General features: G+C 39.1%; 1 protein-coding gene across 3 annotated transcripts; it reads right to left on the reverse strand.

Annotated features, from left to right (window-relative positions):
* Positions 1 to 245: 245 nt before the first annotated feature.
* FAM169A (family with sequence similarity 169 member A) lies at positions 246 to 48,526 on the reverse strand (the record flags this gene model as incomplete). Of its 3 annotated transcripts, none has more annotated exons than XM_080716149.1 (12): positions 246 to 794; positions 1,790 to 1,990; positions 9,457 to 9,607; positions 13,739 to 13,892; positions 14,364 to 14,403; positions 22,391 to 22,497; positions 22,967 to 23,095; positions 27,347 to 27,526; positions 42,393 to 42,564; positions 46,165 to 46,250; positions 46,559 to 46,658; positions 48,395 to 48,526. In XM_080716149.1, the coding sequence occupies 12 exons, from the start codon at positions 48,524 to 48,526 to the stop codon at positions 246 to 248; spliced, it is 2,001 nt and encodes a 666-aa protein (XP_080572275.1). The 3 variants fall into 3 exon arrangements, with proteins under 3 accessions (XP_080572275.1, XP_080572274.1, XP_080572276.1); XM_080716148.1 differs by having other exon boundaries at positions 22,385 to 22,497; XM_080716150.1 differs by lacking the exons at positions 42,393 to 42,564; positions 46,165 to 46,250 and having other exon boundaries at positions 22,385 to 22,497.
* Positions 48,527 to 72,089: the final 23,563 nt, after the last annotated feature.

Below are 72,089 nucleotides of genomic sequence, written 5' to 3' on the forward strand. Positions count from 1 at the left end.
ATCTGGTTTCTCAAAATTGAAAAATGATTAATAAAAATAAAAAATTGTATTTACACAAAATTGCCTGAAATAATTAAGAAAAATGGTGAATCCTAGGTCCTAAAGGGAAGAGAAAAACTGTCATAAATAAGTTCAAATTAAAATTTTGGAAATTTTTGTCCTGTGCCCCATGCTGTTTATTAATTACCATGTTTTAGAAACAATTGTTACAAAGAAGAGGATTTATCATACGCATTCTTCTTCACTCAGGTCAGTTTGGCTTTCTTCTTAGCTGGTCCTTTGTGCCCTTTGGCTTTTCTTCTTAAATTCCGCCTGTCTACCACAGGCACTTCTACTTCTATCTCCTCAGAGCTGCTATCCACAGCTTTTTCTGCCGACTGTGTAAACTGATCCAGTTGCTCAGAAGATGCTTCCGATTGCTCCTCTGATTGGTTCTTCTGTCCTGTGTTCTGTGAAAATGGCACATCTTCAAGTTCAACCTCTATCAAAGAACTCTGCGGAAGAGCAGCAGATGTTTCCTGGGGCTCAGGTACTCCCTCCTCACCCTGGTCTTCCACTGATGAAGTAGTGTTAGGTGATAAATTTTCAGAGGCCGGTTCTTCAGAAAGCTCAGCCATCACAGAGTTTGGAAAACCACTGTCAGATCGTTCTTCATTTGAGATAGTGGCAACACTGTCTGAATTCCCCAAATGTGCTTTCTTTCTTGAAACTGGGGACAGTTTCTCTTCAGTATGCCCCTTATCATCAGAAGGGTCTTGGTCTATCAACATTTCTGAATCAGTTATATGTGGTGTCTGAAAATAAAACACTTGGTCAAGAATCAATACAGTTCTAAAAGGAATTATTCTCAGACATTAATATGTAATAATACTAAACATTAAGTTATTTCGGTATTCATTATTTCATTTAATTCTGTACATACTATGAATATAAACCAATTTATTCAAAGTTATAGTAATTTTAATATACTACATAAAGTACTTGTTCTACTTCAAAGAGTACTTAAGACACTTTACACTTTATTTTATATCGATATTAGGGATTGAACCGAAAGGCATTCTACCTCCAAGCTACATCCCCAGCCTGATTTTCTCATTTAGAAATAGGATCTCACTAGGGTACTGAGAACCTTGCTAAGTTGCCAAGGCTGGCTTTGAGCCTGCAATTCTCCTGTCTTAGCTTGGCACTTTATACTTTATAACAAGATTCTTGCTCAAAATTATGAATCACTCTCTAAGTTTTAGTTTCCTGGTATTACTGCAGCCAGAACCATAAATCTCTTTGAATAAAACTGTACGACCTAACTTTAACTATGGTTTCATTAGGTAATACATAAGAGGAATGAAAGTTTTATTCACTGATTTTGGATGAAACACAATAAAGCAATCTAATACAACAGTTTTTTTAGCCAAAAATTAGTATACTCAAGTGTAATAAAATTAAACTTTAAAAATGCTCCAAATTTTCCCACTAATCTATTTCCCTAATCAACACAATTAATTATTATATTGGTCATAGACTATGTAACCAATAAGTACTGAAATATTTGTTAAATCATGTTTTATCTACTTTTCTAAGTATTCCTATATGTCTACAAAGTAAAACTCATTTTATTGCAAGAGAAACATGACTTTTTTTGGGGGGGTGGGGGGTTCTGAAGATTGAATCCCATAAGATATTACATATGTATTATTTTATTATATATTTTATATATATTACATCCTATACCCTCAGTAGCACCAATATTGGCATACTTTAACTATAAAACATGAGATTATTTCTGCCTTACCTTATCTGGTACAGTGGCCTCTGGGGGTTTTGAAGATTCTGCCAGTGGAACAAGATTTGTAGTGTCTTCACTAGAATTAAATGACTGTACTTTTAATTCTTCTTCTAAACCTTCACTAATAGAATCCTCCTCTTCTGTTATAAGTGAAGTCTTAAGAGTATCATCCATTATATCACCATTCATAGGCTCTAGTTCAGAGTCCTACACCAAGAGGAAAGTTAAGACATGATTAAAAACTAACTTATTATCTAAGATGGGTCCCTTGAATTTAGAACATTATAGGGGGTTAGAACTATTATTTAACCTTTTTGTTTTGTTTTGTTTTGGTACTGGGGGTGGAACCCAGGGGCTTTTCTACCTCTGGGCTACACCCCCAGACCTATTTTATACTTTGGAGACAGGGTCTCACTAAGTTGCTGAGAGCTTCACTAAGTAGCTGAGGCTGGCTTTGAACCTGTGTGATCCTCTTGTCTCAGCCTCCCAAGAGCTGAGATTACAAGCATGAGCCACCATGCGCAGCAAAGGTTCATGGTTTACAATATTTTTATTTTATTTATTTTTGTGGGGGGGGGGTGCTGAGGGTGGAACTCAGAGGCTTTCTACCTCCAGGCTGTACTCCCAGACCTTTTTTTAAATATTTTTATTTGGAAACAGGGTCTCACTAAGTTGCTGAAAGCCTCACTAAGTAGCTGAGGCTGGCTTCAAACCCATGCGATCCTCCTGTCTCAGCCTCCCAAGCGTGGGGATTACAAGCGTGGGCCACCACGCCCGGCTTTTTTTTTTTTTTTAAGTGAAAACTTCAGGCCAGGAGTGGTGGTGCAAACCTGTAATACCAATTGGCAGACTGAGACTGGAGGATCATAGGTTTGAGGCCAGCCTCAGCAATTTAGTGAGGATCTCAGCAACTCAGTAAGACAGTCTCCAAATTAAACATAAAATAGGGTGGGGGTGTAGCTTGGAGGTAGAATGCCCCTTGGTTCAATTCCCAGTACCACAAAGAAAAAAAGAAAATATTTTAATTCATTTTGATGTGTATGAGATATTTGTTTGTTTTACAGCACTGGAAATTGAACTCAGGGGCATTCTACCTCTGAACTATACTTCCAGCCCTATTTTTTATTCTTTATTTTGAAACAGGGTCTCAATAGGTTGCAGAAGGCCTCATTAAGTAGCTGAGGCTGGCTGTGAACCTGCAATCCTTCTGCCTCAGCCTCCCAAGTACTGGGATTACAAACATGTGCTACCACGCCCTGCTAACCTTCTCTCTCTCTGTGTGTGTGTGTGTGTGTGTGTGTGTGTGTGTGTGTGTGTGTGTGTTACTGGGGGTAGAACCCAGAGGCTTTCTACCTCTGGGCTATACTCCAAGACCTATTTTATATTTTATTTGGAAACAGAGTCTCACTAAGTTGCTGAGAGCCTCACTAAGTAGCTGAGGCTGGCTTCAAACCTATGCAATCCTCCGTCTCAGCCTCCCAAGCACGAGGATTTCAAATGTACGCCACCATGCCCGGCTTGCTAACCTTCTTGAAATAATAGTTTTATTGAAGCATGGGAAGCTTGAGAGGCAAGATCAGCAAAATAAAGAATCCATACTTCTACTCTTCTTACAGAGATGAAGTAAGAGCAGAATGTTTTGCAGAGGGAGCACAGTGTGGGTGTCAGATTCAGTGAAAGGACCCAGCCCCCTCCTTGCTCTTCTTTCTTACAGAGTAATCATGGGAGAAACTTTTTCAGTAAAAAGAGAGTCTAAATTTGATACCAGCTATTCAGCACCTGAAATCTTTGGACCTGTGGGAAATTAGTTTGCCAGAAAGAGAAAACACTACCAGGGAAGCTGAGTTTGGGTGCTGTTTCTGTCTAAGAGAAAGAGGCCCATTCTCAGCGAGCTCACAGTCAGTCAACACAGGGTCCTTTCTAAACAATCTGGCTCTCTGCATCATATTATTAAAATATGGAAAGGTGATTATTTAACACAAGTCCGCTAAGTTCTGAAATTCTTCCGATTTTTGTCATTTACTTATTTTTACTGTTAAATATACCAAACTAATCCTAGTGACATTTATAATTAGATGGAATTTTATTGCCAGTTTAAAAATTAGAAAACTGAGCTAGGTGTGGTTGGTGTATGGTAGTAATCACAGTACTTGGGAAGCTGAGACAGTAGGATTGCAGTTTTGCGGCCAGCCTCAGCAACCTTGTGAGGACCTTTGCAACTTAGTGAGATCCTATTTCAAAATAAATAATAAAAATAGGACTAAGGGTATGGTTTGGAGGTTGAATGCCCCTGTGTTCAAGCCCCAGCATCACAAAAAAGAAAAAAACTGATGCACTTTCTCAATTCAAGATGGATCAAAGACTTGGAAATGAGACCAGAGACCTTGAGGCTCCTTGAAGAGGATATAGGTCCAACACTTCAACATACAGGCACAGGTAAAAACTTTCTCAATAAGACTCCAAAGGCACAAGATACTAAAAGGCAGATCAATATGTGGGATTGCATTAAACGGAAGAGCTTCTGTACAGCAAAGGAAACGATTATCAAGAACCTCAACCGAACCAGGCGTGGTGGCATATGCTTGTAATTTCAGCATTCGGGAGGTGGAGACTGGAGGATCGGGGTTCACGAAGAGCCTCAGCTACTTAGCGCAATTCAGTGAAACGCTGTTTAAAAAAAATAAAAAGACCAAAAAATAGAACTGGGGATATAGCTTGGAGGTAGGATCCCCCTGGGTTCCATCCACAGGACCACAAAAAAAAGAACCTCAACCAAGAGCAAACAGAACGAGAGAAGATTTTTGTGATCTACTCCTCTGATAGAGGGCTAATATCCAAAATATACAGAGAACCCAAGAAACTCAGCACTAAGAAAACAACCCAAACAAAAAATGGGCAAGTGAACTAAATAGGCACTTCACAAAAGAAGAAATTCAAATGGCCAGTAACTGCATGAAAAAAAATTCTCAACATCATTAGCATTCAGAGAGATGCAAATCTCTTTGAGATTTCACCTAACTCCAACTAGAATGGCAATCATTCAAAGCACAACAAATGCTGGCGAGGATATAGAAAAGTGGGAACTCTAAAACATTGTTGGTGGGATTACAAATTAGTGCAACCACTTTGGAAAACAGTATGGAGAATCCTCAGAAGAATGAGAACAAACTCACCCTCACCATATGATCCAGCAATACCACTTCTGGGTATCTACCCAAAAGAATGAAACCAAACTACCAAACTAATGCATGTGTATCTATGTTCATAGCTGTACAATTCACCATTGTCAAACTGTGGAACCAGCCAAGATGTCCATCAACAGATGAATGGATTACAAAACTGTGGGATATGTACACAATGGAATTCTACTTAGCCATAAAGAAAAACGCAGTTACATCAGTTACAGGGAAATGGATGGAACTGGAGGACATTATGCTAAGTGAGAATAATCAGTCACAAAAAATAAGAAATCGGATGCTCTCCCTAAAATGCAAAGGTTAGGGAGAAAATAGGTCATAGGAGGAACTCTAGATGAATTAGAAGATACTATAAATGAGCAATAAGATGACCTGAGAGGATAGGAGGGAGGAAGAGAGAAATTCTCTAATGTTTATGATGTACATTATCAAACATATCAAAGTCAATCACTAAGCCAATCATGAGAAGAAAGGGGAGGGAATGGGGCAGGAACTGGGTAAGGGCTAAATGGGTGGTGTGTGCATGTATGCCTTCACCATTTTGTACTCCATTAAGATGTATGACTTACAATACACCAATAAAAAATTAAAAGAAAACTGATGCACTTGAATGTTCAGAAATAGATTTATATATATAAAAGAAGTCTGATTTCAGCATTTTTTTTTTCTTTTTTATTTTTGGTACTGTGGATAGAACCCAGAGGCTGTCTACCTCCGAGCTACACCCCCAGCCCTATTTTTTATTTTATTTTTTATCTTGAAACAGGGTCTCACTGAGCTGCAAAGGGCCTCACTAAGTAGCTGAGGCTGTCTGCGAACCATGATCCTATCCTTGCCTCAGGCTCCCAAATAACGGGATTACAAGTGAAGGCCACCATGCGTGTGTGTGTGTGTGTGTGTGTGTGTGTGTGTGTGTGTGTGTATTACTAGAGATGAAACACAGATGCATTCTACCTCCGAGCTACACAACCAGCCCTATTTTTTTAGTCTTTGTATTTTCCAAAACCAGGTCTCACTGAGTTGTGAAGGGCCTCACTAAGTAGCTGAGGCTGTCTGTGAACCGTGATCTTCTAGTTTCCGCCTCCTGAATGCTGGGATTACAAGCATGCGCCACCATGCCCAGCTCCCAGCCCTATTTTTAATTCTTTACTTTGAAACAGGGTCTCACTAAGTTGCTGAGGACCTCACTAAGCAGTTCCGGCTGTGAACCTGTGCTCTTCCTGTCTCAGTCTCCCAAGTACTGGGATTATAACCATGCACCACCACAACTGGGTTACTTTTATACTTTTCTATAATAAAAATTTTCTAAAAGCTTTTCTATAATACATACAATTATTATTCAAAGTAGTATACAAAATAAAATGCATACAGAAGAAAGGTAATTACAATGAGCTCTTGAAAGAACAAGCCAGAGTGGGAAGAATGTTAAAAAGAAGAAAATGAGAAAGGTAAGCCAAACACTTTATTTTATTTTTATTATTTGTGTGTGTGTGTGTGGTACTGGGAGTGGAACGGGGGGTAGAAAAGCGCGCTTTTCTACCTCCGAGCTATACTCCCAGACTTTTTTATACTTTATTTGGAAACAGGCTCTCACTAAGTTGTTGAGAGCCGGCTTCGAACTTATGCAATCCTCCTGTCTCAGCCTTCCAAGCACTAGAATTACAAGTGTACGTCACCATGCCCAGCTCAAAAACTTTAAAAAATAGAATTATGGTAACTCAAAGTAAGAAGCAATGGAAAAGAAAAGGTCAATCCTTTAAGTTTTAGATTTGAGAATATAATGAAAGATAAGAAAAAGAGACTCAATACAGAAGTAATAAGACAGCTGGGCGTGGTGGTGCACTCTTGTAATCCCAGGATTCGGGAGGCTGAGACAGGAGGATCCTGCAGACAGCCTCAGCTACTTAGTAAGGCCCTTTGAAACTCAGTGAGACTCTGTTTCAAAATAAAGAATAAAAAATAGGGCTGGGGGTAGCTATACCACAACAACAAAAAAAACCCGATGAAGTAATAAGACGAATTTAAGATGACAAAAGACATCTGTGCAAATAGAAACATTTAGTAGGCAAATGACATTATCAGACTCAAGTCTGGATTAATATTGGAAATCTAGAGTTATTAGCCATCCCCACAGACATACAGTTGAAGTTATCAGATTGACTGTGTTTTCAAAAAAGAGGCCATGATCCAAAAAAACCAAAGTTTTCTAGAGCTTTGTCGAATGACCACAATAAGGGGAAAGGAGCAAGAAGGAGGAGAGTCAAACATAAATAAATACATATAAAATCACTTCTTGGCCTTTTGTATAGTATATAAGTATAGTGTAGTATACAAGTATAGTATACAAGTATAGAAGTATATAAGTATAGTATCTGCTCTTATCAATTTAATACAAATAAAACTGCAGAGATTTTTTTCTTAAATCCAAGAAACCAAATACAGAAGTGTTATAAACCCATGGATTTCCCTTCTGACAATGGGAAAGTAATTAACCAGGTAAGGAAAGCAAATGGAAGTTGTCATTTGGGTACTAGAAGAGCATGTGCTCGCAGGGCGTGGTGGTTCACACTTGTAATCCCCGCGCCTGGGAGGCGGAGACAGGAGGATCACACAGGTTTGGAACCAGCCTCACTGGCTTAAGAAACCCTGTTTCCAAATAAAAATATAAAATAAGTCTGGGAGTGTAGCCTGGAGGTAGAAAGGTTTCCAGGAACCCCAGTACCACCAAAAAAAAAAAAGAAAGAAAAAAAGAAAGGGAAAAAAAAGAGCATGTACTCAGGATATAACAAGTTAAATGATAAAAAATATACTATAGTATACTACAGTGTATTTTAGTACTTAAAAGAATATATACATAATATACATAGCTGTGCGTGGTGGCCTTGGGAAGCTGAGACAAGAGGATCACACAGGTTCAGAGCCAGCCTTAGCTACTTAGTGAGACCCTGTTTCCAAATAAAATATTTAAAAAATAGGTCTGGGAGTATATCCCAGAGGTAGGAAGCCTCTGGGTTCCACCCCCAGTACCATCAAAAAAAAAAAAAAAAAAAAAAAAAATATATATATATATATACACACACACACACATACATACATATATATATGTACACATACATATATATATATTCCCATAATCATTTACATACATTAAAAATCCTATTTTTTATTTATTTTTTATTTTATTTATTTATTTATTTATTTTTGCGGGTTTGGGGATGGAACCCAGAGGCATTCAACCTCCAAGCTCCACCCCCTGCCCAATTTTTTTTTTGGGGGGGAGGGTGGTACTGAGGTTCCTGGAAACCCTTCTACCTCCGAACCTGCGCAATCCTCCTGTCTCCGCCTCCCAAGCTCAGGGATTACAAGCCTGCACCACTACGCCCGGCCCCAATTTTTTATTCTTTATTTTGAAACAGGGTCTCACTGCGTTGCGGAGGGCCTCACTAAGTAGCTGAGGATGTCCGTGATCCGTGAACTGCAATCCTCCTGTCTCAGCTTCCCAAATGCTGGGATTATAAGTGTGCGCAACCACGCCTGGATTCTCAAATCCTTTTTCTTTTTTTTTTTTTTTTTTGGTGGTACTGGGGTTCCTGGAAATCCTTCTACCTCCAGGCTACACTCCCAGACCCATTTTATATTTTTTAATTGGAAACAGGGTCTCTTAAACCAGAAAGGCTGGCTTTGAACCAGCAAGATCCTCCTGTCTCTTATAAACCTGCGCCACCACGCCCAGCTCAAATCCTATTTTTTAAAGTGCTTTAGGAAAATAAAATTGGTAATACAGTTATCCATATGCTTGGTGAATACTTGGAAACAGGTAAAAGGTATTTCAAGAAAGTCAAGTACATATAAAAGAAGAAATAAGGAATCTGTACGGAGGAAAGGATTGAAGATATTAAAGAAAAAAAGAAAACAATAGGAAATGGAGAGAAGATATATAGAGGACAGAAATATTTTAAAAACTACAGGAATCAAGACAGATGACATAGTTACAAAAGAGTTGCCTATTTATTTTCTCCTGTTTAAAAAAGAAAAAATGAACTTAGTTATTTTCACAGAAATTTCTAAGATCAATTGTAGTTAATTATTTTTTCTGGGATAGTTAATTCCCATCCTTTTAATCAAAATAGAAATGCAAATGAGGGTTTGTTGGACATGAAGGCACTCAAAATTGGGTCTACAAGGTCACGTCATTTGTGTACTTGTTCAGGGTATTTAACCCCACAAATCAATTTATATTTTAATTGTACTGAGGGATCTTGCTATTTAAACATCTCTATATCTGATACAATTTAAACTTTTGTAAACTCAGCTTGTTATAAGAAAATTATACTTATAACTTTATCCTTTTACCTACCTGGATGACCTTAGCTTTCTGACAATAAACAATATATTATACTCTTCTAACAATGTGCGATTAAGAATGTTTAAGTTTACTTTATTTCCATTCTATTTATTTAATAAGTGACCTCATACTTTTTCACCATCTTGCTTCTCCAGGTGTGGCTGTGTTTCTGGTGCAGGCCTTATATCTTTGTCATTGCTTTCATCCTCAAATTCAGTCATTCCCTGCTCAGGCTCTTCAAGGAATTCTGAGCTCTCTGATGTGCGTGCAGTAGACTCCAATCTAGAAGACAAAAGAAAAGGGCTAGGGATGTAGTTCAGTGTAGCTCTAAAAGACAAAAGAAAAGGACAAAAGACAAAAGAAGACAAAAGAAAAGGGCTAGGGATGTGGTTCAGCACTTGCCTAGCATATGGAAAGCCCTAGTGCCACAAAAGAGGAAAAAAGAAATTGATAACAAGCTGGGCATGGTGGCGCATGCTTGTAGTCCCAGCATTTGGGAGGCTGAGACCTTGAGGATCAAGGTTCATGGACAGCCTCAGCTACTTAGTGAGGCCCTCTGCAATTCAGTGAGACCCTGTTTCAAAATAAAGAATAAAAAATTGGGCAGGGGTGTAGCTTGGAGGTCAAATGCTTCTGGGTTCCATCCCCAGACCTGCAAAAAAAAAAAAAAAAAAAAGGTAACAAAGGCCAGGTGAAGTAGTGTATGCCTGTAATCCCAGTAATTCTGGAGATTGAGGGAGGAGGACTGCAAGTTCAAGGCCAGCATGAACAATTTAATGAGATCCTGTCTTAAACTAAAACAAAAGGGCTGGGAATGTTGCTCAGTGATAAAGCAACTCTGGGTTCAATCCCCAGTATCATGAAAAAAGAAAAACATTCTTAACTTGTTCTATTAATGATCAATATAAAATTCTGGAATCCAGAGCCAGACATGGTGGCACACACTTGTAATCTCAGCATTTGGGAAGCTGAGACAGGAGGGTCGAAGTTCAAGGACAGCTTCAACTTAAGCACTTTGCAACTCAGTGAGACCCTGTTTCAAAATAAAGAATAAAAATAAGACTGGGAGTGTAGCTCAGAGATAGAATGCCCCTGGGTTCCATTCCCAGTATTGAAAAAAAAGAAAAGAAAAGAAAAGAAAAATTCTGGAATCCCTTTTGGATTTTGTTTTTCTTTGAAGTGGAGGGGAGTATTGTGTATTGAGCCCAGATGTGTTCTACCTCTGACCCATACTCCCAGTTTTATTTTATTATTATTATTTTTTATTTTTTAATTTTTGGTGGTACTGGGGTTCCTGGAAGCCCTTCTACCTCCGGGCTATACTCCCAGACTTATTTTATACTTTTTTATTTTTGGAAACAGGGTCTCTTAAGACAGCACGGCTGGCTTTGAACCTGAACGATCCTCCACGCCCAGCTTTATTATTATTTTTTAAATTTTGAAATAGGGTCTCATTAAGTTGCTAATGGCCTTGATAAGTTGTTGAGGCTGGCCTCAAACCTGTGATCCTCCTGTCTTGGCCTCTCAAGTATAGAAATACTTTCTCTCTCCCTTTTTTTTGGTGGTACTGGGGTTGGAACCCAGGAGGGTTCTACCTCCAAACAATACCCCTAGCCCTATTTTTTATTCTTTATTTTCAAACAGGATCTCACTGAGTTGCACAGGGCCTCACTAAGTAGCTGAGGCTGGCTGCCAACCATGATCCTCCTGTCTCAGCCTCCCAATGCTGGGATTACAAGTGTGGGCCACCACGCCCGGCTAAAATCCTTTCTTAACAAAATGTTATTTTAGAGAATTAAGTCTCTGTCAGTCAACAACTATAGATTTGTTTTCCAGTCCTGGAGATTGAACCCAGGAACATTCTACCTCTGAGCATGTTATACCTCCAGCCCTATTTTTAATTCTTTATTTTGAAACAGCATCTCACTAAGTTGTAGAGGGCCTCACTAAGTAGCTGAGGCTGACGGTGAACCTGTGATTCTGTTTCAACCTCCCAAATACTGAGATTACAAGCATGTGCCACCAAGCCCAGCTAACAACTATAGATTTTGCAGGTCCAAAACCAACTTCTTCATCCTCCTTACAAATTTGTTCTCTTTTTTACCTTGTTCTTAAATTCAAATTAATAACATCACCATCTGTTTACTCTTATAAACTAATCCCATTTTATTTTATCCATAACTTACCAGATCTTATTTTACTGGAATGAACATCTACCCCATTTTATCTGGAACAGTCTCAGTTTACAGCTTTTGTCCATAATTATGTATATTGGCATAATTATATTTTTGTGGTGCTGAGGATGCAACTCAAGGCCTCCTGCATGCCAAGTACATGCTCTACCACTTAGCAACAACCTAGCCAAATTATTAATAATGCCCCTTTCATTCTCAACACCATCAGCACAGACAAGAAATTATAATGGTTTAGTTCTAGCTCTAACATAATTTTCAAAGACATGCCTAACTTTTATTCCCATTTCCCAGCTTTGCTTCAGGCTCCCATTCTCTCTGGACCACTCTAACGTCTTCCCAATTCATTCTTCATCAAAGCTTTCAGAGTGCTAGACATGATGGCATACATGTGTAATCCCAGTACTTGGGAGGCTGAGACAGGAGGATCACAAGTTCACAGCCAGCCTCAGCCACCTTGTGAGGCCCTGTGCAACTTAATGAGACCTTTTTTCAAAATGAAAAATAGGACTGGGGGTATAGTTCAGAGGTAGAATACTCCTGAGCTCAATCCTCAGTACTACCAAAAAAAAAAAAAAAAAAATAGCTTTCAGAATTGTCTTCCTAATCCACCCATCTGCACCTGAGACAGACCAGAAACCTCAGATGATTCTCCATAAGTTCTGTAAATACAGTATACTTCCTCTCAAGACTTAAAATGACTAGATCCCTATGTTTTTATTTTCTACTAAATATATGCTATACTTACCTTATATGTCAATTATCCCAGTAAATACTGCTTCTAACTTTATACTTTTTCTCAGGGCATTTCTTTAGTCTAGATATACACTAACATGGTAGCCACAGACACATGTCATTATTCAGACTTTAATTAAAATGAAGTGAAATTTTAAAATCTAGGTTTATCCCGGCATTTGGGAGGCTGAGACCAGAGAATCGCAGTCTGTGGACATCTTCAGCTACTTAGGCCCTCTGCAACTCAGTGAGACCCTGTTTCAAAACAAAGAATAAAAAATTGGGCAGGGTAGGTGGTGTAGCTCAGAGGTCAAATGCTTCTGGGTTCTATCCCCAGACCCGCAAAAAGAAATAAAATAAAATAAATAAAAATCTAGGTTTTGAGGCAGGTGTGGTGGTACATGCTAGTAATCCCAGCACTTGGGAGGCTAAGAAAGAAGTATTGCAGGTTTGAGGATAGCCTCAGCAAGTAATTATCTAAATTCTTAGTATTCTTTCACAAATTACTAGATTAAAATACTTGTATTTGCCTTTAATATTATGAATTTTATTTAAAAATTTACATATTTAATTATCAAAATTTAAAATTCTCTACATATTGCAATTATACAGCTACAGAATCTACTACCTGAGTAAGATAATATGACAACAAAAATGGCAATGTTATAAAGTAACTAAATGGCTGATTTCATTCAGGAACAGTTGACACTACTATAAGACTAGGGCTAAAGTCCAATTTTATATCTTGCTTTCTTTAAGTCTCAAAGGAAAATAGAGGGTGAAGTTTTGTTTTTGTTTTTTGTGGTTCTGGGGATTGAACCCAGAAGCACTCTACCTCTGAGCAAAACCCCCATCCTATTTTTTATTTTTTATTTGAAACAAAGCACCACTCAGTTGATGAGAATCTCACTACTTGATGAGGCTGTCCTTGATCCTGCAATCCTCCTGTCTCAGTCTCCAAGTACTGGATTACAGGTGTGCGCCACCACACCCAGTTCAGAGGATAGTTTTAGCCCAAGTATTCTATTGATTCAGTTGACTACTAAGTTTCTAAAAGAACTGACCGCACTATTTATGGTTATTACTAATTTATACTTTCTATCCAAAAGCCCAATAAAATAGATGTTATAAGTAAAACAGGGTTTTTTAATTGACTAAGCTTCAATTTTACTAAAAACTATACTGTTGAATTCAAAACTGGTGATAATGAAACATTTGGGGTAATACCTAGAATATTCTTCTGGATTTTCGCACACTAAGATTCAATAATAAGTTTATCCAACTCTCACTTGCAATTGCTCTCTATTACACTGCCAAGATAACACATACTCCTAGGAGGCATAAGTAATCTTGTAGAAAAATGCAAATATAAACTCCTACACCAACAGCATTGCTACAAAATGAAAGAGTCTCTACCTTAAGTACTAAATACTAATAATATGAAAATAAGAATAAAATAGTGGGAGTAAAATAAACAATGTGTTACTTGTTTGCAGAAGCTGGTGATGAAGTCTGGACAGTTTTTTCATCTTCACCCTGAGAACTACTAAATTCGGAATCCTGAAACCGCTTTCCAATTTTTGGCCGCTTTAGATGACTACTGCTTCGAGTACGAGTAGAAACAGGTATTTTTTCATGACCTAAGGAAAAAAATTGCAAACCCGCACTGATTATATATTGACAGCATTATCTTTGAAATGTGTTAAGTTTATACATATGCCCATCACTATATATTTTGCCCTTCCTTCACTTTGAGGTATGAGAACAAGGTTTCTTTTTCTAAGTTATAAAATAATTGTCAAAATTCATTCCTCATATTTCCATGTTACCCTGGGCTTTGCAAGGTGCTTTTGTATCTTCAATTATATTTACTCCCAGTGATTCGGGGAAATGATGCAGACTACTGATATTTCACAGGTAAAGAAAGAAGGAAGAGAGAGATTCAACAGTGCTGTCAATGTTCACACATAGCAAACTAGAAGAAGTGGTGGCATCAGAACCCAATCTACATTTTAGATCTGTACAAGTCTTCATTTGTTCTAGATCTCAGACATGCACATCCCACCAATCCCGAGTACCTCAAATGCTGATATATCAGCCAAATTCCTTACCTTCAGAAGTGCTTGCAAAGGTATCTTTAAAAGAGTCAACCTAAAAATAGAAATAAAATATTAAAATCCAACATTTTAAACTATTTTTCTCTCTATAGATCTATTTCTTTCGTGTGCGCGTGTGTACATACGTACTAGGGATTGAACCCAGGGGTATTTCACCTCTGAGCCTTTATACACCTAGCCTTTATTTATATTTTATTTTAAAACAGGGTCACCGGGCGTGGTGGCGCACGCTTGTAATCCCCGCACTTGGGAGGCAGAGACAGGAGGATCGCGCAAGTTTGAAGCCAGCCACGCGTGCTGGCTTAGGAGACCCTGTTTCCAAATAAAAATGTAAAAATAGGTCTGGGAGTGTAGCACGGAGGTAGAAGGGCTTCCAGGAACCCCAGTACCACAAAAAAATAAAAATAAAAAATAAAACAGGGTCTAAGCTGGGCGTGGTGGCGCATGCTTGTAATCCCCACGCTTGGGAGGCTGAGACAGGAGGATTGCACAGGTTCGAAGCCAGCCTCAGCTACTTAGTGAGGCTCTCAGCAACTTAGTGAGACCCTGTTTCCAAATAAAATATAAAATAGGTCTGGGAGTATAGCCCGGAGGTAGAAAAGCCCATGGGTTCCACCCCCCCCAGTAACACACACACACACACACACACACACACACACACACCAAAAAAAAAAAAAAAAAAAAAAAAAAAACCCAGGGTCTAAGCTTTTGAGCCTAGTCTCAAAATAGCACTCCTCCTTTCTCAGTTTCCCAAGGACTGGGATTACAGGCATGTGCCACTATGTCAGGCAGATTGACTTCATTCACTACCTTTAGCCCTAACTTTCCAACAGCCTCCTAAATGTATTCCTTGTTCTAAACTTATCATGTTTAATCTCTTCCATCCTGTTGTGGTTTGGATGTAATATCTCCCCCAGACCTCATGCTTTGGAGGCAGTCGTGCTCCGAGTGGGAGGCATGGGCAGAGTACAGTTGTGAGCAAGGGCTACTACAGCAAGGGTCCCTGGTAGTAGCTGAATACTATGTGGTGTGTGTGTGTGTGTGTGTGTGTGTGTGTGTGTGTGTGTGTGTGACTGGCTCTAACCTCCTAACCTCATCTCTCTGATATTTTACTCTTTATTTCTCACCATCATGTCCTAGAGACCTACAGCCCCAGCTCCTGCTTAGGAGTCAATATAAAATGGACTTTTCAGTATATATGACTGAAATATGTGTGTGTGTGTGTGTGTGTGTGTGTGTGTGTGTGTGTGTGTGTGTGTTCAAACTGACAACCTCTAGATCCAATCGCAAATAAACTTCTTTCGCTAAGTTTTGTGTGTGAGGTATTTTGGATCACAGCAGTGAGAATGCCAACAAACACATCCTAATGACAGAATGATGCCTCCAAATCACAAATTGTGCCACTTCTTCACACAATAATAACAATGAAGTTTATCATCTCATAGAACAGAAACTCAAACTCTTCAATAACCAATAACAATTATCTTTCTTATATTAAACATGACATTTTCTTTCACAACTGCTTTTTTATATGCTATCTTCTGAGATGCCCTAACAACCCATGTCACAGAACTCTCACTTGCTATATTTCTCTAATCATTTACTATAATAATTATTATATGTTATATAATGTATTCCTTTATATCACACTGTGCCTCATAAATATGTACAATTATTATATGTTACTTTAAAAAAATTAAAGTCTATAGAACAGCAACAGGAAAGTAACTGTGATATATAAGATATGGTATGGAAAAAATAATATCTTCCAAAGATGCCCACTATCCCCATTCCTATAAAATAAAGTACTTAAAATTTTAGCCAAAGAAACGAGGCAAGAAAAGGAAATTAAAGAGATATAAATAGAGAAAGAAAAAGTAAAATTATCTGTTTGCAGATACTTGATCCTATACATAGAAGACCCAAAACACTCAATCGGAAGATGTCTATAGCTGATAAACAAATTTAGCAAACTGGCCAAATACAAACTAACAAAAATCAATGTGGTGGGACATGCCTGTAATCCCAGTAATTAGGAGGCTTGAGACAGGAGGATCGTAGGTTCAAGGACAGCCTCAGCAAGTACTGAGACTCTCATCAAACTAATAAGACCTTGTGTCCAAATAAAAATAAAATAAGGGTTGAGGTGTAGCTTATCAGTAGAATAACCCTGGGTTCAATCTGCAGGGCCAAAAATAAAACAAAACAAAAAATCAACAGCGTCTCTTTACACTAATAATGAATATGCTAAAAAAGAAATCCAGAAAAAATAATCCTATTCATAAATAGCCAAAAACAAACAAACAAAAAAACCACTCAGGACTAAATCTAAGCAGGAAGGTAAGAGATCTTTACAACAAAAAATTATAAGAACACAAAGAAGAAACTGTAGATAACCTTAGGAGATGGAAAAACCTCCCATGTTCTCAGGTAGGCAGAATAGTCAGAATGGCCAGACTACTAAAAGGAATTTACAGATTTAATGCAATCTCTTTCAAAATATCAATGTCACCATTTCACAGAACCAGAAAAAATGGTCATAAAATTCACATGGAAGAACAAAACACATAGAATAGCTATAGCAATTCAGAGCAACAAGAACCATCCAGGAGGCATCATAATACATGATTTCAGCTTATAGTTACAAAGCTATAGTAACAAAAACATCATGTTACTGGCATAAAAAAGACTCATAAGCCAACGAATATAATAGAAGATATAGAGACAAATCTATGCACTTATAGCCAGTGGATTTATGACAAAGCTAGCAAAAATTCACTGTCTATAAGTTGGAAAGAACACAGCCCTTTCAACAAATGTTGTGAAACCTGGATATCCATGCATAGAAGAATGAAACTAGACCCTTCTTTCTCACCCTGCACAAAAGTCAACTCAAAATGGATGAAAGACCTAGAAGCCAGACCAGAAACTTTGTAATTACTAGAAGAAAACACAGGACCAAATCTCTAACATAGACACTGGGTGACTTCCTCAAGACCTTTAATGATCAGGAAACAAAACTAACAATCAGTAAGTGATATGGCATCAAATGAAAAGGCTTCTGCACAACAAAGGAAACAATCAAGAAAGTGAAGAGAAAGATTACCAAATGGGAGAGGATGTTTGTAGATACTATTCTGATAGAGGACTAATATCTAGGATGTATATAGGAACTCAAAAAACTTAATGCCAAAATAACCCAAATAACTCAATTTCAAGCACATGCTTGAAATCCCAGTACTTGGGAGGCTGAGTCAGGAGGATTATGGGTTCACAGACTGAGCTTCAGCCACTTAGTGAGGCCCTCTGCAACTTAGTAAGACTTTGTTTCAAAATAAAGATTAAAAAATAAGACTGAGGGTATAGCTGAGAGGTAGAATGCTCCTGGGTTCAATCCCTAGTATCACACAAACACAAAAGGCACTTGAACTGAATGCACTCTCTAATGATGAAGTAAGAAATACAAAGGGCCAAAAATATATTTTCATTTCCCTGAAATGTCCAACATCACTACAAATCAGGGAAATGAAAATTAAAATATGCTGAGATTCCATCTAATTCCAGTTAGAATGAAAATTATGGAAATCATCAAGAAAAAAATAAAAAATGCTGGTGAGAATGTGGAGAAAAAGGAACACCTAAACACTTTTAACGGGATTGTAAATTAATACAACCACCACGGAAATCATTATGAAGGTTCCTCAAAAGACTAGGAATGGAACCTCTTTTTATTACTCCTCATTATATTTCCACAAATTATAGTGATACATGCATACCCATATTTATAACAGAACAATAAGCAAATTATGGAACCAACCTAGGTGTCTGTGAACAGATGACCAGATAAAGAAAATATAAGCCAGGTGTGGTGGTGCACACTTGTAATCCCAATACTTGGAAGGCTAAGAGGACTGCGGCTCCTGGAGAGCTTCAGCTACTTAGTGAGGCCCTCTGCAACTTAATGAGACCTTGTTTCAAAATAAAGAATAAAAAATAGGGCTAGGGGTGTAGTTTTGTTTTATTTTGTTTGTTTGTTTTGTTTTGTTTTTGGTGGTACTGGGGTTCCTGGAAACCCTTCTACCTCCGGGCTACTCTCCCAGACACCTATTTTTTATATTTTTATTTGGAAACAGGGTCTCTTAAGCCAGCAAGACTGGCTTCGAACCTGCGCGATCCTTCTGTCTCCACCTCCCAAGCATGGAGATTACAAGCGTGCGCCGCCACGCCCAGCTTAGGGGTGTAGTTTGGAGGTAGAATGCCCCTGGATTCCACCCCCAGTACTGCAAAAAAAAAAAAAAAAGTGGTATATACACACAATGGAGTTTTACTTGACCATATAGAACAACAAAATTAGCAAGGTTTGGTAGCATTATTTCTTTAATCTCAATACTTGGGAGGCTGAAATAGGAGGATCATGGGTTTGAGGATAGCCTCAGCGATATAGCAAAAGTGTTTCAAAACAAAAAATAAAAATGCCTGGGTCTGTAGCTGTGAGATAGAATGCCCCTGGATTCAATCCTCGGTACCACTACCAAACAAAAAAATAATAATAATAATAATTTCCTGGAAAACTGGTAGAAATAGAGAACTTTTTTTTTTTTTTGGTGGTACTAGGGGTGGAACCCAGGGGCTTTTCTACCTCCGGGCTATACTCCCAGACCTATTTTATACTTCATTTGGAAACAGGGTCTAAGTTGCTGAGAGCCTCACTAAGTAGCTGAGGCTGGCTTTGAGCCTCTGTGATCCTCTTGTCTCAGCCTCCCAAGCACAGGGATCAGAAGCATACGCCACCACGCCCAGCAGAAATAGAGAACATTATTTTAAGTGAGATCAGCCAGTCTCAGAAACAGTCAGTCAAAGGTCATATATTTTCTCTCATATGGGAAAGCCAGAGAAAAAGTAAGAAAAGGAACTTCATGAAACTGAGGAGACTAGTAGAATAGATGGAAGAGGCTCGAGGAAAGAAACAGATTATAAAATGTTATGTTCATATATGAATGAATCACTTCCAATCTCACTAGCATGTACAGGAAGAGTGAAGTAGCAGGGTGAGGTACAAGGGAAACACACCAAAAAATGTTGTGTGCATATATGAGTATACCACTCTGAATTTCACTATGATGATAATTATAATGTTCCAAATAATATCTTGAAAAAAATGCCTTCAAGAAGTCTGCAGAGCCGTGTGTGGTGGCTCACTCTTGTAATCCCAGCATTCAGGAGGCTGACGGAAGGATCACAGTTTGCAGCCAGCCTCAGATAATACTTAGTGAGGCCCTTTGCAACCTAGTGAGACCTTGTTTCAAAATAAAGAATAAAAAATTGGGCTGGGGGTATAGCTCAGAGGTAGAATGCCCCTGGGTTCCAGCCCTAGACCCGCAACAAAAAAAAAAAAAAAAAAAAAAAAAAAATATATATATATATATATATATATATATATATATATATATATATATATATATATGGTTAAAGAAAGTATAAGAGAAGTAAATGCAATTTTGGGGAGAGACCCCAGGGGCATTCAACCTCTGGCTTACACACCCAGCCTTTATTTTTTATTTTGAAACAGTCCCCCCAAATTGCTGAGAGTCTTACTAGGTTTCTGAGGCTGGCCTATAACCTGCATTCCTCCTGTCTTAGTCTCCCAAGTACTCAGATTATAGGCCTGTGCCAGCATGCTCCACTACACGTAGCACTTTATGTACAAAAATAAGAAAAGGCAAATAAAAACATCATCGATGGCCAGGCATGGTGGCGCACGCTTGTAATCCCCGCGCTTGGGAGGCAGAGACAGGAGAATCGCGCAGGTTCGAAGCCAGCCGCGCATGCTGGCTTAGGAGACCCTGTTTCCAAATAAAAATGTTAAAATAGGTCTGGGAGTGGAGCCCGGAGGTAGAAGGGCTTCCAGGAACCCCAGTACCACCAAAAAAAAAAAAAAAAAACATCATCTATGGATAAATTATGTAGTTCAAACAAAACCATTTCCCATGTGATAGGTGATCAAAGGAGATATAAAATAGCTAATATGAGAGATAAACATTTGACTTGAAATAATTAATATATTAAAGTAATATGAAGAATGTGAATTTCTAAAATTAAAGGCAACTTAGTTTATACTGTCAACTTTATGACATGGTGTCACTATAATGTATTCTCACTCAAAAGACACATCTAAAATTTTTTGGCTTAATATTAAGATAAATTTCTGCCTTCATTATTCTTATGGGAAAGGTAATTTTCTACTTTCTTTAATTTTAATGTATCTGACAAATACTAAACGAATCTGTGTACATCTAATGAATTTGTATTGTAATATAAGAATAGGGACTTATTCTGAAGCTCCACAAAGCATCAGTTCTGGACAAGGATCTGTATGTCCTATGTGTTCAGTAATGAGATCTGACCTTCCTTACAGCATACTTAACATTTGCAAAGTATATTCATTCTACAAAGACAGTATGCACAGCCTCAAACTTTCCACAAAAATTTCATAATCTTTAACCTACTATTAATTCTACTTCTAGAGATTTACATGTGGAGGGAAATAATTATATATACACAAAAATGTATTTATCACTGGACCACTTAAAAATGTAAAAAACTAGGCGGGCATGGTGGTGCATGCCTATAATCCCAGGATGTGGGAGGCTGAGACAGGAGGATCTTAAATTTAAGGACAGACTCAGCAATTACTGAGACTCTCATCAACCTAGAAAGACCCTGTTTCAAAATAAAAATAAAATAGGACTAGGCAATTAGAATGAGCATAAAAGAATATAATCAGGTATAGTTGTACATGCCTGGAAATCCCAGTTTTGGGGAGGCTCAGACAGGAGGATTGAAAGTTCAAGGCCAGCCTTAGTTACTTTGTGATACTCTCAGCAACCTAGAGAAACCCCGTTTAAAAAAAAAATTAGCCAGGCGTGGTGGCGCACGCTTATAATCCTCGCGCTTGAGAGGCTGAGACAGGAGGATCAAAGCCAGCCTCAGCTACTTAGTGAGGCTCTCAGCAACGTATTGAGACCCTGTTTCCAAATAAAAATATAAAATAGGTCTGGGAGTATAGCCCAGAGGTAGAAAGCCTCTGGGTTCCACCCAGTACCACCAAAAAAAAAAAAAAAAAAAAAAAAAAAATTATATATATATATATAATTAAATTAAATTAAAAGGCTCAGGGTGTAGCTCATAGGTATATCTGTGGGTTCCATCCCTAGCAACACACACACACACACACACACACACACACACACACACGTGTATAAAACATTAAGTACATACACAAAAATTTTAACAGGGCTATATCTGAGTAGCAAGATTAGGGATACTTAGTTTTTCTATATTGTTTCTATATCGTTTTATATATGTATGTGTACATATGTATATGTGTATACACGTACACACACACACACGCACACACATATATTCTAAATTACCTTTAATTCGCTTGTAATACCATTAGAATTATTTCTCAAAGAAAAGTAAGCCCTCGCTGGGTATGGTGGTACACACTTGTAATCCCAATAGTTGAGAAGCTGAGACAGGAGTCTGCAGGTTCAAGGCCAACCTCACCAACTTGTAAGGCCCTCTGAAACTTAGTGAGAATCTTAAAGGACTGGGGGTATAGCTCAAAGTAGACTGCACCTGGGTTCAATCCCCAGCACAAAAAAAAAGTAAGAAAATTAAGACCTTCGTAATCAACTGACAGAAGGTGCCAAAAAATCTAATGCAGTTAAGATTACCTAAGTTTGTTGAATTATAACATTTAAAACTTAAATATAGCCAAGCATTGTGGTGCAGACAACCTCAACTACTTAGTGAGGCCCTCCGCAACTTAGTGGGACCCTGTTTTAAAATAAAGAATAAAAAATTGGGCTGGGGGTGGAGCTCGGTCGGACGTAGAATGCCTCCAGGTTCAATCTCCAGCACCAAAAAAAAAAAAAAAACCTAAATATGAACTGAATCTATTTTAAGGAAATTGAAATATTATTACTTAATAGAACATACAGTGTACCTACAGTTAGCTGCATCTCAGTAGACTGATTGTCTTCAGTTCCTGCTTCATATTCTGGAACAGTTGCAAGACCATAATCTCCAGATATAGGTCTTTTGGCTTCATTTTGAGAAACTGCTATGTATAGAAAAGTTTTTAGATTGTAACTCAATTAATAGTAGTTTTAATTGTAATACTGTATTGATTTTCTGCCTTAGTGGTAAAGTACTGAAAATCTAGGTATGAAATATTTCCTTCACATTATCTTATCATGAATTCTTGCCATTATCAAGAGTCTTCAATAGTTAAGTATTTAGTGATGTTGAGGAAAGATGATTAAAATGAACCCCAAGCTTTGGTCCCAGAAACCTATTCTATGCTATTTCAGTGACCTGTGTTTACTTTTTAATCCACCAGTTCCTACTGGGCTATCTATGTCCCTTTTATTTTTAGTGATGTAAAAGTACATAATAAAAATTCAAGCTTTAGAGAAAAGTCTGTTACTAGGAAGATCACACAATACTCCACTGCTATAAACTGTAAGTTACCACCATTATTAGATGCTGCTTTTTAAACTGAACTGAGTTCAAACCTAGAACATTCTTACCTGTAATTTTGAGTGTTTCTCTCTGCAATGCTCTGGTGACTGGTATTCGCTGGTACCAGTGTCCAACACCTTCAACTTCCCAAAGGAGTTCATGGTCTCCCGGATACTTTTCAGAATATTGCTTGCAAGCTAAAAATAACACATAAAACCTACACAGTTAGAATTTTTCTTAGATATCTCAAATATCAATTGTTTTATTTATTTATTTTGCAGCACTAGGATGAAACCCAGGGGCATTCTACACTTGAGCTGCACCCCCAGCCCTATTTTTTATTCTTTATTTTGAAACAGGGTCTCCCTACATTGCAGAGGGTCCAAGTAGCTAAGGCTGTCCATGAACTGTGATCCTCCTGTCTCAGCCTCCTAAATGCTGGGATTACAAGCATGCACCACACACCACACAATATTAATTGTTTTAAAAATAGAAGATGAAAAGAAGTAAGCTCTGTTACTTACTTAATGAGACTAGCATAACCCCGATACCAAAACATGACCAAGGAAAGTACTGAACCGTCTCTTGTGTGTGTGTGTGTGTGTGTGTGTGTGTGTGTGTGTGTGTGTGTGTGATGCTGGGGAATGAACCCAAGGGCAATCTACCTCTGAGCTGTACCTTCAGTCCTATTTTATTTTTATTTTGAAACAGGGTCTCACTAATTTATGGAGGGTCTTGCTAAGTTGCTGAGGCTGGCTATGAACCTGCGATCCTCCTATCTCAGCCTCCCAGGTAATGGAATTACAAGTGTGTGTCACAAAGTCTCATTTATGAGAAAAATTCTATACAATCCCAAGTTTTAACACTGATGAATCTAAAAAAGCATGTCAGCCACATGTACAAAATAGTGTCTCTGATATAAAGTTTAAAAATACACTAAACCAAATGGTACAACTACTGTGGAAAATAGGCAGTTCCTCAAAAAAGTTAAAGAAGTACCAATATGACCCAGAAATTTCACTCTCAGACATAATCCAAAAGAACTGAAAACAGAAACTCAATTAGATATTTGTAAACCAAAGTTCACAGGAACAAAATTCACAAGAACCAAAATGTGGAAACAACCTGAGTATAAATGAATAGATGAAGAAAAAAAGAAAATATGGTATATTTTGCAATGGAATACTAGTCAGCCATAAGAAGGAATAAAATTTTGGTATATGATGAACTTTAAAAACATGTCTAGTGAGCTGGGCGTGGTGATACACACTTGTAATCCCCGCGCTTGGGAGGTGGAGACAGGAGGATAGTGCTGGTTCAAAGCTAGCCGCGCTAGTTTAAGAAACCCTGTTTCCAAATAAAAATATAAAATAGGTCTGGGAGTGTAGCCTGGAGGTAGAAGGGTTTTCAGGAGCCCCAGTACCACCAAAAAAAAAAAAAAAAAAAAAACATGTCTAGTGAAATAAGTCAGGCACAAGAGGACAAATTTAGCATAATTCTACTTAGGTAATGTATCTAGAATAGGGAAATTCAAAGAAACACAAAGCAAAAATATGTTACCAAAACTGAGGGAAGGGAAAAAGCAAAGTTTCTACCTCCAAATTAATTATTTTTCAGGATTAACTCTTATTTCATCAAGAAAAAAGGAGCTATATGGGCTTTGTACAAATATGAACATACATCAACTAATGGATTTTAAAACATCAAGAAATCATATATTCACACAACAGAATACTAACCAGAACTGAAAACAGCTACATGAACTCACATGGATAAATCTCACAAAGATGAGCAAAGAAAGGAAACTGCAGAATTCATAAAATAAAGACATATAAAGTTTTAAATATGTAAATACAACATATAGTCTGAGGATACATACATATGTATTTTTAAGTCTGAAAAATGCATAAAAAATAAATACAAAGTTGAGGACAGCACCCCAATCTTGGAAGGGAGTGTGTTTAATTGGGTGGGAGTGCAGGCTCCAATTGTATTGGCAACAATCCATTTCTCATGGATGGTACATACTGAAAGGTATATGTGCATTTGCTACCTCATTACCTCATTCTTTATATTTTTATGCCTACAATTTCTTTTTTTTTTTTTGTGGTGGTGGTACTGGGGTTCCTGGAAGCCCTTCTACCTCTGGGCTACACTCCCAGGCCTATTTTATACTTTGTATTTGGAAATAGGGTCTCTCAAACCAGCGCGGCTGGCTTCGAACCTGCGGGATCCTCCTGTCTCCGCCTCCCAAGCGTGGACATTACAAGCCTGCGCCACCACACCCAGCCTTTATTTTTTATTTTCTATATTTTGGTGGTATTGGGGATTAAACTCAGAGATTTTCTACCTTCGAGCTATATCCTCAGCCTGATTTTTATTTATTTGGAAACAGGGTCTCACTAGGTTGATGAGTATCTCATCTACTTGCTGAGGCTGTCCTCGAACCTGTAAGCTTCTTGTCTTAGCCTCCTAAATAAACAATTACAAGTGGGTGCCACCATGTCTGGCGTGTTATTAATTTTAAACCTATGACAAATAATCCAAAAGAATCATGGTAAAAGGTTCTCAATAGACATTTCTCCAAGATGATATACAAAATAGGAAAAAAAAAACACATAAAAAGATGGTCAACATCAAATGATCAAATGCAATAATATTAGAGTAAGATGCTATTTTATACCCACAAAAATGACTATAATTAAATACATAGGTGATAAATATAGACAAAAAATTTAGGGAAATTACAATCCTCGTATATTGCTTATTAGAATGTAATATATTGCAACCACTTTGGAACAAAATGTTATGCATCTATAAAATGAAATATTATTCAGCCATAAAAATGAATTATTAATTCAGGCTAAAATATCGATGAAACTTGAAAGCATAATTATGCTAAAAGAAAGAAGCCAGACATGAGTCAAATGCTATATATATGATCTCATTTATATGAAATCTCAAAATGGATAAATCCAAAGAAACATATAGTAGATTCGTGGTTATCTGCCAGGGACTATATAGGGGTTGAATGAAGAGTGACTGCTAATTGGTTTAAGGTTTCTTTTAGTGTGATGAGTATGTTTTAGAGTTAGTAGTTACAGCTACACAACTGTGAATATATTGAAAACCACTGAATTAAAGTAAAACACTGAAACCCGGGCATAGTGGCACACACTTATAATCCCAGCATTTGGGAGGCTGAGACCAGAGGATCACGGTTCACAGACAGCCTCAACTACTTAGTGAGACCCTGTTTCAGAATAAAAATCAGGGCAGGGAGTGTAGCTTGGAGGTCAAATGCCCCTGGTTTCCATCCCCACTCCTGCAAAAAAAAAAAAAAAAAAAAAAAAAAAAACCAAAAAAACACTGAATTGTACTCTTCAAGAATGAATTAAATGTTATGTGAATGTCTAATTTTTTAAACACTACCACACCCCTAAAAGCCAAATATAAGATCAGTACAGGCCGGTGCTGGGGCCGCAGAGGCCAGATCAGAGCATGCTGAGGGGTGAGGCCAGTGCCAGAGCCAGCGAGGTTGGGATCAGAGCCTGCCAGGAGGCAAAGCTGGTGCTGGGGCTTCTGAGACCTGGATCGGAGCCTGCCGAGTGGTGAGGCCGGTGCCAGGGTCAGCGTGGCTGGGATTGGAGCCTACCAGGCAGCAAGAATGGTGCTGAAGTCAGCAAGGCCGGGATCGGTGCCTGCCATGCAGTGAGGTCATAGCTGGAGCCAGCGAGGCCAGGTTAGGAGCTTGCCTTAAGGCAAGACCGGTGCTGGGGCCTCCGAGGCCGGGATCAGAGCCTGCCATGAGGCAAGGCTGGTGCTGGAGCCAGCAAGGCCAGGATCAGAGTCTGCTGGGTGCCCAGGCCGGTGCCGGGGCCATCAAGAGTGGGATTGGAACTTGCAATGTGGCATACACAGAGAAATATCACAGAAAATTAAAAAACAGATGTTTTCCCTAATATGCAAAGCTGGAAGAAATGGGTAATAGGAGATCTAGTTGAAGGGCCTTATGGAGGAGCAATTAAGGTGACCAACCAGAGGGGATGGGATGGGGGAAGATGGAATTTCTTTAAAACACATGATGTATGTAAACAAATATATCAAAATTAATCACTAAATCAAGCATGGGATTGAGGGAGGGGGAGGGAATGGGATGGGGATTAGGTAAACGCTAATTGGACAATGTGTGCTTGTATATCCTCACAAGTCTTGTATTCCCTTGTGATGTTTGACTACAATGCACCAATAAAAATATATTAAATAAAAAATAAAAAATAAAAGAAATTGAAAAAAAAAGTCAGTACACATTCACAATTTTAAGCCCTCAGAAAGTAAAAAATCCCAAATTTATTTAATACTGGTATCTATGCATTTCCAATATTCTGGAGAAACAAGTTGGATGTGACACTAAGATAAATTTAATATTTTCAACTTAGTCCACTTACCTGTATACATAAGAGAAGACAGTGGATACCGCAAGCCAAGTGCATCTTCTGTAAAGGAATCAACAAAGTCCTCCAGCATATGAAGTCCACAATCTTTGCCTCTATATTTCTTTCTTACAAACATTGTATCAAGAACTGGCAGTTGGTAACTTTGGGTAAGAAATGAGGCGCACATGCTTCCTGTAGTAATAACAGCAGAAACCCAACAATTTTTATGCTAAAATACATATGCATTTGGTGAATTAACAGTCTTTCTAAAAAATATTTTTCCTATATCGCATAAGGTTAAATAAATGTATAAATTCTATAACATCAAGTATTTTCCAGCTTTTATCACATATATATATGTAATGAGAAAAATTCATGTAATCTTTTGCCAACAGTATCATCTAATACAGGCCAAATACAAATACCTTATCTTTATTTGAAAAATAAACTTGATTATATTTACTATATATACTGTAACTATTTATATACATAGTTTCAAACTCACCAACTATCCATATTTCAAATTCGAATAGTAGATGGTTTTTTTTTTTAGAAGTTTATTAAAAGATGGAAATACAGAAAATAGAAATACAGCCCCATGCCAAGATGGCATGAGGGGATGACTCAAATGAGTACACCCATAGTAGATGATTTTATAATACACTAGATACTTAATTCCAACATTAGTGCCCATTAATTAGAGCACTGAACTTTTCCCTTCACTTTTTCCCTAATGAGTACCATCTCATTTTGATCTACTTGATGATGGTAAAAAAAAAGCAATTAGTTCTCCTAAACTGTTAAGGACTAAGGATTACCACTAATTGGAAACATTTGGCTTTGAAATAGCTAAATCAGCAAAAATCTTGCTGTGGACAGATTTCTTAATATACCTAATATGTTTAAGGTTAAGCCAGAAAAATAATTTGTACTGTGCAAATATATTTCTCCTTATTGTATAGCTATACTGATTTGTCCTTACTGTATAGCTATACTGATTTGTCTGCTTAAAGCTGGGCGTGGTGGCACATGCTTGTAATCCCAGCATTCAGGAGGCTAAGATCAGAGGCTAGCAGTTTGCAGACAGCCTCAGCTACTTAGTGAGGTTCTATGCAACTCAGTGAGACCGGGTTTCAAAATAAAGAATAAAAAATAGGGCAGGGGTCGAATGCCCCTGGGTCCCACCCCCAGACCCACACACACAAAAAAAAAAACCCTGTTTATTTCTTTAAGAAGTTGGGCATGGTGATGTAAACCTGTAATTCCAGCACTTGGGAGGTTGAGACAAGAGAATCATGGGTTTGAGACCAATTTTAGCAATTTAGCAAGACTCTCAGCAACCTACCAAGACCCGGTTTCAAAATAAAAAGGACCAGGAAAGTAGCTTGGAGATAGAATGCCCCTAGGTTCAATCTCCATTTCCCACCCATCCGGACACTTACCCAATAGATCTTAAGATGGTTTACAAGTTGAGGGGGTATTTCCTTATTTGTAGAATTCATAGTTATCAAACAATATTCTCTTCTGCCTCAAAATAATCAATCTATTATTCTCAGATTTCTCAGACTTACCAATTATATCATTTAAGGACCTGATTCCTTTAACAAAACTTTGCTTTGCTATTCAAACAAATAATATGATTTGAAAAGTATTTTTGATTTTTTTTTTTTTGTGTGTGTGTGTGTGTGGTACTGGGGATGGAACTTAGGGGCTTTCTACCTCTAGGCTACACTCCCAGACCTATATATATATTTTTTTCTATATTGCATTAGAAACAGGGTCTCAAGACAGGCATGGTGGCACATGCTTGTAATCCCAGATTTTGGGAGGCTGAGACAGGAGGATCACAGTTCAAAGACAGCCTCAGCTACTTAGTGAGGCCCTTTGCAACTCAGTGAGACCCTGTTCCAAAAATAAAGAACAAAAAATAGGGCTGAAGGTGTAGCTCAGAGGTAGAATGCCCCTGGGTTCCATTCCGGGTACCTCAAAAAAAGAAAAAAAAGAAACAGGTCTCAATAAGTTGCTGAGAGCCTCACTAAGTAGCTGAGACTGGCTTCAAACCTGTGTGATCCTCCTGTCTCAGCCTCCCAAGTAACTGGAATTACAAGTGTGCACCACCACACCCGGCTCCATATTTATGATTTAACTGAAGAATTTCAGTAATGTTTTATAATTTTCTGAGACCATCAATTTAAATTAGAGCAGGTAATGCACATTCTTATATACTTAGATTGTATGTGTGTGTGTGAGTGACTAGGGATTGAACCCTGAAGCATTTTATATCCAAGCTATGCCCCTAGCCCATTTTATTTTTATTTTGAAACAGGCTCTTAATCGGTTGTCAATAGCTTCATTACATTGCTGAGGCTGTCCTCAATCATGCAACCCTCCCAAAGACTGGGATTATAGGTGTGAACCAAATCTCCTGGCTTATATACTTGCAACTTTTTTTTTTTTTTTTCTGGGTGGTACTGGAGATTGAACCCAGGAGCATTCTGCCTCTGAGCTATACTCACAGCCCTACTTTATATTTGTTTTTGAAACAGGATCTCAGTTGATTAAAGTCTCACTACTTGCTGAAGCTGTCCTTCAAACTAAAACCCTCCTTTCCCAGCCTCCCAAGAACTAGGACAAGTGTGCACCACTACCCCATGCTTATACTTAGACCTTAGTTGCTGACATATAGTTGGGATATTTTAAGGGTCTAAATTTCGCATATGAATCTAACGAGTAGCTCTACTAACAATTTAATGTGACCATTATCAGTTTTTAGTGTCTTTAAATAAGGGTTTTATCACTGTAGCTATAGTAGTGATCATGAAATTAAGAGGCATTACTAGTAGTAGTAGCAGTTCAAGTTTCAACTACAAGCATAAATGACAGACTTCCGGGAAGATGGCGACCGAGAAAAGCGGGGCTTAAGAGCCCCGCTAACAACCAATCTCCATTACCACAAAATCAGCGCCTTTCATAGCCAGAAAACACCATCACCAGAGAAACAAAAAAATCACCAGGCTCCAGAGAGAAAGCGGACTGAGAACAGAGCTCAGAGCCACAGAGGAGATAACCGGCCTCACGCCCGAGGACGCGGCAGTAGCGCCATACTGCCGGCGGCAGCGGCAAATTCACCGAACAGCTACAGCAAGCCGAGGTGAGTCGCTGCGGCACAGCCAGGTGGGATTTCTCGCCGCAGGTAAAATCTTTTTTTTTTTTTTTTTGGTGGTACTGGGGTTCCTGGAAGCCCTTCTACCTCCGGGCTACACTCCCAGACCTATTTTATATTTCTGAAACAGGGTCTCTTAAGCCAGCGTGGCTGGCTTCGAACCAGCGCGATCCTCCTGTCTCCGCCTCCCAAACACGGGGATTACAAGCGTGCACCACCAAGCCCAGCTCGCAGGTAAAATCTAAAGCTCCCAGTGGCTGAGCTCAGCACACGCCGCAGGGATTCAGAGTGGAAATCAAAACCAAGAAGAAATACGCCAGCCTCACGGCCGAGGGCGTAGCAGCGGCGCCATATTGCCACCGGCGGCAGCAGCAGAGAATTCACCGAATCCAGTACAGCTACATCTGCGTACTCAAGAACAGTGAGTCAAATTGCGGGCCACAGAGGAGAAATCCCAGTACTGTACTCCCTGGGACTTGACCCAGTGGAGGAGTGGCGGTGGCAGAGATATCACACTATAGGAGAACGTGTAACCTGGCACCCCCCACAGTCTAAAGCAGCCTCTATCGACTCTATGGGTCGGAGACTCTGTGATACAACCCAGTAAAGGAGTAGTGGGGTCTGAGATACTACTGACTCGAGATCCAGAACACCTTAAGAGAAGTCATAGTGACCCAAGGGAAGAACCCAGAGAAGGCACAAACTTCCGAAATCATGGGAAAGAGGAATAATACTGGAGCAATGAATGCCCACAACCCTACAACATCAGAACCCGATAAAACAGAAAATCAGAGATTTCTAGAAGATCAAATCAGGAAAATAACTGTAGAAATAATAGAGGTGCTTCGAAAAGAACTCAGAGAGAGCCAAAAAGAGATAAAGGGTGCAATTAATGAAGGCCTCAATTCAAAGCACAAACAACCGATTAGACCACATGGAGAACAGAATCTCACTCTTAGAAGATGATCATTCCAAAAATGAACGCATAGTTTCTAATCTAGGAAAAATATCCGACAGCAGGAATCTGATATTGAAGAAATATGGGCCCATTTTAAGAGAGCTAACCTAAGAATAATTGGAATAGAGGAGGGAAAAGAAAGTGAAACCAAAGGGATCAACAATCTCTTCAAGGAAGTAATAGCAGAAAATTTTCCAAACATAGAGCAAGAGGTTGATACACAGGTCCAGGAAACTTATAGAACTCCCTTTAGACAGGATCGGAGAAGAGGATCCCAATGCCACATAATTGTCAAAATGACCAATGTGGAAGCCAAGCAGAGAATCTTAAAGGCAACAAAAACAAAGGGCCAAGTGACATTCAGAGGCAAACCAATTAGAATCACTCCAGACTTCCCAAACCAAGTCATGAGAGCCAGAAGGACTTGGAGTAACATATTCCAAACTCTGAAAGAAAACAACTTCCAGCCAAAAATTTCCTACCCAGCAAAACTTTCTATCAAATTAGATGGGGAAATAAGAAGCTTCCATGACAAACAGAAACTGAAGGAATTTTTGTCTTCAAAACCAGCGCTAGAGAAAATACTCAAAGAGATTAACTACAAAGAAGAAATAGGTAACACTCACCAGAACCAGAGAAACAAGAGTTTCCATCCAACAGTCAACTAAGATTGGTTATCTGTGGAGATTCATTACTTATGTTAGTCTTTTACCTATCTCTAAATGGTATTGTTTGCCTTTATTGTTGTTAATTTTTAGGATTTCTAGTTGGAATATTAATATACCTTCAGATATAGCATTTGGAAATATTTTATCCAATTCTATTAGTAACTTTTAACTCTGTTTACATTGTCTTTGGATATACAATATTTTTTTTTATTTTTTAGGGAATTTGTATACTCTTCTGTTGCCTGTGCCATTGAAATCATATCCGAGAAATCACTGCCAATTTCAGTGTTATGAGGTTTTATGACCCAGATTTTCTCCTAAAAGTTTATAGTCTTAAGATTTATATTTATGTCTTTTATCTATTTTGAGTTAATATTTGTATATGGGATTAGGTAAGGGTCCAACTTTATTCTTTTCCATGTAATTATTATGTTTCAACAATATTTAGTTAAAATATTATTATTTCTACCACCAAATGTTCATGGAAACCTTGTCAAAAATAACTTGACAATATAGGGAAGAATTTAGCTCTAGGCTTTTATTTAACTCCAATGGTTTATATATCTGCCTTTAGAATAGTACTACACTGTTTCAATTATTGTAGCTTTATACGGTTTGAAATCAGAAAATATATATCTTCTAGCTTTGTTCTTTTTCAAGATCGTTTTGGGTATCTAGAGTCCATATTCCATATTAAATATAGATAGTTTTTTTCTGAAAAATAAATATATAAATATATGATAGTTTCACCTAAAAAAAATAGAAAAAAATATTCTCTGGTAAAAAAGAAAGTAAAAAGAAATATTGAAATTTTATCTTTAAGTCATCAAAAGCTTGGTATCAGACAAATGAAACTGTTATGTGAGATTATCATTTTTAATTTTGGATAAATTGCTATAATACTAGATGTCAACCACTAAGCCAAGCATGGGAGGGAGGGATGGGGAGAGAATGGGGTGGGGATCAGGTGGGGGCTGACTGGGCAATGTGTGCATGTATGTCTACAAAAGTTTGTATCCCACTATGATGTATGAATACAGTGCACCAATAAAAAAATAAAGAAAGAAAGAAAGAAAGAATAAATGACAAAAAGGTACTATCTAGTCCCAGTGTTCAGTACAAAATCTGATGATTTATGGTTGTTCACTATTTTGTGCTTTGACTCCTTACAAAGGAACACTAATTATATGAAGATACATTCTCATAAGTTGTATTCTTTTCTGATTTCACAGAAACATTCCTTCTAAGTGAGAGAAGATATATTCTAGCATCTAAAAGTAATATTAAAATGATGAATTGATCACCAAATAGTGTTCACAAAATTTAAAGGTCTTATACTGTTTACTTGTTAATACATGTTGATTTAAAAATTATCATGCTGGTTATTTTCATTTGCCTATATCTTAAATGCTTCTACTCTTCAGGGTTCAACTTTTATAAGAATGCCATCAAGCTAGGTGTGGTGGCGCACACTTATAATCCCAGTACTTGGAAGGCTGAGACAGAAGGATCGTGGGCTCAGTTTAGATCAACTGTCAATAGATGATGACTGTATAAGTACTTTTAACAACTGAGCCATGCAGTATACCATGACTGCTTTTTTTTCCGTGTTGCTACATAAAGCCAGTGGAAAGAGCACCTGCATAATAATGACATAGCTATGATTTGAAGATTTTCTTTCTTTCCTCTCTTAAGTTTCCTGACCTAGTATCTAACTTTCTTATTTACCTTCTTATTTTATTAGAGCACAGACTTTTATTTACCTCCTGAAAAAAATGCATGATGGGTAACTGTTTTCAGACTGACCATCTAGAAATTTACTTTTTACTTTCACATTTTATTCATAATTTGACTTAATTCAGAATTACATTGGAAATTATTTTCCTACCTTAAAATATTGCTGCTGAGAAATCTAATATCATGTTAATTCTATATGTATGGATCTTTCTCTCACTCTCTGGAAACCCAGTCTTTTCTTTATCCCAAATGTTTTGAAATTTTACAATAATCTATCTTAATACATATCCACTTTCATCCATCATTGTAATGGATGCTCTATCTGAAAATCTATAATTCTGAAAAATTTCCTAGAATTATTTCATTGGTTATTCCTACCCCTCCGGGTTGTTCTTTTTTGATACATTATTTAGACTGACTTCTAACTTTATTTTTTCTTTCCTACTGTCCATCACTTACGATTTGTCTTGTTGTTTATGCTCTTCTTTATCATCAATTCTCCAACTTTATCTCCCTTATATTGAAATTTTAATATCCAAGAGCTCTAGGGATATTCTTTTAATAAATCTTGTTCTTATTTTCATGAATACAACAAATATCCTTACCTCTCCAAAAATATAGATTTTATTTTTTGCAGTACTGGGTATTGAACCCAGGGCTATTCTTCCTCTGAGCTACACCCCCATCCCTATTTTTTTGCTATTTATTTTGAAACAGGGTCTCACTAAGTAGCTGAGGGTGGATGCGAACCTGCGAGTCTTCCTTTCTCAAAGCCTCCCAGATACTGGGATTACAAGTGTGTGCCACCACGCCTGGCTCCAAAAAAAGGGCTATGTTTTGGGTTTTTTGTTTCAGGGTTTTGTTTTGTTTTGTGCATGGTCTATCTCTTCCCAACCACTTCTTCTTCTTTGTTTTGATCTGCATCTTTGAAGTCTGTGGTTTTTCTTAATTATGGCTCTTTATTCATAGTTAAGAGGCATTTAGAAGCCAACTAAAAGCTCTGTATGTGCTGAGCATGGTGGTCTATACCTGTAATCCCAGTACCTGAGAAGGTGAAACAGGAGGATCTGCAGGTTCAAAGCCAGCCTGGCAACTTAGAGAGGCTTTCAGAAACCTAGTGAGACCCTATTTCCAAATAAGAAATAAAATCAATCTGAGAGTATAGCTTGGAGGTAGGATGCCTCTGAGTTCAACCTCCAGTAGCAAATAAATACAAATAAAAATTAAAAGGGCTGTGGGTGTTGGGGCTAGGAGGTAGAATAGCCCTATGTTCAATTCCTAGTAACACAAAGAGAAAAAAAAAAAAAAAAAAAAAGCTCTATGTGCCCAGGGTTTACTGACAGGGTTTACTGACAAGCAGCAACACAGAAGGCTGCTCTCTCTAGACTCTTTCCTGACTGAAGTACTTACATTATTTTAGTTTTCTTATTTTTCCTCTTGGCCTAGTCAAATTCCTCAAAAGAAACATTATTTGTATGTAGTGGTACATGCCTATATCCCAGCACTTGGGAGGCTGAGACAGGAGGACTGCAGGTTCAAGGCCAGCCTCAGCAATTTAGACCCTGTTTTTTTTTTTAAAAAAAAAAAAAAAAAAAAGGCTACAACTATAGCTCAAAGGATGTTCCTGGGTTCAATCTCTAATATCTCCCCCCCAAAAAAAAGAAACAGAAAATTATTAATACTATACTATCATCTACTAAATTTTAACTTTGTTCAAATTTCAAAATTTCACCAGTTTCTCTACTAATGTCCTTGTCTTGCTCAGTTCTGGTTCAAGGTCCAGGACTGTGTATCTCGGTGATGGCTTTATTGCTGGCAGATTCCCACGGTGGCGAAGGCATTGCATGATGAGAGACAGGGAGCATGAAGAGACCTATCCAAACTTTCAGAAACTTCTTGACGGTTCTACAAATATAAATTGTATTGCTTCCAGCCTTCTGCGCTAACATCTCAGGACTCAGTTCCTACATGTCTACCCTTTTCCCAATTATACAATTGTTACTATTATATCACCCCTCTTATTTATTATGCCATTTTAGATTTATGCTATTTTTGTTATTTTTAAGAAACATTCTCAGAATTATGCTTTTAAAAGATGTCTATGTAAACTATTTATAATAGCCCTTTAAAAGCAGTTCACAATGTGATACTAGTTCAAGTCACTATAGAAATAGTTCAAAATGCATGGATTTATAAACTGTGTTTGCTGTATTTTATTTAACTTTATTTTACGTTCTGGGGACTGAACTTAGGGGTATTCTACCACTGAGCTACAACCCTAGCCCTTTTGATATATTTTGTTTTGAAACAGGGTCTCACTAAAGCAGGCCTCAAATCTGCAATCTTTCATCTCAGCCTCCCAATTACTGGGATTACAGGCATGCACCACAGTACCTGGCTCTGTCATTTTAGTGGCATTAAAAGTGGGAGGGAAGTCGGGAGTGGTGGCGCAGGCTTGTAATCCCCGCGCTTGGGAGGCAGAGACAGGAGGATCGCGCAGGTTTGAAGCCAGCCGCGCGCGCTGGCTTAGGAGACTCTGTTTCCAAATAAAAATGTAGCCCGGAGGTAGAAGGGCTTCCAGGAACCCCAGTACTACCAAAAAAAAAAAAAAAAAAAAAAAAATTTTCAAAAAAAAAAAGTGGGAGGGAAAACTGCTGCACATGTTCAACCCACAATCTTTATTCAAAGCATCATCTTCATAGCCATAAAATGACCAACCCCTGCCAATTTAAGTTCCTCACATGCCATCCAAATTTTAACTACAAAACTCTGAGAAAAGTTTGCAGTAAGAGGTAGCTATAGTTTGAATATGGCTTGTTCCCTTCAAAATTTATGCTGTGATTTCATCCCCATTATGAGATTTTAAAACATGGGACCAAATGGAAGCCTCAAGAGGTGCCTTCGCCACCCTGAGAATCTGCCAGCAATAAAACCATCATCAGATACAGCCCTTGGACCTTAGACCAGAACTGAGCCCAAATAGAAATGTCTTCTTTTTAACTGCGGTACTGAACATAAAATGGAATAAGACAAATGTGTGAATCAACACTCTTCCCCCTTACACCTAAACTTAGATGAAGACTTTGAACACAAAGTTCTGTGCCTGAGATGAATTAATTCTGAATGGTATCATGTATGAAATAAAAGTATTACATAAACCAAATGTAGTGGCACACACTTGTAATCCCAGCATTTGGGAGGCTGAGACAGGAGGATCTCAGTCCATAGATAGCCTCAGCTACTTAGTGAGGCCCTCTGCAACTCAGTGAGACCCTGTTTCAAAATAAAGAATAAAAAATAGGGCTGGGGATGTAGCTCAGAGATAGAATGCCCCTAGGTTCCATCTCCAGTACTGCAAAAAAAAAAAAATTAAAGGTATTATGTAGTACTCAGTACAACAATTATTGTAAAATTGTTAATGTAGAATTATTTTACACTTTTTTTTTCATAAGAAGCCTTTCTCTGCAGTCTTCACTGCAGAGTAAACTATCGTTCACTTGTCTAAACTATTTTTGTAAACTATTTTTGCCAGTAAGTTTTGTTACATATCAAGGACCCAAAGGGAAATATTATAAAATAGATTTCACAATTTCAATGATCTTTCATTAAGTGCTTTCCTTTATGTCTTTAGTGCTATGCTGTAACACAAAGGTGTATCTGACTTTAGCATCGATGTTCTTTGTGAATACCAGGGAATACACAGGCCTAAGGAAAGTAATAATTAATAATTTTCCTAAGACATATATGTCAGTTTCCTATTTGTTGCTAAGCCTTCACTTTATAAATTAAGTTATATACCACAGGTGTAGAGGAAAGTAATAATAAAGATTCCCCTTGAATAAAAAGTAAACTTATTCTCCAAAAAGAAAACAAAAACTAAACTAATAATGCATCTAAAGAAAGAAATAATCACTGTCTCTCAAACCAACTAAATGCAATCGTATAGGCATCTGGGGAAGATATGAAACTATAGTAAATGTATAATGTAGTTTTCAACACCATATTAGCTGTGCTAATATTTTGCAGTGGAATAACTATAAATCCTCATAAAAATTTTCAACTTTAAAATTGGATAGAAGCTTAGTTCCCAAAATTTTTCAGCAATAATAGAACTTGATTGGATAACCTGATTTAAAATGTAGAGAATATAGCCGGGCATGGTAGCACACGCTTGTAATCCCCGTGCTTGGGAGGTGGGGACAGGAGGATCGCGCAGGTTCGAAGCCAGCTGCACATGCTGGCTTAGGAGACCCTGTTTCTAAATAAAAATATAAAATAGGTCTGGGAGTATAGCTCAGAGGTAGAATGGTTCCATCCCCCGTACCACCAAAAAAATTAAAAATGTAGAGAATATAATGTTTTGTTACTCTTTTCTTGGAAACAATTTTTTCTTGAGTCTAGGGAATGTTTGTTCTTACTTTAAAAAGATATTTGAAGCCAGGCGTGGTGGTGTACACCTATAAACTTATAACTTGGGAGGCTGAGAAAGGAGAATTACAGGTTTGAGGAACACTTCAGCAGCATATCAAGACTTTCAGCAACCTAGCAAAACCATGTTTCAAAAGAAAAAATAAAAAGGGCTGGAGTATAAATCAGAGGTAGAAGTCCCCCGGGATTCAATCCTAAGCACCCCCACACACATACACAGATAATTTATTATAAGAGATAATTTGTGTGTGTGGTGAGGGGGTGGTATGGGGGATTGATCCCAGGGGCATTCTACCTCTGAACTATACTCCCATCCATACGTGTGTGTGTGTGTGTGTGTGTGTGTGTGTGTGTGTGTGTGTGTGTGTGTGTGTGTGTGTTAGTTTCAAGCTACACACCCAGCCCTATTTTTTATTTATATTTTTATGTTTCATTTTGAGCCTGTCCTTGAACCTGTGATCTTCCTCTCTCAGCCTCCCAAATTCTGGGAATTCAGGCATGTGCCACCACACCTGGCTTATTTAATTTTTATTTTGAAATGGGGTCTCACTGAGTTGAGGAGTACCTCACTAAGTTGCTATGACTGATCTCGAACCTTACAATCTTTCTGTCTGAGCCTCCCAAGTACTGGGATTATAAGCCTATGCCACTACACCCAGTTAAGAGGTAAAATTTTAAATATAGAAGATGTTAACTAATTTATTTGTCTCTAGAAATGAAAGCAGTATTCTCAGAATTACCCATGACTTAAAAGCAGTAACATAGCCGGGCATGGTGGCGCACGCTTGTAATACCCGCGCTTGGGAGGTGGAGAAAGGAGGATCGCGCAGGTTCGAAGCCAGCCGCTCACGCTGGCTTAGGAGACCCTGTTTCTAAATAAAAATATAAAATAGGTCTAGGAGTGTAGCCCAGAGGTAGAAGGGCTTCCAGGAACCCCAGTACCACCAAAAAAAAAAAAAAAAGCAGTAACATTACTTTAATCTCACTCATATTTTTCTTTAAAAAACTTTGATAAAAGAACTGCTTATATATTTTTTCTTAAAATATCTTTGATAAGAGAACTGGTTATGAGCTGGGCATGGTGGTGCATGCTTGTAATCACAGTACTTGAGAGGCTGAGACAAGAGGTTCGCAAGTTCAAAGCTAGCCTCAACAGCTTAGTGAGGCTCTCAGCAATTTAATGAGACCCTGTTTCCAAATAAAACATAAAATATGTCTGGAGGTACAGCCCGGAGGTTGAATGCCCCTAGGTTCCATCCCCAGTAACACACACACACACACACACACACACACACACACACACACACACACGAACTGTTTATGGCCAGGTGAGATAGTGCATGCCTATAATCCCAGTAATTGGGAGGCTGACACAAGAGGATCACAGGTTCAAAGTCAGCCTCAGCAACTTACTGAGGTTCTTAGCAAGCTAGCGAAACTTTATTTCCAAGTAAGAAGTAAAATTGGGCTAGGAGTGTAGCTCAAAGGTACAATGCCTCTGGGTTAAATGCTCAGAACCACCAGAAACAAACAAACAAACAAACAAACAAACAAAAACTGGTTACATAAGTAAACAAGCACTGATCAAAGAAGTGAGGATTTACTTTACTAATAAATTAAGGCAAGTTCAGAAATTCAGAAATCCCAAGCAACTATTTTCCAGAGCCCTCTTTCAACTATGAATAAAAAAAAATTCTTTTTTGTTGTGGGGGTGGGGACTATTCTATTTTATTTGAAAGACAAGTTTGAAACATATGGTGTTTGGGGGGAGTTAGATCACATAGGGCTGGGGTTGTAGCTCTGTGGTAGACTGCTTGTCTATCATGTGCAAGGCCTTTGATTCAATCCCCAGAACCATAAGAAAAATAAATAAGTAAATAAAATAAAAAACATGGCTAGGCATGGTGGCACATGCTTGTAATCCCAGTACTTAGAAAGCTAAAATAGGAGGCTTGCAGGTTTGAAGCCTCAACAACCTTGTGAGACTCTGTTTCAAAATAAAAAATAAAACAGGTCTGGGGTCTAAACCAGAAGTAAAAGGCACTTGGGTTCCACCTCCAGTACCACCAAAAAAAAATTTTAAAAACAACAAAACCATCTACCTAATCCAAAATACCATTTTATTGAGGGCATGCTTTTTATGCAGGACACACAGGTAAATGGTATGTTCTAAATGCACCTTAGCTGATTTCAGGTAGGAAACTCACCTACAACCAGTATGAAAAACAAAAAGCCTCTAATTCCCACAGGAAATGCCTTGTATAAAATAAAGCAAAGTAAACCTCAACTCCAATCATTAAAACAATTAAAAAATGACAAAGTGATGCCTTTTATGTGATACAACACTGAACTTCCATTAACCATCCCCCCCCTTTTTTTTTGCGGTACTGGGAATAAAATCCAACTATTCTTTTATCTCCATATAATTTAATATCATTGTGAAGATACATATAAATTATTGGTTCTATTTAATATATAAACAAGAGCCGGGCATGGTGGCACATGCTTGTCATACCAGCATTTGGGAGGCTGAGACAGGAAGATCATGGTTTGTGGACAGCCTCAGCTACTTAAGTCCTTTGAAACTCAGTGAGACCCTGCTTCAAAATAAAGAATAAAGGCCGGGTGTGGGGGCACATGCTTGTAATCTCAGCATTCAGGAGGCTGAAACTAGAAGATTGCGGTTCGCAGACAGTCTCAGCTACTTAGTGGGGCACTCTGCAACTTAGCGAGACCCTGTTTCAAAATAAAGAATAAAAAGTAGGGTGGACAGGTGTAGCTTGGACGTTGGAATACCCTTGAGTTCCATCCCCAGACCCTCAAAAGAATAAATAAGTAAACAAAATAAAGAATAAAAAATAGGGCTGGGCGTGTAGTTGGTACTGGGTTCCATCTCCAGTACTGCAAGAAAAAACTAATAATGAAATAAAATATAAACAAGAATAAAATAACATATTAAAAGATACACCAAATATTTACTATAAAACAAACATTTAAAATTATTATTACTGTCTTGGCCTTTCTTTGACTATAAGCATTAACTTTCATCACAATGTGTACTGATTACAGAATTAAGGTACCAGTCACAACTATTCTTCTAATCAGCAGTCAATTCAGTATGATCTTTTGACAGGATCTGACCAGAAGAGGTAATTGTGGAAGATTAGTAATGGGGGGGAAAAAAAAATGTGTTCTCTGCTAAAGGTCTTTTGGTCAAGGTAGAGAACAAGTCAGGCATTGTTATGGGTGATAACAATGAGTAGGGTGTACATGCACACATATTAAGTCGGCTAGACCTTCCTGCTCCAGTGGCTCTAGGGACCTGAACATGAAGTGTGATGCTGCACTCATTTTTCACAGGTGGCAGGGTTGAGTCTTCGGATCAGAAACTCAAACTTCAGATTAAGGACTTCAAAGCTGATTTATCTTCTAAATATATTAAAGCATGTTGTTTTTCTTGGTAGTCAGGTTGCTCATTAATATGTCAGGCTAAATCAATGCTTAAAAAATGAGCAATGTGTTTATGCTCCATGAGTTTTAGAAGGAGCCAGTAATAGGAAAAGCAGCAGAAATCTAAATAAACAACATTTAAAAGGAAGTGCAAGGGCAAGAGAAGACAAATCTGAAGTTCAGCTACAACCCTCTCCCCATATATATGGAAGAATTTTCCTCTGTATCAAATGTTCATTTTAATTCTTTTTCAAAAGAGTTCCTCAACAATCCTCATTTTCACAAGGTAGTAGAATCTGAGTACACCCAATAAATACTAAGTAGAATTCCTCAAGTTACATTCCAGAGATTAACAGATAATGATATAGCTAGGGGTATAAAATGGAGATTTCCATAACATACAGTTTAAGTAATTTGTAAGCCAGGCACAGTGGCACACTCCTGTAACCCCAGTACTTGGGAGGCTGAGTCAGGAGGATCAAAGCCAGCCTCAGCAACTTGGCAAGGCCCTCAAGCAACTGAGTGAGATCCTGTTTCAAAATTTAAAAAATAGGGCTTGAGGTATAGCTCAGAGGTAAAACACCCCTGGGTTCAATCCTCAGTACCATAAAAAAAAAAATAAATAAATAAAAAATAATAATTTTAAAGACTCACCTGTAGGCTTAACTGAATAAAACCCAATGGCCTCTCCTTTCTTCCACAGAATCTTAGCATAATCAGTACTGCTATGACACAGAAATGGGATCTCATTTCTCTCCATTTCCTGTTTTCTATAAATAATTCGATTCAGAACATACAGAACCACTCTCTCCCCAAGAGTGCTCACCTATAAAAAAAAGTCAAACAGCAGGCACAGCAGTTATCGTATGCAGCAGTTAGGAAAGGCCAGTCCCCTTGCTCTTGTTCCTGTACCTCATACTGGCATTCAGAGCACTTCAAATACATTTGAAATGATTTGTAAAACATTTTATCAGAGACTATCCATTCATATGAATAACAACCCATCTCTATAGACATTTTGTATAGAGAATACTGCATCTCAGAACATCCAAAAGGGTCAGAACAGATTCCCAGCGCACCAACAGCCTTGCATCTCCTCCACTGGTGCTTTATGCTTCCAGCTACGCAGATCCAGGGCTCCCGGCCCTAACTGCAGCCTCCCACCACACACACACACACACACACACACACACACACACACACACCAGGGCTCCCAGCCCTAACTGCAGCCTCCCACCACACACACACACACACACACACACACACACCAGGGCTCCCAGCCCTAACTGCAGCCTCCCAACACACACACACACACACACACACACACACACACACACCCCTCTTCAGATTCTTCCCTCTGTTCTAGCCTCCACATAAAGGTTTAGTGTTACCCCTTGAAGATTTTTAAGAGCATCTGTCTCATCTGATGAAGAAAGCCACATTATTCCCTTGGGAAAAGGTATCTGTCTCACCTTTTCCAAGTGAAATGCTGTCTTCACTGTAACTACAGGACTATCCCATCCCACCCTTCTCCCACACCCATCTGCTAGACAAGGTTAGTGAAGACTGTGACACCAGGGAAGTCTAGTGAAGCACACTGGAGGCAGTGACAGGACGAAAAGAGCTTACTTCCTACACCCAGGGCCACATGGCCACGGGGACCCTACCAACACCCATGGCCTTTGGATATCAAATAGTTTTTCCTCATAGATATCTTTCATAATAAAAATGAGAGTTCTGTATATAAAGTCTATTTTTTCCCAAATCCCTTTGAAGAATGTAAGTTTACCTTTAGCTTAGTGGAGATTAAAAAAAAACAAAACATATACACATACTCTTCTCAAAAATATCTAAAGCAGCCGGGCGTGGTGGCGCACACTTGTAATCCCCGCGCTTGGGAGGCAGAGACAGGAGAATCGCGCAGGTTCGAAGCTAGCCGCGTGCGCTGGCTTAGGAGACCCTGTTTCCAATTAAAAATGTAAAAATAGGTCTGGGAGTGTAGCCCGGAGGTAGAAGGGCTTCCAGGAACCCCAGTACCACCAAAAAAAAAAAAAAAAAAATATCTAAAGCAAGCACCGGGTATGGTGTCACATGCTTATAATCCCAGCACTTGGGAGGCTGAGACAGGAGGAACTGGTTTCAAGGAGAGCCTCAGCTACTTAGTGAGGCTCTTTGCAACCCACTGAGACTCTGTTTCAAAATAAAGAATGAAAGATAGGGCTGGGTGTGTAGCTCAAAGGTAGAATACCCCTGGGTTCCATCCCCAGTACAAAAAATATATTTATATCTAAAGCAGGAAATCTCCCAAACAATATACCAAAAAAAATGACAGAGGTGACTCGCAGTAATGTACAGGGCATCCATTCCTTCCTTATACAGCTCTGAAAAATGTAAAATCTTCCTCATACTGGGATGAAATCTATTTCCTAAAGACTATACTTTCATATTCTCCTCCACACAGCCTAACAATATCTGAAGCTGGCCATGATGCATCCTAGATTTTATACCAAAGCTAAACAGTGGAATAAGCTAATCTAACACAATGTGGGGTACTTTGCCATTCTGGTCTTCTTCCTTGGCAGTGCCCAAAGCCCTAACATCTCTCTTCATTCCCGGCATTTCTATAATACAGATATTATAGAAATAAACACTGACGATAACTGAACTTTTCTATATAAAGAACTTAGGGTTCTTCCTGGCTTCATTTTGCATCTACATAAGTAAAGCCCAAGTCTTTTCACAAGTACTACTGTTTCAGTTTGGGGTTCATGGTCAACATGTACAGCTAGTTTTTTGGAACCTACAGGTTATTACTTCACATATATGCCTATTTAATTTCATCATATTGTATTCTTGTTTCTAAATTCTGCCTTTCATAGATTAGTTCCCCATTTTTAGCACTGTGACATGCAGAATTGACAAGTATGTCATTTGTCTTCCTCTAGATAACTGATAAAATGGTAACCAGAACTAAAATAGGGGGAGGGACAGTTTTGCAATAGCAATTGAGGGGACTTCCCCTCCATATAAGTGAGCACTAGGCTTCAGACACAGAGTAATAATACTTATCATCCCATTTTATCCCAAGGCGCATTCAAGAATGCAATATCCAGAAGGAACAAGACTAAGCATATTATGCTCTTCCTATCATTTTGTCTTTTTGAAACTGATCTCTTTCAAAGTTCTAAACTCAGAAAAACGAACCTCCCCCATTATAACCTGCAAGATTTTCCCTTTCCTATCCAAATTTCAAAGTTTCTTGACATGCTTTCCTTGTTTCTTATGACCAAATTGCCACAAAAATGAACAGAAGTAACTGACACCTTGAAGGTTTAACAAGTTTTTACAGATGAAGATCTTTAGAAGATCTTAAAGAGCAACTAAAGAAAGCATTATCAGGATACATATTTGTATCTGTTAACATCATTCCTCTTAGCAGTGTATCTTCCTCTTAGGAGTAAGGATCCTGTCTCTGCACCTAACAAGGATCAGAAAGAATTTCTACATCTCTTGATGAATAGTAATGTTTTTCTAAAAAGTCAGTATTTTCCTTAAGAAAAGGGCCTAATATATTTGTGACCAGTTCAAGGGTCCTGTTGTTTTACTTTCACTGTCAGTCACATTCATCCAGCCATTAAAGAGGTCTACGCTTTTTTCTTTCCCAGCTTCCTCAAATAGCTTACATCTTGGCGCCTGTGGAAGTTCCTCCTCCTGTCCTAGTTATCCTTTAACCACAATACCTGAGATGCTCTTAAACCCTTTCTCAAGCTGGGCGTGGTGGCGCACACTTGTAATCCCAGCATTTGGGAGGCTGAGACCGGAGGATAACGGTTCGCGGACAGCCTCAGCTACTTAATGAGGCCCTCTGCAACTCAGTGAGACCTGGTTTCAAAATAAAGAATAAAAAATAGGGCAGGGGGTGTAGCTCGGAGGTTGAATGCCCCTGGGTTCCATCCCCAGACCCGCAAAAAAAAAAAAAAACCTTTCTCCTCTAGCATGGAAACCAGCATTCTCAGCACCTCAGTGGCTGGAAGCTTGCTCGCCCCGAACCTAGTTACTCCACTGTTTAGAACACCACATGGGCCATCAAAGGAGACCAGACTAATTAACAGGTGTCCTGGCCAGTCGCTCCTGGAAACAGAAAAGCAAGCAACCACACTGAGAAAACTAGCCTTTCCCCTACCAAATAAGAAAATCAAAAGCTCAAGTAGATAAAGGTAGTGCCTGCTCAACTAACCCATAGGTATCCAGTCTTCCTCATCAGAAACACGTAAAACAGAAAGCCCAATCTGAGTGCTGGTTTCATCATGAGAATAAAACTTCAGAAGTTTAATATAACCTGTTTATATCACAATGCAGAAGAGTCCTAGAACTTCAAAAACTTATCAATCTATATAGGAAACAATGAATTACAGAATCTTTTTACCTGCTTAAGCCCCTCTCGAGAAGGGACAGATGTTTTCACAATATCATCAATTGCCCACCACTGATCAGCGAGGTAAAGTGCCACAGCTAAAATAGAATAAATGATCATTAACATTTAAGACTTAAGTATACAGTATTATTGTTTGGTAAGGCTTATACAGACTGTCTTAAATACACCCATACTTTACATCTTATAATACAATGTGGCCCAATTTATACCACTTATTTCATCTATTAAGCATTTAATTATAAGCAACTGAGAATTACATTTTCCTAAATTTAAATTTGAAACAAGTTTTCAAAAACAAATTCATTCATGTAGCTACCTTGTTAATAAATTCCTAATGGTCTGGAGAAAAACCTATGAATTTATAAAAATGAATCAATAAAGAGACCTGTGAGTGAATCCTCAGGTGCAAAAAGAGCAAGAATTTTCTGGGTCTGATCTCCACCAAAAAGAGGTACAAAGCCTACATTTGACAGACTAATAGGAATCTGAAATGACAATTGAGTAGAGATTAGTAGCAAGTCTGTAACGAGAACACATGACAAAAACACCAAAGTACTTACCAAAATATTAAACGTGTCTCACATTAACTTTAGTTCTAGGATTTCAATTCATAGAAGACAATATTCCTCAACTCTAAAATATGAGTAAAATCAGAAAGATTTACCTTTTGAAAGAATTTTACTGTGTTGAGGAAAACGCAAACACTTACTTTAATAAATATCACTAATCTCTAGCCATACCACTGAATAAAAACAAAAGGCATATTTGAAAATCAACTATTGTCCATGATCTTTATTTAGACTACATAAAAGGAACATACTTCATTTTCTAGTATAAGAAACCAGCCAGGTAAATGTATCTTTCTGGCAGATATATGCAATACTTTAACATTTTCTGCCTCCATTAAACCATTACTAATTCTCCACTTCAAGTTGATATCACAATTCCAAAATTTATAAAATAATGATGCTAGGAAAGACTTTTAAATTTCTTTTAAGTCAAGCTGGGCATGGTGGAGCACACTTATAATCCCAGTACTTGGGAAGCTGACACGGGAGGATCACAGGTTCTAAGCCAGCCTCATCAACTTAGGCCCCAACTAGCCTCAAAAACTTAGTGAGAATGCCAGGTGTGGTGGCGCACGCTTGTAATCCCCACGCTTGGGAGGTGGAGACAGGAGGATGGTGCAGGTTCCAAGCCAGCGGCACTAGCTTAAGATACCCTGTTTCCAAATAAAATAAAAAGTATATTAAAAAAATAGGTCTGGGAGTGTAACCGGGAGGTAGAAGGGTTTCCAGAAACCCCAGTACCACCAAAACAAAAAACAAACCCACTTAGTAAGGCCCTCTAAAACTTAGTGAGACCCTGTTTCAAAATAAAGAGAGCTGGGGATGTAGCTCAGAAGTAGAATGTCCCCGGGTTCCATCTCCAGTACCACAAAAAAAAGGAAAAGACAGCTCGCTGGGTGTATGCTTATGGGATGATAGAAGACATGGTATCAATTTTAATAAATTTCTGAAAACATCTAAGAAAAAAAGGATTTGCCCACCTCAGTTCACAGTAGAAATCAGTGATTCTAAGTCTAATGATATTTCTATCACAGTGTAGCATGGCTTATGGACTAGGAATCTTTATCTTACTAGTTTCAAAGGAGGAAGAAAAGATCTATAATGAAAAAATAGTGTATTGCTGATTTTTTAAATTAAAAATTTCTCACATATTCCAAATCTAAAGTAAATCTGATTGAGTCAATTCCAATATAGTAACAGTTCTTGGCAAAACAGGTAAGCTTTTTACATATAATTTTTAAAGTAAAAAGAAAAATATTAAGCAATATCCTGTGGGTTTTGTCTTTTTTAAAATTTATCATGCCAGGTGTAATGGTGCACACCTATAATCCCTATACTTGGGAAGCTGAGACAGGAGTATCACAGGTTTGAGGTCAGTCTCAGCAACTTGGTGAGACTCTCAGCAACTTAATGAGACCTTGTTGCAAAATAAGAAACAAAAAGGCTGGTGGTGGTATATCTCGGGGATAGAATGCCCCCCAGTATAAAAAAAAAACATTTATTAACCAACTAATATTAACATATTTTACTGACAATAACTGATAAAGATTTTAAAACTGAATAATACTATAAATAGTATTTTTAAAAGGTTATTGATTTTCATGTATAAGTTATACTAAAAAGTATATAAAAATCCCTGCAGAATGCCTTACCGTAATATTGGGAAGAGAAAAGCACTCTGGATTTTCAGGGTCCCCACACCTTAACTCTGACATGTAATCTTCAGCAGAATTTTCCAGTTCCTCATGACTGCAATTATCCAGCAAATCCACAGGGAATGCCATCTTCTAACAAACAACATGGAACATATGTCAGAATATGAAATGCCACCCTCCTTTACCTTTAGAGAACAAAAATTCTACGTAATATTGCCATATTTTATCATAAGATTTTTATCGCTATCAGAATAGACAACTTGAACCAGCTGATTTAACTGTATGTATGTGTATCTGTGTGTGTGTGTGTGTGTGTGTGTGTGTGTGTGTGTGTGTGTGTATCTGTGTGCAGGCATGTGTGTGTACACTTTGTTTTTTTGTGGTACTGGAGATGGAACCCAGGGGCATTCTACCTCCGAGCTACACCCCAGCCCTATTTTTTATTCTTTATTTGAAACAGGGTCTCACTGAGTTGTGAAGAGCCTCACTTAAGTAGCTGAGGCTGTCCACAAACCGCCATCCTCCTGTCTCAGCCTCCCAAATGCTGGGATTACAAACGTGTGCCACCATGCCCAGCCTTATATAACTTTCTAACATTATTCATTTGTACTAAAAGCAGGCAATGAAACAGGAGTTAAAGAATATTTCCTAGTTGGGCATGGTGGCGCACGCTTGGAATCCCAGTACTTGTGAGACTGACATGAGTATTCAGGTTCACAGACAGTCTCAGCTACTTAGTGAGGTCCTCCACAATTTAGTGAGAGCCTGTTTCAAAATAAGGAATAAAAAAATAGGGCTAGAGGTATAGCTTGGAGGTAGAATGCTCCCTGGGTTCAATCCCCTCCCCCCAAAAAAGACTTATTTCCTTAGGTGATAAAAAATATATTTATGTAGGTATATGTATATATAGGTACACACACACATACACACACAAAATTCATGTAATTATACTCACATATCTCTCAACACAAGTCACTATAAAAGGACACAAGGAAACCTTTTGGAATAATGCAAATTTCCCACAACTGGACCGTGATGATAGTTATGATAGTTGCACAGTCCTATAAATGCACTAAAAAACTCATAATGAGCCGGGCATGGTGGCACATGCTTGTAATCTCAGTACTTGGGAGGCTGAGACAGGAGGATCACACAAGTTCGAAGCCAGCCTCAGCTACTTAGTGAGGTTCTCAGCAACTTAGTGAGACCCTGTTTCCATATTGTCCTATGTAAATTACATTTCGTATATAAATAGCTACACACACACACACACACACACACACACACACACACACACACAGAGGCTGTTACTCACTTCACTTCTAGTATATGCAAATAAGAATGGAAAAAGTAAATAAAAATAGAAAAGACCTCATTATAATAGCAAAAACAGGATTCACTAACATTACACAAAGGTGCCATTTCTCCCTAAAATAACCTAGTATTAATGTAATGCAATCATACTGAAAATACCTTTAGGATTTTATTTTTTCCTGAAGTAAAATAGATAGCTTGTACAGTTAACTTGAAAGAACAGGCAAAATTAGCCATAGAAGCCCTTTAAAAAGTCAGATATTGGGCCGGGTGTAGTGGCACACACTTGTAATCCCAGTACTTGGGAGACTGAGACTGGGGGAATCACACATGTTCAAAGCCAGCCTCAGCTACTTAGTGAGGCTCTCAACAACTTAGTGAGACCCTGTTTCCAAATGAAATATAAAATAGATCTGGGAGTGTAGCCCAGAGGTAGAAAGTCCCTGGGTTCCATCCCCAATACCACAAAAAAAGTCAGATATTAAAACTTCTTTACATTTACTTCTGTAAATATTACTATGTGATAAATAACATAAATAGATGAATAAACTATAAAAATAAACACTAAAGCCCATGGATATTGAATATAAGACAAAATAGATACCTCTATCAGGGAAATTAAAGGTTTGTTTTGTTTTTCTTTTTGTGGTACTGGGGATTGAACTCAAGGGTATTCTATGTCCAAGCTACATCCCCGCTCTTTTTAATTTGAAACAGGGTCTCACTAAGTTGCTGAAGCTGGTCTTGAACATGTGATCCTCTGTCTCAACCTCCTAAGTACTTGCATCACAAGTGAGCCCCACCATATCCTGCTAAAGGTGTTTTTAATGATACTGTTTCATAGTTTCTTATGTTTAAATGAAACATTAATTTTGCTAAATTTTAAACTTACAACAAATCATTCAGTATACTCTCTATGACCCCTTTTCACTCAACATTATTTCTGTGAGAAATATGAATGCTGCTGCATATCAGTTGGTATCTTATCAAATACAAATAATACCTCTATCAGGGAAATTAAAGGTTTGCTTTGTACAGTAAGTACAATCTACTCTATTGCTGATGGACATCTGGGCTGTTTCCACTATTTGGCAATTATGAATAAAGCTGCCATAAACAGTACTACATGAGTCTTTGGTGGACACAGGCATTCATTTTTGTTAGATCTATAGAGCCAGCCTAATCAATCTTACTAAAGTGAGACAAGCAGACATCTCACGCATCCTGATGTGATACAACCAGACAACTACACAAATCTAACCAACCCATTAGAGAAATATGTTAAATAATGCCCTAAGTATGCAATCAGCCAAATTTATAACTCAGTTTCTTAATATTAACTAGAGGAAGCTCAAGAGCATTAATATCACAGTATTTCCCTTAAGTCAATTCATAAGATTCACTTGAAACACTACCTACCAAAACAAGGTATGTACAAATGAAGCATTTTTTAAATTTTCATTTGCTAAGAGTAATTATAATCTAAAGAGTGAAATATAAGTCAGTATTTGAGGACTACTGCCAAGAACATAGTCTATAAAAGTGTAGCTAATTACAACCACATAAAAATAATATGGCAGTCTAAATAGACATACTAAAGAGTCTGGAAAAAAAACAGCAAGTTTACAGGTGATTTTTTTCTTTTTTTACCTACTATTACTATAATGATATAGTCCTTAAAAGATTATAAATGCTAATGTTACATTTAAAATTCTAAATATGCATTTTTTCTAACTTGTATTATTAAAAGGAGAAAAATCTCTTAAATAGGCAAAGTAAGTAATCTGAATTTAAAAAAAAAAAAACCCAATGACAGAACACAGAATCAGAACTTTCAGAGTGCCCATCTCAAAAGTCTTAGCCGGGCGTGGTGGCGCACGCTTGTAATCACCGCGCTTGGGAGGAAGAGACAGCAGGATCGTGCAGGTTCGAAGCCAGTCGCGCTGGCTTACGAGACCCTGTTTCAAAATATAAAATAGGTCTGGGAGTGTAGCCCGGAGGTAGATGGACTTCCAGGAACCCCAGTACCACAAAAAAAAAAAAAAAAAAAAAAAAGTCTTAGTTTCCTATTAATATACTGGAGTAAGAATCACATACAGGATGCTAGTTCACAGCATGGGAGAGACTTAGGAACAAAGGCAAGTCTCCCTAATCCACTGATCCTGACTCTATACCAGTGTTGCCCAAACTTCAATAATATGCATGCCACCTCAACATTTTTCTGTGTGCCAAGTGCCTTTGTAACTATTTAATGTTTTTCTCAACTCACTTTTTAAAAATCACACACTCAGCCGGGCATGGTGGCACATGTAATTGGGAGGCTGAGACAGGAGGATCACAGATTTAAAGCCAGCCTTGGCAACTTAGTGAGACGTTTCCAAATAAAAAAAAAAAAAAAAAAAAAAAAAAAAAAAAACAGGTTGGGGGTTTAACTTGGAGGTAGAATGCCTCTGGGTTGAATCTCCAGTACTATACTCACACAAAAAATAAAAAAATAAAATAAAACACACTTTTCTCCTCTCTGCTGTCTCACTTTTAAAAATTGTAGTAAAATATACATAACAAGATTTATCATGTTAATCATTTTTAAGTGTATAGTCTAGAGACAGAAAGTATATTAACAATGTTATGTAACCATCACCATTATTAATTTCCAGAACGTTTTCATTTCCCCAAACAGAAAAACTTTTAACTAATTTGTGGGGGGAGGGTACTAATAACTGAATCCAGGGATGTTCTACATCTGAGCTATACTCCCAGCCTTTTTTTTACCTTTTATTGGAAACAGGGTCTTGCTAAGCTTCTGAAGCTGGCTTCAAATCTATTATCCTTCTGTCTCAGCCTCCCAAGTACTGTGATAACAGGTGTGCACCATCACATCCAGCTGAAAATTTGTACCTGTTAATAACTTTCCATTCCTCCCTCCCTTCATCCTCTGATGTTTCATCTTCTGTGTCTATGAATTTGACTATTCTAAAAACCTTTAAAATGAAATCATAATAACTATCCTTTTGTGTCTATTTATTTCTTGTTTCACGGTAATTTCAAGGTCTACCTGTGTGACAGTGTATATCACAATCTCAATCTACTTTAAAAAAAAAACTTTACTATTAAGACCTATGACCATCAATTTGATAGATTACACATTTCCCTAATCAGCATTAAAATCCCTCTCATAATTTAAATATTTACCTAAATATCATTTACAAATATCTCCTAAATCACTAGTATAATGTCAGCACACATTAGAAAACACTGTCCTATACATATGAAGTTGTTCGTCACAATACTCTCCCACAGATCAAAAATGCAAGTGGAATGTGTCTAAAATGTGAAAAACAGAACTCATTGCCCTTCATTCTTAAGCATTTTTAGATTATGGTTTTAAAACAGAAAGATAACTCTGGATTTATTTTATGGTTAATCAAAGATTATTACTTTATATATAAAATTGTATTCAAGTATAATCCCATTTCTTGTGTCTGATACCTCCAAATTCACATACAAAAGAGCAGAGGGGCTGGCCATGGTAGTGCCCACCTGTAATCCCAGTATTTGGGAAGCTAGGAGAGAAGGATCATAAATTTGAGGCCAACCTCAGCAACTTAGCAAGATTCTGTTTCAACTTAAAAAAATAAAATAAAATAAAAAAATAAAATAAAATAAAATAGGGTTTAGCTAAGAGGTAGAACATCTCTGGATTCAATTCCTAGTACCAAAAAAAAAAAAGAGTACAGAGAAGGAAAAAAACACTGAAGTTCTGATTTCTCAATACAATTTTAATACAACTATATAATACATCAGTTTTGTTTCTTTTTGCTGAACCCAGGAGCATTCTATCTCCAAGGTACATTCCCAGCCCTATTTTTTCCCTTTATTTCAAAACAGGTTCTCACTAAATCTTGAAGGATCTAAGTAGCTAAGGCTGGCCATGAACCTGTGATCCTCTTGTCTCAGCCTCCCAAGTACTGGGATTACAAGCATGTGCCATCATGCCTGGTCTCTATCAGATTTTAATATGAAAAAAAAAAAAGTTAAGGTATTTCCCTAGCAAGGAATGGTGGTACATGCCTGTAATCTTAGCACTTAGGAGACTAAGATGAATGCATGACAGGTTCAAGGTAAGCCTCAGAAACTTAGAGAGAGGCTCTGAGCAACTTAGTGAGACCCTATTTCCAAATTTCAAATAGCTCTGGAGGTATATAGCTCAGAGGTAGAACACCCTTGGGTTCAACCCCCAGTACCACCAAAAAAAAAAAAAAAAAAAAAAAAAAAAAAAAAAAAAAAATTCCTTAATTCCCAAGGCCTAGACATGTGAACACCACAAACCTAGAATCTTTTTTTTTTTTTTTCCCCCACAGTACTGTGATGGAATTCAGGGGCATTCTACTTCTAAGCTACACCCACCCCTATTTTTTATTCTTTATTTTGAAACAGGGTCTGAGCTGCAAAAGGTCTCACTAAGTAGGTGGGGCTGTCCGCGAACCCTGATTCTCCTGTCTCAGTCTCCCAAATGCTGGGATTACAAACAGGTGCCACCACACCCGGTTTAAACCTAGAATCTTTTTGTGTTTACAAATATGTCCTTAAATCTATTACTTTTCTTACTAGTCATTATCAGTGCTAAATTTTACTAAATTTAAAGACTGATACAAGCCAGGTGTGGTGGCACATGCTTGGAATCCCAGAATTTGGGAGGCTGAGACCATAAGATCGCAGTTCGTGGACAGCCTCAGCTACTTAGTGAGGCCCTCCGCAAACTTAGTGAGACTGTTTCAAAATAAAGAATTAAAAAATAGAGCAGAGGGCATAGTTCAGAGGTCGAATGCCCCTGGGTTCCATCCCCAGACCTGCAAAAAAATAAAAAATAAAAAATAAAATGATGATACAAAAACTAGAAATAATTATAAATCAATAGTATCAGTAGCTAACATTTACAGAAGTTTCCATGTACCGGGCTGTAAGGAGATTTTTTTCTTTTTTCTTTTTTTTTTTTTTTTTGGTGGTACTGGGGTTTCTGGAAACCCTTCTACCTCTAGGCTACACTCCCAGACCTATTTTTATACTTTTTTATTTGCAAACAGGGTCTCTTAAGCCAGCACAGCTGGCTTCAAACCTGCCTGATCCTCCTGTCTCCGCCTCCCAAGCAAGGGGATTACAAGCGTGAGCCACCACACCCGGCTTTAAAGAGATTTTTACATTTTACACATAACAAAGTACTTTTATTAGCCTCATTTTATTGAGGAAGAAACAGGGCTTTAGAGTTTAAGCGATGATGATCAACAGCCGCACACTTGTAATCCCAGCATTTGGGAGGCTAAGACTGAAGGATCACGGTTCGCGGACAGCCTCAGCTACTTAGGCCCTCCACAACTCAGTGAGACCCTGTTTCAAAAAAAAGAATAAAAAATTGGCAGGGTGTGTAGCTCGGAGGTCAAATGCCTCTGGGTTCCATCCCCAGACCAACAAAAAAATTAAAAAAAAATTTTAAAAAGAGATGATCAACAATCACATTACTAGTGAAGCAAGAATATGAATGAACCCAGGCAACCAGATACACCTTTCAACATAATTGTTTTTATTTGATATGCAAAAATCAAATATCACAGTATTTTGTCATGGCTATAAAAAATTTCTCTTTGCAAAATATTACAATAATTACCTTTACATTTACAACAGAAAGAACACTAGAATGGGAATTATGTAACCTTGGTTCTTGGGTCAGCTGTTCATGACTGTAGGCAAGTTACTTATCCTTTTTAGGCTTCTGTATTTTCATTGGTAATGAGATACAACTGGACAGGATAATACTAAAGACCTTTTCACTGCTTAAAAAAATATTTATAGCTGGGCATGGTGGCGCACGCTTGTAATCCCAACATTCCGGAGGCCGAGACAGGAGGATGGCGGTTCACAGACAGCCTCAGCTACTACTTAGTGAAGCCCTCTGCAACTTATTAAGACCCTGTTTTAAATTAAGGAATAAAAAATAGGGCAGGGGTGTAGCTTGGAGGTCGAATGCCCGCGGATTCCATCCCCAGACCCACAAAAAAAAAAAAAAAATTTAAATCTTGGTGAATTTAAGACTGTAAATTACTAGCTTTTGATGGTTCTGCTCAAGTTTAAAAAGGCAAGCACAAGGTCTAAGGTACTGGAGGGGGATTTAAAGCTATGATAAATCCTTCAATTCTCCCTCTTTTTGTTATTTTTAAACTTCTATGTTACATAACTGTAAAGCTGTCAGATCAAATTTTGTCAAGTACTTTATGCTCTGCCCATGAGATAAACCAAAAAGCCTAGCTACATTCCAAACCACTGAGAAAGCTTAGTGTAGCCTTAAGCCAACTAACTCATCAAAAAACTGACACAGAATGGACAATGAAGTGTAAAAAGTGTCCAAATTAATTTGTAAATTTAGCAAGTGGTATGCTCATTAATCCTGGCTAGCCTATACAGAAACTTAATAAGCAGACCTCTTCAGTACAAACTACACTGCATCCATCTTTTAATACTCTCACCTCTTTTCCCCAGTAAATTATACAGCTGAAAGAATGAATGCTCTTAAGGAAAATGTGAAAAAAAAGTTGGAAAACAAATTCCCATTATGATTTCTCCCCACTTTTTGTTGATTACTGATTGTAAATTATACTCTAAAACGAACATATTTACATGTTCAGTTCCTAAGTTACTGCATGGATTCTCAAAAGTTATTGGTATTGTTTGGGAAGTCTAGGGGGAAGAGCAAATGGAGTTAAAAAAATTATCAGAGAACAAATTATCTTTCAACTAATCCATCTCTCCCAAAAGATTATACAACACAAATGGGTTTTCAAATTTCAAAGAAGCAAACCCATCTTTTGAAGTAATGATCATTAATCCAATAATGGACTATGCACCAGGCTCTATTCTGAATACTTCACATAAATTTCCTGGTACAGTTTTTATTGCAAACCCATGAGGAGGGTACTTTAATTATTTTCACTTGACAGGTGAGGAAACTAAGACACAAAAAACTGAATGATGTATATAAGGGCACATAACTACTTAAACAGCAAAACTAGTATTTGATTTGGGTATCTATTTTCTCAATCACAATGGTATGTCTAAAAGCATAATCTTAGGAGCCCTGAGATAAAGACTGCTTAATATTTAGCAGGGGCATCTTGCAAGTGTTCTTCCTAACTAAAGGTTTAATTTTCACTTTGTGTACAGGAAAATACTACGAAATAAGAAACAAAATCATTTAAACATAAAAGTACTGGGTATTTGGTATGTTATAGAGCTTCAAAAGCAAAATCCAAGAATATGACATAGAATTCTGCATATGTGAAAGTGTTTTAAGATACTGGTTAAAGGTTTGTACTCTTGAGACAAACTGACAGGATTACCAGCTGTATGATCATGGGCAAAGTACTTAACCATATGAACATGTAGAGGAAAAGGATCTCTAGTTGAGGAAGGAAGAAAATACAATTAATTGCATCTATTCTGGGCATGATGGCATTGTCTATTGCCCAGCTACGGAGGCTGAACAAGAGGATCCTCTGAGCTCAGCCTGAGCAATAGACTGATAAAGCCATCTCAAAGAAAAATAAGTAAGCCAGGCATGGTGGCGCCCACTTGTAATCCCAGCATTTGGGAGGCTGAGACAGGAGGATCCAGGTTCTCGGCCAGCCTCAGCTTCTTAGTAAGAGGCCCTTTGCAACTCAGTGAAACCCTGTTTCAAAATAAGGAATTAAAAAATAGTGCTGAGGGTATAGCTCGGAATAGTATGCCCCTGGGTTCAATCCCCAGTACCACACAAAAAAAGGTATACATAAAAAAAGAAAGAGAGGCAAATTATAATCACTATGACCCAAGACACCCAAGACCTAATACCCTAATACAGATAAATAATACAATGGGTTTGTTTTTTGTTTTGGTACTGAAGATTGAATCCAGGGACATTCTACCTCTGAGGTACAACCCCAGCCCTATTTTATTTATTTATTTATTTTGGTGATACTGGGGTTCCTGGAAGCCCTTCTATATCTGGGCTACACTCCCAGACCTATTTTTTTAGTTTTGAAAACAGGATCTCTTAAGCCAGTGCGGCTGGCTTCGAACCTGCGCGATCCTCCTGTCTCCGCTTCCCAAGCGCAGGGATTACAAGCGTGTGCCACCACGCCCAGCTCTATTTTATTTTTTAGTTGGAAACAGGGCCTAAGTTGCTGAGCACCTCACTAAGCTGCTTTGAACCTGTGATCCTTCGGTCTAAGCCTAAGTACTAGGATTCTAGGTATGCACCACCATACCTGGCAATGCCTCTTAAAGATAAAAGGAAAACAAATAAGCAAAGCATATATGTAACTCATAAAACAGGAAAAATAAACACCAAAAATGCTCAATTCCTATATTATTATTATTATTATTATTATTATTATTATTATTGCAATACTGGGGCTGGAGCCCCGGGGCATTCTACCTCCGAGCTACACCCCAGCCCTGTTTTTTATTCTTTATTTTGAAAAAGGGTCTCACTGAGTTGCAAAGGGCTTCACTAAGTAGCTGAGGCTGTCCACAAACTGTGATCCTCCTGTCTCAGCCTCCCAAATGCTGGAATTACAAGCATATGCCACCACACCTGGCTGCTCAATTCCTATTTTTAAAGCTATTTGCATTTTTAAAATAAATTAATGTATGAATAAGAGCAGTATATGTTTATACAGAAATATCTGGAGGACATCAAATATATTGTTTGTTACGGATTGGGAGAATATGGTTGTGGGGAAACTGTTCCCGGGGACCCCTGTTAGGACAGTTGCTGAAGATTTAAAGAAGTTTATTAAAAAGATAGAAATACCGAAAATAGTTACAGCCCCATGCCAGAATGGCATGGGGGGAGGGTGGTCCGAACCAATTCACCACCCCCAAGATACAGCACGTGGACTGGACTTTTTATACCCATGACCTCCATCTTGTTTGTGTAATTCTGACTAGTGAATGTCCCTGTAAGGTACCTCCCCCAGCAAGATGTGGCAAGGTGTCTCCTTTCATGAAGGTCGACCCCTCCTACCATCTTAGCTAGCTTAACTAATCATGTAGATCTGTCTTTATAAGAGAAAGGCCTAGTTCTCCTCTCCTATTGACTTGCTAATTACATTTAGCTAAGTCAATCTAAGTTTCAGTAGCTGTTTGCTTCCTGACCAAAGCCAAGCCTTTCTCCAGGTCTGCCGCCATTTTGACACAATTATTTTTGAAATATATTAATAATCCGAGCTTTCTCAAATCTTCCTAGGCCATTCCAAAACTGGTACATTGTTAACAGTAGTTATGCCTAGTGAAGGGAGAAGGGGAGAGAACCCATTAAAAAATGCAAGGGAGCCGGGCATGGTGGAACACCCTTGTAATGCCAGCATTTGGGAGGCTGCGATTGGAGGATCCAGTTTTCAGAAAGCCTCAGCTACTTAGCGAGGCCCTTTGCAACTCAAGAGAGACCTAGTTTCAAAATAAATAAATAATAGGGCTGGGGGTATACCTCGGAGGTAAAATGCTTCTGGGTTCCATCCCCAGTACACACACACACAAAAAAAAAAACCATTCATGCTTGCAAATTTTTAACATAAAAAATCACAGAGATTTATCCAATTTATAACTATGAGCACTAATGCTTCAATGTAAAGGAAATATATCAGCAGGACATGGTATATACCTGTAATCCCAGTACTTGGAAGGCTGAGATAGGACCCCAAGTTCCAGGACAGTCTCAGCAATGTTGCAAGATTTTTAGCAATCTAATAAACATAAAAATAAAAATAAAAAGGGCTGGGTTGGATTTGAGGCAGAATGCCCCTAAGATTAAATCTTTCCTGTTTTTAAATTGATTATCTCAAATATTTTGTCACTAAACACAATAACTAAGAAAGCTGGGAGTGGTGCACAAGCCTGTCTGTACTTGGGAGGCTGAGACAGGAGGATCACAGGTTCAAGGGCAGACTCAGTAACTTAGTGAGAGTTTCAGCAACCTAGCAAGACCCAGATCATTATAAACAAAAAACAAAAAGACAGCTGGGTGTGGTGGTGCATGCTTGTAATCCCAGCATTTAGGAGGCTTAGACAGCAAGATTGTGGTTCATGGCCAGCCTCAACTACTTAGTGAGGGCCCTTTGAAACTCAGTGAGACCCTGTTTCAAAATAAAAAATATGCTGGGGATGTAGCTTGGAGGTAGAATGCCCCTGAGTTCCATCCCCAGTACAAAAAAAAATAAAAAATAAAAAAATAAAGTAAAATGTACCAGTATTGGAATGGCCTAAGCTCTGATTATTAATATATTTCAAAAGAAAATAATTGGTATGTAAAAGATTAAAGAGACATTTGGAAAAAGGTGGGGAGGATTTGGGGGTATAGCCCAGTGGTAAAGCACCATGGGATTCACTCCCTAGTGAGGAGGTAGAAAGGAAATAGGCAGATAGGGAAAAGGCCTTGGTAGAAAAAAGTTAATTTCCTGAGTTTCCTGAGGGGCAACAAATGCCTGAAACTCCAAAGGCTCAGAGATAAGAAGGCTAGAGCTTCACAAAGCCATCCTGAGTTTCCTAATCAACAAACCCACTGAGCAAGTCTGGCATTCCTGAAAGGAGACCCTTCAAAGGACTTGCAAATACCCTATGCAAATTCTCCTTGGCATCCCAAAAGTCACCCTAACCAAAATCGGACTTGCAAGAGGTCAGGCTTTGGCCAGTCAGATGGCAAAGGGGGACTTTCCCTGCTCAGGACCCCCTCCCCTTTTGGGGAGCTGTTCTCTCTCTTCTCTCTCCCCTCTCCCCCCTTCCCTCCCCTCCCTCTCCCTCTCCCCCCTCCCCCTCCCTCTCTCTCCCCCTCCCCCCACCCTCTCAGGTCAGGTCATGTTGGCCCTGAGAGAAGGCAGAGTGCATCTGAGGGTACATGGCTCGGGCCATTCTCGAGTAGTGACCTGAAGGCCTCTGCTGGACATCAAGGCTGGCCAGGCCCCTAGGGATGACCTGTACCTCTTTTCTGGCAGATCGCGTGGACTCTGAGACAAAGTAGCTTGCAACTGATGGGCACTTGGCTCGGGCGACACTTGGGTAGTGACCCTGAAGGCAGCTACTGGACCCCGGAGTTCCGACCGCCCCTATGGGGTGTTTGGCCACTTTTCTCTATTCCCTTCTGGCAGATCGCGTGGACTCCGGAAGAAAGCAGCCTGCACCTGAAGGCAATTCGGCTTGGGCTACTCTCAAGTATTGTCCTGAAGGCAGCTGCTGGACCCAGAGTTCCAGCCCCTTTGGGGGTGTTCAGCCACCCTTGCCCCATTCCCTGCTGCTTCCAATAAACCTTTTACTCCCCTTCCTGAGGTCTGCGGGTGTCATTCTTCGCTCACCATAGACAAGAACTCGCTGGGTTTTCTCTCAAGAAACCCCCGTGTCACTAGTATTGCAAGTGTTTTAAAGCTGAAATCAAACATAAAGGGTTACATAAGGATACATAAAAACTGACAAAGTAAAATGTCTATCAAGTCTTTAATAAGTTACTCCACAGTAGAACTAAGGAAAAACTGAAACTCACAAAAAGTTGCATTATGGTTTTTTAACACTGTTAAAGGACAGAATCAAATAAAAGACCTTAAGATCTAGGTGAAAAGCCAGGCATGGTGGCGCATGCTTGTAATCCCAGTACTTGGGAGGCTGAGACTGGAGGATCGCGCAGGTTCGAAGCCAGCCTCAGCTACTTAGTGAGGCTCTCAGCAACTTAGTGAGACCCTGTTTCCAAATAAAATATAAAAATAGGTCTGGGAGGTAGAAAGCCTCTGGGTTCCACCCCCAGTACAACCCCAAAAAAATAAAAAATAAATAAAAAATAAAAAGCTGAAATGCCTCCAATGGAGAAACTATGATGTAAAGGAGTGCGAAACCCTGGTACAATAGTTGATGTACCAGTATTGGGAATGGCCTAGGAAGATTTGAGAAAGCTATGATTATTAATATATTCCAAAAATTGGGTGAGGGATGCAAATCTGTGAAAGGACTTGGTTTCTGCCTAAAAACAGGCAACTATTCCAATGTAAATTAACCTAGCTAAAGGTAATTAGCAAGTCTATAAGAGAGGGAAACTAGGACTTCCCCATCCTCATTCTAAAGACAGATCTATATGATTAGATAAGCTAGCTAGGATGGTAGGAGGGGTTGACCTTCGTGAAAGGAGACACCCTGCCACACCTTGCTGGGGGAGGAACCTTACAGGATAAGGGGAGGTACCTTACAGGGACCTTCACTAAGTCAGAATTACTTAAACAAGATGGAGGTCATGGGTATAAGAAGTCCAGTCCACGTACTGTATCTTTGGGTGGTGATTGCCTCAGACCACCACCCCGCCCTGTGCCATTCTGGCATGGGACTGTAACTATCTTCTGTATTTCTATCTTTTTTTTTTTTGGGGGGGGGGTATTGGGGTTTCTGGAAGCCCTTCTACCTCCGGGCTATACTCCCAGACCTATTTTTTATATTTTTATTTAGAAACAGGGTCTCTTAAGCCAGCACAGCTGGCTTCGAACCTGCGCGATCCTCCTGTCTCCACCTCCCAATCCTGGAGCCACCACACCCAGCTGTATTTCTATCTTTTTAATAAACTTCTTTAAATCTTCAGCAAGTGTCCAAGCTATGTATACTTATCCTTAGCTCAGGACAAGAACCCGCAGTTTTTCTGGTTTTGGTTGTTCTGGGTTTTGTTGTGGTTTGAGGGAAATTGTGTCTGGTACCCTAACAGGGGTCCCCGGTAATAGTTTCCCCATACCTATAACATTCCAAAACCACACTGCAACATCTCCCACTGTAACATACTTCACTGTAATAGTTGAGAAACAGAAAATGTGGGAAATAATTCCTATTGGGGAGAAGAAATTACCCCTTAATTTTTGTTTGTTTATGGTACTGGGGATGTACCCAGGGTATTCTACCTCTGAGCCTCTTATTCTGCCTACCTATAAAGGTAAAAGAACTAGCACTTTTCAATAGTAAATTCTGCAAGAAAACACAAACTAGCTGGTCAAACAATAGTGTTATTTATAGCTGGTTGTTTCCAACTAAGATCAGAGAAACTTCTCTCTATCCCAGCTTAAATACTCTTAGAGGCACAAGAATTTCTTCTTGGCTCCATCCAAGGCAATATCAGAGAGTTCTGGAAAGCAAGACAAAGAGTTCATATACTTCAACTGAGGCCTTTTATGAAATTGTAAAAGCATATGAATCATATAAACATATATACTATGCTTTTTTCCCTACTCTTACAAGCTACTAGGATAAAAAAAGTAATATTCTCCAAGCAAAATATATCCAGAATCACATTAATTTTCTTCATGAAATTTGTATCAAGTTACATTTAGACTTAAAGCCAAATATCAAAACATCTAAAATTTCAGTGCTTTTGCTAATTTTCACTATATTTTTTACTCATACATATAAATAAAACAGGACCAAATCTAAAAAGAAAATATGCCCTTAATTTGGGATACAAAAGGTATAAGGGGAACTAACATGAATCGCTTTCAACTAAAAAAAGAAATGTCAGGCATGGTGGCTCACAATTGTAATCCTAGTACTTAGGAAGCTGGGGCAGGAGGATCACAGGTTCCAAGCCAGGGTTGGCAACTTAGCAAAGCCCTCTACAACTTAGTGAAACCCTGATTTCAAATAAGAAATCAAACTGAGCTAGGGTATAACTTGGAGGTAGAATTATGACCAGTACCAAAAAATAATATAAAATTTTAAAACCATATATTTCTCCCACATTAATATACCTACCAACAAAAACTGAGAATTTTCTTAATTTTTAACTAGTCTATTTCTTTTTTATTGTGGTACTAGGGGATTGAACCCAGGGGCATTCACCTCCAAGCTATACCCTCAGCCCTATTTTTCTATTCTTGTTTTTTGTTTGTTTTTGTGGTACTAGGGATGGAACCCAGGGACATTCTACCTCTGACATACACCCCGGTCCTAGGTCCTATTTTTTAGTCTTTATATTTTTGAAACAGGGTCTCATTGAGTTGCGAAGGGCCTCACTAAGTAGCTGAGACTGTCCTCATGATCCTCCAGTGTCCGCCTCCCGAATGCTGGGATTACAAGCATGCACCACCACACCTGGGTCCCCTATTTTCTATTCTTTATTTTTGGAACAGAGTCTCACTAAGTTGTGAAGGGCCTCACTAATTATTTAGTTGGGACTGGCTGTGAATCTGGGATCCTCCTATCTCAGCCTCCCAAATACAGGGATTACAAGAGTGCACACCACATCAACTGACCAACTGCATGCCAAGACTTACTCCTTTCAGTTACTGCCACAATTTCTTCATCATCAAAAACAGAATTTGGTTGCCAGACGTGGGGGCGCACTCTTGTAGGCTTGGGAGGCGGAGACAGGAGGATCAAGCAGGTCCGAAGCCAGCCGCCCTGGCTTAAGAGACCCTGTTTCCAAATAAAAAATATAAAAAATAGGTCTGGAAGTGTAGCCCAGAGGTAGAAGGGTTTCCAGGAACCCCAGTACCACCACCAAAAAAAGAAGAAAAAAGAATTTGATTATATTTGGTTATATTGCTATTAAATACAGATCACTTGGCAGGCAGTGAATTTTATGTAGTATTTCCAGTCAATCATTTCAGTAGGTGTCACATCCCCCCCCCCCCCATTGGGGATGGAACCCAGGGGCATTCTACCTCCAAGCTACACTCCCAGCCTTATTTTTTATTCAGGGTCTCATTGAGTTGCAAATGACCTTAGTAAGTAGTGAGGCTGTTTGTGAACTGAGATCCTCCTGTCTCAGCCTCCCAAATGATGGGATTACAAACATGCGCCACCACACCCAGCTAGGTGTCACACTTATTTTATAGCTAAAGAAGCCACACCTCAGAAGCACTAAGGTAATTGTCCCAAGTTGGCACAACCCTCAGTAGTAAGACCTGATGCCCTTATCTAAACCCAATATATATGACACTAAGCACAGCTTACCTTCTCAAAGGTTGCCTTCTAGCCCTTCCTTTGTAACTACAGCCTTGTTTCAGAGCCTTACAAAGATTATCATAGGGCTTCAACCTGGTTTCTTCACTCCAATCTAGCCTATAAACTGCTATTGGTATGATCTTCAAAAACAAAACAAAATCATATCCTGTTCTCTTTCCTTCTAATTTCATCTCAAATCCATTAATATCCTGTCCGCTCTTTTCTTCTAAAATCTATTAGTAGTCCCCCCACCACCACCATGGAGCAAAACTCACATCCATCTATTCACAAGCAGGCCCCAACATACCAAACGACCTGGGAGGGCTTAACCAACCTCACTGCCCTCAGAGGATACTAGTTGTAATTCTGCTTTGGCATTTGCTGGAACCATTTCTCATTGCATCCCATACCTCCAAAAACTTCTGGCGACTTCTCATTCATCTACTATTCAAGCCCAAGTTCAATTATTTTTATTTTGAAAAGCCTTCCAGACATGTTCAGAAAGAATTAATGCATGCTTCTCTGCATCCCTATATCATTTTGTTAAGTTCATTCTCAGGATAGTGTTTAATGTATGTCTGACATCTATATCCAAATGTCTAGATTACTCTGCACTTTCATGTTTCTGTCCCCAGACTAAGTCTGCCTCACATTACTTACTAGAATGAATTTTCCAAATTAAACTATCTCAATACCTTGGAAGTTACAAATCAAACGTAATAACACACAACACTTTTTTTTTAACTGAAATATGCTAACTGGAATTGTTCCCAATTCTATTTTTCAAAATCCTTTGTACATTTCAATTTTAAGAAAACTTTAACATTTTAATCCACAATATTTCACTACAGACAACATGTTTGTGTCCTGTAACTAATGATATTCAAATATTTATTGAATAAGTGAACGATACCTTCAGTTTAACCTAAAACGAACCAAAATGACATCCTTAGTGTGTGTGTGTGTGTGTGTGTGTGTGTGTGCGCGTGCGCGCACATGTAATCCAGGTAAATCACAAGCTTTCTAATCCAAAGAACAGCTTAGGCTAAATAGTTCTCTGCACACAGCACATAAATCTTAAAGTATCACATATCAGCTCTAAAACTCAATGTACCTAATAGTTCAGTAAATTGTCAACTTTTCCCTAATCATCTTTAAGTCTTCACATCTTTCCCTTCATGAATTCTTTCCCTATGTTATCTTTCGTAATGTAGCTGCAGTCTTCCAAGTAATTGTGAAATACCCTTCTACCAATGAGGCATATCAAATTTAGAACTTATATTTCAGGATTAAACAAAGCAGTAGAAACCTAATGGTGTGAAAAGAGAACATCTTTCTTTTTTTTAGAGAATATCTTCTTGAACACAGTAATTATATATTTTCACTTAGAATCATATTTTCTTTGTGTTTGTGTGTGGTACTGGGAGTAGAACCCAGGGGCTTTCTACCTCTGGGCTATACTCTCAGACCTATTTTGTGTTTTATTTGGAAACAAGGTCTCACTAAGTTGCTGAGAGCCTCACAAAGTAGCTGAGGCTGGCTTCGAACCTGCAAAATCCTCCAGTCTCAGCCTCCCAAATACTGGGATTACAAGTGTGTGCCACCATGCCCAACTTTCATATATTCTTAAAAATGGGAGAGAACAAGAATTTTTAACTTCCTACCCAATCACAATCCTTTCTACAGAATCCTTAACAAGTATTTTTTAACGTCTGCCTGAATACACAATTCTCTAATATTCTAATTACTTTGTGTGTGAGAGGGAGAGTGCTAAGGATTGATCCTAGGGGCATCCTACCTCGGAACTACACCCCTAGCCCCATTTTTTTTTTTTTTTTTTTTTGTACTGGGGATTGAACACAGGGGCATTCCATCTCCAAGCTACACTCCAAGCCCTGTTTATTAATTCTTTATTTTGAAACAGGGTCTCACTGAGTTGCAAAGGGCTTCACTAAGTAGCTGAGGCTGTCCACGAACTGTGATCCTCCTATCTCAGCCTCCCAAATGCTGGAATTACAAGCGTGCGCCACCATGCCCAGCTCCAACCCTATTTTTTATTCTTTACTTTGAAACAGGGCTTCACTAAGTAGCTATGGCTGGCCATGAACCTGTCATCCTCCAGTCTCAGCCTCCCAAGTACAGAGATTACAAGCATAAACCACCATACCCACCTCTCTAAATACTTTTAAAATTAATTCTTTTTGCATTTCTGGGAAGATGACTAAAAATAACACACATAAGGTTTATAAAGAGCTATCAGGGTAACAGCATAGGGAGAAAATATTAGATTTTTTTCTTTAAATTTCTCACTCATTGGTAAAATAACACTCAAAAATCTCAACCTACCTTAAAGATAAAAAAGCACACCACCACCACTTCCAAATTTAATAAGTGAACCTCTCTAACTTGTATTTAACAGAATCAATGAAGGTATTAAGAGCTGTGTTTGGCTCCAAACTGAATTTGCTAGAAAAAACAATCTCATTCCCTGTGGCAGTAGGATAAGTCCAGAGAGGTCACCAGCAGTTCCCAGCAGGTAGCCTTTGCTTACTTATATTCCCTAAACCAAAATTCATCTCTAAATTTCCAGGGACTCTTGCCGGTCATGGTGGCGCACGCTTGTAATCCCAGCATTCTAAAGGCTGAGACTGGAGGTTCTCAGTTCGCGGACAGCCTCAGCTACTTAGTGAGGCTCTTTGCAACTCAGTGAGACCCTGTTTCAAAATAAAGAATAAAAAATAGGGCAAGGGGTGTGGTTCAGAGGTTGAATGCCCCTGGGTTCCATACCCAGACCCACAAAAATAAATAAAATAAAAAATAAATATATTTCCAGGGGCCCTGTAATTCTCCCTACAAGTATATCATTAATGGGAAGCCCGATATTGAGTCACTTGTTTTTAGAATCTGTGGGAGAGTTTTGGACTAAAGAGGAAAAAAAATTGTTTAAATTTCATAAGAAGAGTGACACAGAAATTTTACTCTAAAAATATTCAATTATTAAATATTGTTTTCTCAAAGTCAGAGTTAAGTCCTTTGATGCATATTCTATCTCTAAGAAATTATTCCATTTGTAATTATTTCAGTCTGACAATGTGGTGCACATTTATAATCCCAGTACTTGGGAGGCTAAGATAGGAGAATCTCAGGCTTGCAATCAGCCTCTAGCTACTTGTTGAGGCCCTTGGAAACTTAATGAGACCCGGTTTCAAAATAAAGAATTACAAAAAGGGCTGCAGGTGTAGCTCAGAGGTAGAATGATGCTGGGTTCAACCCCTGGTACTACAAGTAAATAAATACATACATATATACATACATACATACATACATACATACATACATACAATACATACTATTTCAAAAGTTAGGCTAATTAGAAACCTTTTAGAATCTAAAACCCACAGGTAAAACACCTTCATTTATGATCACTGAGGTAGGTCAATTTTGTTACTCAAATAAGCATTTTCTAAGTTTCCCAAATTGATTCTTATCATAAATTTAAAGAGGAATTTACTCTAACAGCTATAAGCTCCCTGTGGAGGCTGTTTTAGCTTTGTACTGAAAATCTTATTACAAATAGGCTTTTCTCAGGTTTCTTTCACCATCTCATTCCCTGTCCCTTGACCCAGACAAGCAAAGGTTAAAAAATAAAAATCTGAGTCTGGACTATCCCACATTAAGCCACTAAAAGTCTTTCCCCTTGTAAAGACTTTCTAGTATGGTAACAAGATATAATTTACAAAGATTACCTATAAATCCAATAATGTGCAAAATATTTTAAAAATAAAAAAGTATGTCACACCAAACCCAGATCTATTTTAGAGAATTCCCTCCAGGGCTGAAATGTGTGTATTATGCAACGGCTTCCATTCCAGATGTTAATCCCTGTCTGTGGTGCAGTAGTAAAATACCAAAGGCAGAGGTATAATCCGCTGGGGATTTAAGTACGACATTTACAAATAACAAATCAAAACAAGACCTACCAAATGCTCAGGAATCTGACAATAACAAATACTGTAACAATTCTGAGAGAATCACGTCTGAAACTTTTCCTTTGGGTAATCTTTTAGCATACGTTAACCTCCTCAAAAATCCTCGAGAAGCCTTTTTTTTTTTTTTTGCTTCTGCGGGTCTGGGGATGGAACCCAGGGGCATTCGACCTCCGAACTACAACCCCCGCCCCATTTTTTATTCTTCATTTTAAAACAGGGTCTCACTAAGTTGCAGGGGGCCTCACTAAGTAGCTGAGGCTGTCCGCGAACCGCTATGCTCCGGTCTCAGCCTCCCGAACCCTGGGATAGCAAGCGTGCGCCACCACGCCCGGCTACGGGAGCTTTTTAATTTGGGTTTTGAAAGGATCCCCCCGAGGGAGAAGAACTCCATCAGGTGGTTACCTACAATCTACTCCCGATAATATACCTACACCAATTTCCAGAAGCTAAAAAGGAGACCTCATCATTCCTCCCCAAGGACAACAGTCGGGTCAGACGGGATCCAGACCCCTGACCCCGAACCATCCGGGCTCACGGCGCCATCCTTCCCACCTCCCTGGGCGCAGGCCTCGGCCGGCACGGAATGGTGGGCAGCTGAGGATACGACGGGGCCACGCCGCCGGCCCCTACTCCTCGCGGTGGGGGCGCCGCGCCGACGCGCAGCCCGGGGTCGCGCAGGTGTGGGCGGCGGGGGCGCTCCTTGGGGGCCACCGGCCCGCCCGCCCGGGGCTGCGCGCCCAGCTGCGCCCCTCAGGGCAGCCGGGCGCCGGGCGGGGTCGCGGCGGGCCGGGAGCGGCGGCGACACGGGCGCGATCGCAGCCCCGCCGCCCGCGAGGCATTCCCTCACACAAGATGGAGGCGCGGGCGCACCTGGGGCGCCCCCCGCCCCGCCGCCCCCGGGACGCGCGCCCCGGGCCCAGGCCCCCGGGCCGGGGTCGCGCAGCCCCCGCCTCGCCCGCCGCCCCCGCCCGGGCCGCGCCGCGCACTCACCTCAGCCGCGCCCGCAGCGCCGCAGCCGAGGAGGACGGAGGCGGAGCCGCGAGAATGAATGGGGCCCGCGGCGGCCGCCCGGCCTGCGGCGCCGCCCTCGCCGCCCGCCCGCGCCCCGCGCCGCCGTGACGCACTCGCGCCGCGCCCCGCGCAGGCCCCCCTCGGGTCCGCGCCGCCCGCCCGCCCGCCGCAGGTGCGCGCGCCCCGCTGCCGCTGCGCATTAAGGAGTGACCTTGGCTTAGCTGTAAAAATAGCCGAGGGAAGCCGGGGGCCCCGGGGAGGACGCGCGGCCCCTCGCTCCCGCAGCCCGGCGAATCCCGGCCGCACCGCCCTCGGGAGGCGGCCCCGGTGGGCGCGGCCATCGCGGCCCGGGCTGCGGGACGCGGCGAGGACCCGGCCTCCGCCCGCCCAGGAGGCCCCGGAGGGCTGCGGCCGCCACGCCGGAGCTGCTCCCGACCGCGGAGGAGCCGGCCGCCAGACTCACTCACCCACAGGGTCCAGGGAAGAAAAGCCGCCGGCGAAGCCCGCGGTGACAGCACGACGCCCTGTTTTAAAATTAAATAAAGAGACGAGGGGTGTAGCTCCAATGTGAAACGCTCCGAGTTCAATCCCCAGTACGAGAGAGAGAGAGAGAGAGAGAGAGAGAGAGAGAGAGAGAGAGAGAGAGAGAGAGAGAGAGAGAGAGAGGCAAGCATATAATATAAGCGTGGTGGATTTTCCTCGATGCATATATTGCTTTAAAATACTTAATAAATATGTCCAGAAAAAAGTAATTGGTTCTTTTTTTTTTTTTTTTCTTTCCAATACTGGGGATGGATCCCAGGAACATTCTACCTCAGAGCTACACTCCAGCCCTATTTTTTTTTTAATTCTTTATTGAAACAAGGTCCGAGTTGCAAAGAACCTTACTAAGTAGCTGAGGCCACGAACCCGGATTCTCCTGTCTCAGCCTCCCAGATGCTGGGATTACAAGTGTGCGCCACCATACCCGCTTTAAATTTCTTATCTAAAACAAATTTTCTGGACGTGAAGAGAGTATTAAACCCTTAATTTAAAAGAACACTTGTCTTCTGATGTAAAGCAAAACTACCATCTGTTAGGTTTGTTTTGTACTGGGGATTGAACCCAGGAGCATTCTACCTCTGAGCAACACCCCTAGCCCTATTTTATTTTTTAGTTTGAAACAAGGTCTCACTAAGTTGCTGAGAGTTTCACTAAAATTGCCAAGACTGGTCTAGAACCTATGATCCTCCTGTGATCCTACATACACACACACACACACACACACACACACACACACACACACACCTTAAAAAGGTAAAATTGGGATTCATTAACATATATGTTTATTTATTTTGCAGTACTGGGGATGAAATTCAGGGACATTCTACCTCCAAGCTGCACCTCTAGTCCTAATTTTTATTCTTTTATCTTGAAATAAGGTCTCCCTAAATTTTAGGGTGTTTCTGGTACTGACTTTCACTGTCAAGGACAACCCACAATGTTGAGATTGTTCTCTGGAGTAGTGCCCAAGGAGAGTCCTCTTTTTTGTGATAAACAGATACCACCCTAAGGATGGTCAACAGTACTCTGAGACTCTAGTAAATTACTCAGAGACTTTTGGGTTTAACAGCCCTTGTCACAGACTTCCATATTAAAGTTACATTTTCCTTGTTCTCCCTTAGATCTCCTTTCTTATTTTCTTTTATCTTATTCATGGTCAGTGGGGAACTGGGAAGACAAGCTTTCCTCAAGGTACTAAAAGAAGAATAGGGATTCTCTTTCCTAGAATGCTTGATGATTTCCCCCTGCTGTATGAGGAAACATGTCACAAGAATGCTTTCAGGATTAAAAGCAGTTTTTTTTTGGTCTGGGTTTTCTTTGTCCAACACTACTAGTAGCTGCAGATTTTACATTCCTAAGTAATACTATACACTTGGTAAGGGATGAAGGGCTGAGAAACCAGAAAAATTACTGGTTTGAGAAGCCCAGTTGCATTTATTTCGTTTAGTCTGATTTGATTTAATATGAAGTCAAGTTTAAGAGTATCAGGCTTGGTGTTGCATGCTTGTAATCCCAGTACTTGGGAGGCAAAGACAGGAGGATCTCAGGTTCATGGCCAGCCTCAGCTTCTTAAGTGAGGCTCTCTGCACCTTAGTGAGACCCTGTTTCAAAATAAAGGATAAAAAATAGGGCTGGGGATATAGCTCAGAGATAGAATGCACCAGGGTTCAGTCCCTGGTACCACAAAAAAAAAAATAAAAATAAAAGACAAAGTCCTTAGTTTATTTAGTTTGGGTTTAGGAGAAAAAAGTGTGGCACTTTTCATGTACTAACGAAAAGTTGTGTATAGATTTACCTGCACACTAGATACTACAAGTTGCTGAGTCAATAGGCGTCATTCTCTTTTTTCA

Source organism: Muscardinus avellanarius (genome assembly GCF_963383645.1).
Source record: "Muscardinus avellanarius genome assembly, chromosome: 1".
NCBI lineage: Eukaryota > Metazoa > Chordata > Mammalia > Rodentia > Gliridae > Muscardinus > Muscardinus avellanarius.